Source organism: Condylura cristata, unplaced genomic scaffold (assembly GCF_000260355.1).
Source record: "Condylura cristata isolate star-nosed mole 26May11 unplaced genomic scaffold, ConCri1.0 scaffold00009, whole genome shotgun sequence".
NCBI classification, from domain to species: domain Eukaryota; kingdom Metazoa; phylum Chordata; class Mammalia; order Eulipotyphla; family Talpidae; genus Condylura; species Condylura cristata.
In genome coordinates this window covers 24380713-24443821 of record NW_004567110.1, presented here as the reverse complement: position 1 = coordinate 24443821, position 63109 = coordinate 24380713, and the positions used below count along the sequence as shown (strand labels likewise).

Here is a 63109-nt window from a genome sequence, read left to right as displayed (position 1 = left end):
GTGAATGTCATTTTGTTATGTCGGTCTTGGAGTAACAAATTCCAGGTGCTTACTAAACTGTCATACAATAATGCATCATTGTGGCAAAAATACTGATTTGTTCAAAAAACATTTCATTTGTTGAAGACTGTGAAGACCCTTTGATGTAGTTTACGCCATTTGATGTAGCTTACACTACACTAGAGCCAAGCTTGTCTGACTTCCTGTGGGGTAAAGTGAACAATTCTCTAGTCTAGGAATGTCAAGGAAAAAGTGAGATTTCTGGACATTCACCGCAAGGAGCACTAAGATAGACTAAATGGGGTTTTGGGCACACTGCTGTTTCTCAGTTTGAAAGGGGCTGAACCAGAGATTGGTCCCTGGGTTCTGATGCAACAGCTGATGGAAGCAGATTGCTGTAGATCTACATCCCTGGAGCTCAGCTGGAATGCATAGCCTCAGCCTAGAGCGAGCCTAACCAGCCAAATGATAGCATGCTGCCTCAACTCGTTTTCTTAAAGAATGAGCACAGGGCTTTTTGTTTTATTTTTCCATGATGAGGGAATTCTGTGCAAAATGGGATTCCAGTATTGAAGGGCTAGGTAGAATGATTGTGCTAGAAATTTTTAATGTTATGAAAGTCCATTTTTTCTACTTGAATGTCATTAGATATATAGGTGATTTTTGGAAAAGAGACTCTTTTAAAAGAGACTTGCGTGTCAAATTAAAGTCTTGGCTTCTACACGGGTAGGTTTCTTTCATTTCATCAAATTTTTTTTTTTTTTTGTATGGTTGAAGCTTGTGAGAACACTGCTTATGATTACATCACAGGATGAACACGTATACAGCTTTGAAACTTTTTTATGTACTAGGAAAAAGAATTTGTCTTTATGAAGCCCTTATCAAGTATTTGAAATTTTAATTCACTGTACATTAAATTGATTCATAATCTGGTGTGCCAAAGTAATACAATCTGGCTAAAAGTTTTTGCTTTTTGCTCTGTAGATGTGATGTTCATCTTTGTTTTGCAGTGGAAGGACTTTGTGAAGGAATTGGTGCCGGATTAGTCGATGTTGCTATCTGGGTTGGGACCTGTTCAGATTATCCCAAAGGAGATGCTTCTACTGGATGGAATTCCGTGTCTCGCATCATTATTGAAGAACTACCAAAATAAGTTCTTTAATTTTTTTCCCTGCCTTCTTTTCATTATAATTTTAAATGGTTCATTCTAATATTTTATACAATTTTATATATCCTTCTGAATGAAGAACAAAGATAAACATGTTTACAGACCAAAGTGTTTTTTTCACACTGTTTTTAAATCCAGTATTATTCATTTACTTCAATCAAAAAGGGTTTCAGGATTTTGTAGTTTATTAGAATGCTTTCTTCATACTCGCTTTCTCTGAACTTGTAATTTGGAATGTCATTGTGGTCTTTACTTTTTTCCTTTCCTCAGAAAGGATGAACTTTTTAAGATATAGAAGTACCAGTCTTTGTACAGGTTGTAAATGTTCAGAATTATTTTATATCTGTGAAATAAAACTTATTTCAAAATAACTTTAATATCTTTAACCTAAATACCACTAAAATTAGAGACTTTCATATTTGGTCTGAAAAGTTGACTAAATCTAATTTTACACATATTCATTTAACTGTTACCTACTTTTATCATATTGTATATTATATTACATTATATATAGTATAATATATTGATCTGTATTTTGAGGGATACAAAGAGGAAGGGGTGTTTCATCAGGAAATACACTAGTGTTTAGAACCTTAATCCTTATTTAACAAACAGAACTTTGGCCTCAAGTTATTTACCAAGCAACAATAGCATATTCAGCTCTGGTTTATTGTCGATTGCCATGGAAGTTGTGGAAGGAGGGTGGTATGATCTCTGGCTGAGATGGTCACAAAGGATGTTGTGATGTTAGGGACTTCACCTTCATGGTGAAGGTAGCACAGGTGAAAGACTCATGAAGTCAGGTAAATCCCAGGCTTGAATTAGAAGGATGAATTCATAATATACATTATTTTAAATAAACCTAGGAAACAGCACCACTAATATCTCTTAGCAGTGCTACTGAAAGATCTGGAAACAGTGCCCCAATTGTAATCTCTAGATACCATTTCTTTTTTCTTTTCTTTTTTTTTTAAAGATTTATTTATTTGCACATACAGAAGTGGGGTGCAGGTCAGAGGTTCAGGGGCGGCGAGAGGCTTCACCAGAGACAGAGTGGGGAGCAGAACAGGCAGATCGACGAAGTACACTGCTGAGGGGAGCAGCGGGCGGGTCAGGAGAGGTCTGCCACACCATGTGGTCACCTCCGGGCCAGGTGGGGATCGAACTCATGCTCATGCGCAAGTGGCCTTTGCTTCTTAGTGCTGTGCCTTAACCCCTGCGCCACCAGGGAGGGCCTAGATAACATTTCTTGCTAAAAGGATCTTCGGCTCCTTGAAGAAATGGGTGGTTTCAGCTCTGGGACAGGAAATGTACAGTATCAGCCTGGAGCAGCCTGCCTGGCATACTGAAAAAAACTAGGCCACAATGAGAGACAATCCAAGAGCCAACTTGAATTAGTTCCCACTGGCAAAGATGATACAATTTAAGCATCCATAAATATCCTAACTGCAGCAGTTTCAAACAAGTCCAGCATAGTTAAATGCAAGTCCCAGGTTTCTTGCTATCAGCTCAAGATTGCTCTCAGCTCCCAGAGGTTGTTCTCAGGTCCTTGCCATATAGCTGGTTTTCTTCCAGTCCAGCAGGAAAGAGCCTGCTTTTAAAATACTGACCTGATTAAGTAGGTTGGACCCACCCAAGATAAGCTCACTTTGGAGTCTAGTTAACGGATTAAGGGACCTTAATTACAACTGTAAAACTCCTTTGCCAGCTGTCATAACCATAGAGGTGCTATCAGTAGTATTAACAGATACCAACAACACTCAAGGGGAAATTACGCAGGCTGTATGCACCAAGGGGCAGGAATGACAGATCCCTCTCAGCCATGCAGACAACCACCTGGCCATTTTACATCTTTATAGCATGGAGCCAATTGGTAAAAAACAGGTTAACCTACTCAGTGTAGGGATTGATCCCAATTACTAAGGGAAATTGGTTACTGCTTTGCTGGAAGGAAGAGCTACATACAGGACTGTCCAGACCCTGAAGATTTTTCTGAGGTTCCCCTTACTACTTCCTGTGCCAAGAGTAAATGTTAATAGAAAACTACGGAACCAGAAAAAGGCAAGATGATTAAAGATTGAGACCTTCAGGAATGAAGGTTTGGATCACTCCACCAGGTAAGAAACCCAGAGATCTGGATTTTGACTGAAAAATATCGAGTGGGTAGTTGAAGGTAGAAGCTATAGGATATCAGTTCTAATCTCATGAGCAACTACAGAAAGAAACAAGGATTCTGGTAGCTTTGCATAGTTTCATTTTTACATGCATGTGTTGATTATATAAGCTGTTTTCTTCTTTCTTCTTCTACCCATCTTTATTTAAAGTAAAGTTTGGGGGAGTTGGCTTTACCTTGTAGTCTTTAGCTAACAGAATACTTAATGAGGTCATGACTGAATTCGAGCACCAGCAATGAATGCAGTGATCCTTAATTAAGGCTTTGTGTCTGTTTTGCTGGAGGGGCAAGAACTTCACTATCAAGATAACTGTGTCTTGTAAGCTAAGTATACTTGGCTTCCTATGCAGGAATTCAATGGTGCAAAGAAGGAGCCTGTGGGAATGAATGGTCAAAGGGGTCCCCCAAGCCAGTTATCAGTCTATTGCTTCTCAGCTGCAAACTCATCCTGCACCACCTGCTCTCGGAGCTAACAGCCTGGACTCTTTCAGGAGTAGTTTCAGTAGGGGATACAGGCGGGACACTTGGGAGGAAAGCAGCTTCTGTTCCTGGCTTCAGAGTGCTAAGGTCTGCTTTTTCTTGTGCTTCCTGCTGCATGGTCAGTGGTGTGTGTGCCTCTGGTGGTGCTTTGCTCTATTGCACACCCAGAATATAGTTTCAGCTTCCTCACAGACCCAGCCCGGTGGGCACCTTTCTGCAGTCCTGCGAGGGACACCATGTGCTCCAGCCTTATACTTGCAGCAGGGCTGTTGCCTCCCTGGCAAGCCCACTGACTGGCTGGGCCTGTCTGATCAGAACAGTACTGGGCTGTTCCTGAGGCCTTTGCCATGGACAAGATCTGCTCCTGACTGCACCTGCAGAAACCTAACTTCTGCCACCTGCACCCCAGCCTTGTGTCCCAGGGGTTTCTTGTTAATCAAATTCTAAACCAGCTCTGACCCAGGCAACCCAGCACAGGTTCTCCGCACCCAGTGGTTTGCAACTGTCTCCAACAAACCTGAGTGGGAGGTGGGGGGGGGGGGCCCTTCTCTTGCTCCCTTGCTCATTTGCCCTAGGTAGTTTATTAGAGTTCTTAACATGTTTGCATCACTCTAGCATGGCTTGAGAACCTTTAGCTTCTGGGTCACATTTACAAGTGTTGTCTCCTGGCTGAACCTAAATTGATAGGGGGCATGATTATGCATTTGGCACAAGAAGCAAGCATGAACAGCACTTTCTGTATTCCTTTGGGAATGTAAAAGCTACAGAGGATGATGTGTTCACCTCAGTCCTCCTAGACAGAAGTTTTACAAGGGCACCCAGTGAAACAGTCTTGGTCCAGTGCTCTTTGGTCCGTACAATACGTCAGTACAGTTTTGGGATTTGGCATAAGGAAGTTCTCTTCTAGTTAGTTTTCTAACAGGCTCATTCCTTCCTTTATACTTTTCATTGTGAGCTGAATAATCTTTTTGTAAATAGTAAAAACGATGTTTTTATGTAAACTAAAAAGTTTAAAAAATCTATACAACGGGTCACTGTTCATAAAGGTACCATCAGATTCGATAGAAGCAGAGTTCACAAACACCGTGACAGTCGGTGGGAAAGTGATGTACAGACCTTGGGTCTGTATTGCAGGTTCTGTGTTGCCTGAGAAACTTTCAGTTGTAGCTAGTAATAGAAACACTTAATGAGATAGGCTTTAAAGAAAGGATATTTATTGGTTCACCAAGTTGAAAATTAGAGTTACATGTTGCCAGGTGAGACTGTGACTTAAGACCAAATTGCTTTCTTTCAGTAGTCATTTCTGTAGTATTGCATCCACTTTGGACAAACTCACTCCCTGTCTCACCCCACCCCAACCCTGCCCCCATTCATGCTCCTAATTTGGCTTTGAGGAACTCTCAGTTTCATGAGTTCTCATTCATGAAATAGCGGAGAATGTCAATGGACTCAAAAGTTTTTAGAGTCTCTGCATGGACCAGTTTAGGTAACTGCCAGTTCTAAACCTTTCATTAAGGACAGAGAGGGCACATACAGTGGCTTTGTTAATCAAAGCAAGGGAGGCCCATGGCATCTGAATCACAAAGGTAAGTAAGCTCCGCAAAGAAATTCAGAAGGAAAAGGAATAGTGACTGGGGAACCAACAGGTATCCATCAAGTCAGAATCTATTTCCTATTTACTCTTTTAGACGTTTAAGACATTAAGTAACCTAAAATGCCACATTTTCTGATGTTACCTAACATGTCTTTAGATGACAGCCATCATAGTTAAGTAAATCATTTCACAAGTATTTTTATTTCTAGAAGTAATTTTATTATCATTAACGCACCTTGCTATGAAGATGGTTAAAATATTACTTATTTGGATAATTTTATATTCGGTAAAGTGTCCATATTCAAAGGAAAATCCTCACTTGGATGGCTCAGGAACATACCTCTTAGTTGTTCTCCCGTTTCCATTATGTTTTAAAATCGCGACTTTCTAAAAGTGCCAGACCACAACAGGAAACTCTGAAATACAGCCGTCTTGTCACGGGGAGAGGCACCCAGCCGTCCATCACATTCTGCCACGTCTGCGCTCTGCCCAGTGCCAGCACTTGTTGGCAGCCTACATCTTAACTTTGCAGTGTTGTCCTTGGTTTTCCCTGTCAACCTCCACTCTTCTTCCTAGACTTCCAATGCTTTCTTCAAGCTAAAGTTCTTTAACTTTCCTGTAGCTGCTGAAATCCAAAAAAGCACCCGACAGTGGTGTCAGAATTTGCAATATGCTCCCCCTCCTTAGCTGCTTGCAATCGGTCTTCAGTCTCTTGATTTTTGACATCTCTATCCTATAGAAAAAGGGGTTGTCTGAAAAGTCATGACCTAGTTTTCTTTGAAACAGGAAACAGAAAAATGTGTCGTGACTTTTCTGACATCCCAATATTGATGACTGGTGACTTCTTTTTGAGCCTATTCCCCTTTTTTTGAGCCTGTCCGTCTTCTTCTGCCCAGAGATGTAGCCATACCTCTCTATGCCTAAGCACCTTACTTTGATCCATCCATTGAATCCTGTCTAAATCTTGTGTTTACTCCTCCACCTGGATGTGGAGGACTGCCCTTGTTTGAGACTCACCTGGCCAGCCCACCAGCCCTTCTCCACCAAGGGCAGTTAGTCAAAGACTACCAAAGGTGGAAGCAAAGCAGCTCAAGCTCTCATCTCTGGGCAAAACACTTTGTGGTTCAACTGCACTGCAGTCTCTGAGGGGCCAGAAGGAGGTTGAATTTCTGGAACCTCCCCTTCCCCTGCCTCTCCTGTTTTCTTTACTCCACTATAGAGTTCTCCCAAGAGCACACCTTCAATAAATCATTTGCCTAAGAACCCCCATCTCAAGCATTATCCCTGCAAATGAAACGATCTAAGGTAGCATTTTACAGATGAGAGAACTTGACTCAGAAAGGTGAAGTATTAGCATAAGGCCAAACAGAAAATAGGATTAGCAGCTTCCTAGGGTGCATTCTTTTCCATCACACTGCCAAGGCCACTTCTCCAACTAACTCTCCAGGCATCCTAGCCTCACTCTCAAGCCTCAAGCCAAGTAATTCCTATCTCAGAATCTTCCAGTTTCCTAGTCCTCTGCCTAGATTGTGTTTCCTCTACCCCATTGTGGCCTGCTCCTAATTTCTGACAAAATGTTTCAAGGATTACTCAAGAGATCTCTCCTGACCCCAACCACCTCACTCTCTCTACCAGCAACACTCTCCTCAACTCTGCTTTAGTGATACTTATAATTTTTAAAACCTTGAAATTGTTATTCACGCTTGCCTATTTTCTGCACTCACACTGAAATGACAATTCCTGTGGGCAGAATGCTGTCTGGTTTATATCCTGCTGTATCCTCAATGCTTGGTAACAAACCTTGTACAGAACAAAGTTCAACATTTATAGTCAAGTGAGCAGAATTCTTTTCTCAGAATTTTTACACTTTGTAGAAATCTCCTTGGACATTCTTAATCTAGAAATGCAGTTATTTAGTGCTTTATGTTTTTATTGTGCAGGTTTGTATGCTCAAACAGCAGTTAAGTTGTATTTTATTAATTTGGGGGGCATATAGGAGTCACTTACATCATGGTGCTACCACTGAGGCACCAAACGCCATGTCTTTTCATACAGGAACTAACTTTAGGACATTATACAAATTATAGTTTAATCCAGAAATATGAAAAAATATATTACGTTTAATTTATAACGCATTCCTGTGCATATTACAGAGATTATAGTAAATACAATTAGATTCGCAGCATTTCCTCTTTATTTTTAAAACAATGCCATTTTCAATATATAAAAAATAGACCTCTTTTCAAAGAACCATTTCAATATGGCTTTGAAACCACGGTTTTATTTACAACAAATAGATGGTAGTGCAACTTCATTCATGCCATGTTTATGACAGATAGAAATATTCACTCTCCTGGAGTCCTTTGGGGGCAGGCTTTAAATGTATAGCTACCTGCAACTCATGAAAGTAAATCAATAATGACCATAAATGTAATTTGTACTTATGCCTGAATTTCAGCAGTCAGTTTAGATGAATCATTTATTTAGAATCTAGACCCATATACCCAAAAACTGAAGTAGGAAAAAGTTTCTTATTTCCACATAGTTTGTCAACAAACACATACTGATTATTCCAGTATCTGTATATAATATGACCTATTAGCAAATCCATTAAGTGACTTTAAGCCAAGTATGTTAATAAGGCTGATGTGACACAGCTAATATGACACAGCTTGATTCTAGACCTTCAAATTTATAAGCTTAGAAGACACTAGGTACCTATTCCAAAAAGTAACTGGATTATGGTAGGATTATATTTTAAATTACAGAAAAGCCTCTATAAGAAAATTAGTGATGGGAGTGACAACAGATGCCAGGTATTTCTCAAATTATGGGACGTACATAATTTCCAAATTTCTCTGATGAGTGCATTTCAATTAAATTAAAACTAAACCTCATTTATCATGGGTTTTTTCTCTCACTCAGATTTCCCAATTCTAAAATGGTCTGGTTTTTGGACAATGTCTTTTCCACTACATCCTTGAAAACAGCAACAACATTCTTATAAAAGGGTGTTTTCCTGGTATTACACAAAGGTAGATCTTTACAGCCAATCCAGGCAAATGAGTTCAGAAAGTAATGCACATACATCTATACCGTTTAGCAATTGGTGCAAATCAGCTTCTACTTGAATAATGAAATGGAGAAATCGGTGTAATTCTCTGCTTCATGTCAGCTTTACGGTGCGTTGATGGTTCCCATTTCTGGCAGAGATATCCAAGTCCCATACAGATGGGAAAGGCAAAAAGCAGAAACACATAACAATGACTTAGCAGTTCTTCGACACATAATGATTACAGACCAATCCTGATAAGCCATGGTGCTGTGCAGTATTCTTCTGAGTTTTACATCTTAAGCACAAGGTAGCCACATGGCTGCCTTGGGCAGAGATACTGGAATTAACTCCTTTTAGTTTACTCTCTATTTTCCTTAAGGTTAAGCAAAAAGTGGGAGACATTTTCATATACCACAAAAGTGATACAGCAGGCTGGCGTCACTCTAATCAAATTAGGTGCAATTCCTTTGTAAAATCCGCCGATGCCTTCTTTCCTTTAAAGCGAAAAATAGATGTAAGTTTAATTCTCCACATAGCTAGTTTGAAGATACAAAAAGTTAAACCAACACAGGGTTAGCAGTCAAACTTCACTGTGATTTAAATCCATGTTTTCAAAGTCATGAAAACAATGGGGTTCTGGGCCACTTGTGGGAGTCACACTCCTCCTGTGGGCTGACTCAGGGACAGAGGGCAGGGACATCTCAAACTGAACTGATAGTGCACTTTAGTGATGACCACCTTTCAAATACCTTTAAATGTGTGAACATGCAGCAATATTAATTAGTCTATGTAGGCATTAAAAAACCCTCACAGCTTATATAAATGATAGCTTTATTTCCTTAAGCCTACAACAAGAATATAGATAGCCTTGGATCTTGTCATTTCTATTCTCAATAAATATTTACTGACTTGATATGTATTTAGAAATTCTAAATAGTCTGTTCTGGCCTTTCAGCATGAAGAGAAATACAGGGATGTCTACCTATACGTTTAACTAGTCCCATGCTTAAGAACAATAGTCTCTTCTATACAAAGAGAAGTATCTTATAAAAGTTATGGTGCCAGCAGCAGGTGTAGGAGCATCATAATGATACTAAACTATGTTTCTTTTGAATTTGTTTTAATGCTATTTAAGCATTTTATAACATTTTATATATATATATAATATATTTATATATATTATATTTGACAGCTCATTTAATTTTTATAAATCTTTACTAGTCAAGATAATCTAATTTTACAAAGAAATAAAGCTTCAAAGAGTAAGTTTATGGCCCTAATATGTAGTAAATAAAAAAAGGGAAAGGAGAGGCAACGAGTCAAGTTTTTGCCCCAGCACACTCGCCTTTGCTATAAAAATAGGATCAACCAGACATTTTAAGACTTGTGAGTTATCTCTTGGAAGCAATTCTGATACCCCACAGGCTCTTACCTCCATGTCTTTCTGATCACATCCAACACCCCCTTGTATACCATGTGCTGATCCTGAAGACGAGCTCTCACCACTTGATATGGGTATGTTGCTGCTACAGCAAATATTTTGGATAGTGCTGCAACAGATATATATTCTACTGTGTTCTAAAAAGACAACACAAAACATTTCTCCTTAGGATTCCTTTAAAAATACAGAAGTTAAAATTATATATGGAAACAAACATTCAAGATGCTATTTTCCTTCTAAACACAGGCAATTAGGGGTCTCTATTTCTAACAGCTGGATGTCATTAGCCTATAAAAATATAAACAGCAGCAGAGTCAGTAAGCATCTTCACGGCAATACTACTGAAGTGTGTATCTATTAAATCATGCCCATAAAAGTAAATGATACTGTTTTTAAGAACTGTCTTACCAGTTTGGCTTCTGGTACTCTGTTGATATGCTGGTTATATTTCACTTTCAACAATTCATATGCCATAAACTGAAGAGCACCATGTGATGTTCCAAACAGTCCAGGAACAAATCCCTAAAAGGTAAGAATTTAAAAAAGAAAAACTAAACTACCCAAGTTCTCAAGAGACCACAGCTTTCAGGGACAGGGTAAGGAATAATGTGACTTAATGAAAAGTGTTATTGGCAAAGTTCAGACCATCTTCCTCACACCCATCTGTGACATGACACATCTCACAGTAATGAGATAAGCATGTTAACATACAATGCAATATTATAAGCTAAATTACAACCTAGCTTGATTTCTTTTTTAGGACTACAGTTCATTTAGAACCCAGACATTAGAGCTAAAGGAATTTATAACTGTCAGTTATTCAAAATATATTGATAATAATTTATTACCTTATACAATCCACGCACACCTTCATATTTATATATTTTCACAAGTGTATCAAACATTCCTTTATATTGTCGCTGTGGGGGGTTAACAACACCATTGTACTGTAACATAAGGCGAGTTTTTGTTACCCACAATGGATTTGTAATGCAGAGGGTCATGGCTCCTAAAATCAGATTTAAATAAGATTACTTAGCATACAGATATTCCATTATGACAACCCAAATTAAGAACAGTCACTGCCTGTAAAGAATGAGGCTGCACAGTGTTGTACACCCAAGACTCTGAGACAGTCTTAGGGTAAGTGGTAGACAGAAATTTGAGGGGGAGAGAGGGGTAGTCATAAAAACATTCTCATGCAATTAGTGTGAAGCAAATTAACAGGGTAATAGAAATGTGAAAACCTTTCCTTTGAGGTCTGAAGATAAGAGAGATGTCTTGGCTCCTAAATAATGTGACCTCTTGTAGAGAAGTACTGGGGGGGGACTGAAGGGTACTGTGATAAGGAGATTAACAGATATGTAGGAGTAAGAGCTGGCATAATCCAGAGGCGTGGGAGATTAGGGTTAAAGGACCAGAAATCTTAGCACTTGAAAAATCTGCACACATGTATTCGCCCCAACTTTAGTACAATCTTCCTCAAGGCCAGTCAAATAGCTCTTATACCTCAAAAATGAAAAAACTATGTAAAAAGCACTAAGTTAAATTCTTTACAGAAGTGATAATTTTATAATCATCCACTTTCATTTCTTATATGCCAAGTTTCCTAAGTAGTCCTTTATTGAACGAATATTTTGATTCCTGTTTGATTCTGGTCCTGTGAGTGGCTAGGTATTCAAAAGGAGTAAGACAGTTATTGACTTAAACCCAAACAGTAAACATTAAGAAACCAAGGTATACAAAGTTTCAAAATAGGTGGTATAAAGATTATGGGTTTGACTTTTTCACTTTTGAATATTAGGTATATGTGAGACAATTAACCAAGTTTCTTATAATAAACTGCAATACAAAAACTGAAATTATACTTAGACATACTGATTGTCTTGAACTACTTCAGATTCATAACTTCTATAAATTATATTTCCCTGGATAAGTAAAATACCTTTAAATATAATTAGGTAATCAAAATACCTACTAATATGAGACCAGATTAGTATAGTTAGATGTGCTTAATTACACTCTGATGTTCAAGACAAAAAGGGCAAATAAGTGAAAATCAAATTGGAAGTTGGCATTTTTATACTTCATATACTGACTTACCAGCTTCAGCAGCTGACACAAGGTATTCTGTTGCTTCTAACTGTTCAGCTCTTCCTTCTGTCTTATATGACTTGATGGCATTATAGCTGAAAGAAACAGGAATAGTTTTATAAAAATCTGCATAGGTTTCCTAAAGCAGTGAAGTCTGTTTTAAAGTGTGTGTAACTTAACTAGTACCCCCCAAATAAGTCAATGCTCAATGTAACCTCAAAATAAGATCATCTTTAAGAATTGATTTCCTGGAAATGTTTTATTTACTGTGAGGTTATATCACCCCTATGCTTCCCTCACCATGCATATGGCTAGCAATATATCTGTAAAATATTTTAATCACATCAGTTAATAAAACAACAGACAGGAAAATTGGGAGGGGAGGTAATGGGGAGGTACAGTGACTGCACAGAACAGACAAAAGACCACAAAGAGCATTGAACACATATGTCCTGAAGGCCTCTGTTCAAGAACTATGGCTGGCAATTCTGATACAAGACTCAATTGCTCTTTAGCATACTAACAAGCCATAAGCAGCACACAAGTAACCTTAACAAAAGACACAGAAAATAGCTAAGAGAGTAAGAAGCTATGAGATCACAGAAGGCCTCTGCAGGAAGAAGTGGCACTGAGTTGGTGTGGACAATCAGGAAAACAGGCATGTGAGCAAAAGTTACCAACAGGGTAAGTGAGAGAGAAGGAAAACAGCCACACTCGAGTGGCAGACTGACTTGAGTGGCAGACTGACAAGTGGACTTCATATGGCAGAAAATAGTCACTATTGTTTCTCAGCAGCGGAGCCAAACCAGTCTATTTTGGCTACAAATTCCACCTGGTCTTGGAGGACTAGAACTAAATCCTTGCAAACTTCACCAGTAAGATTTTAACATGAAACGTGTATACTTTTTAAAGAAATCCTTAAATTCACCAGGCCTTAGAAACTCTCTTTGAAGAACCTGCCACCCTGAAATTCACAGCAGAATAGATTTTGTAAATACAGTTCCACTGATGTAAGTATGTGTTAGAACTAAAAATTTTAAGAATAAATATTAAGACTGAATTTTAGTCTGCTCATTTAAAATTGTATTTTAAGATTGGTATGGATACTGACATAAAAATTTGAGGGAGCACACAAAATACATAACACAAAGAAAGGGCAAAGCTATTTCGCTAAATATGCCATCTATTAAAACAAAGAACTGCATCTGCACGCATGGCCCGAGTCTCATCCCTCTTCGTGCACTGCGGAGTGGCACTTGCTCCTTCCTCCATTCAGTGCCAAGATGCTGTGTTCTCACGCGCTGGTACATTTAATAAGCTGCAGGCGCCTGCCACAGGCAGGCTGTGACTTCTTCAGTAAATATGCAACACTAATTACTTCAAATGGTTATGGTATATGACAAGTAAGGGAGCTAAGGAAACAAACGACATGGGCAGGTTGACTAGGAGCTAAGAAGGAACAAGTTTCAAACTCAGCCAGTAACCGTTTTGTTTTGTTTTTCCCAGTAGGGCTCTTCTAGTGATATATGTTCTTTCAAGGACCCACAGTCTGTCCCCCTTCTGCTTTTCCAACTTCACAATGAGTCAAATATATTTTAGTAAGCCATCTCCCTGAATTCATCTCACAGGAATGGCTTCTGTAAGAGTGTTTCTCCGTCCCATCCTTTCATTTTCTTCCTGTTAACTTTCCTTCAGTCCAAATATCTCTGACAGAGAACAAAAACAATAACTGGACAGAACATGAAACTAATAAGCCATTTTGTACTTCTGACCCTTCCAATTCAGGGTCAAGAATGAGCCTTCTTACTTCATCATTATGTAATAATCACTGAGAACAAACGAAAATCATTTTATTTAATACTGTAAAATCTTCTAAATCTACTCACAAGAAAAAGTAGAGTCCCCAGGATAAACCTGCACCCCACACATTTGGAGTTACTCCTTGGTACAGTCCCCGTAGTCCATCAATTTTCCAAATGGTAGTCAAACAGTGCACAATTCCTTTGTATTTCGGTCTCACTTCCAATCCATCACTCACTGCAGTCAAGGATACACAAAAAGTTAGGTGAAAGCAAAGTTCTTGCTCTGAATATCAAATAAAGATTAGAACATCACACACTCACTCAAACGAAGGAGGTAAATTTAGAAGAAAAGCTTTTTTGGCAGAGAAAAATTATTTAGTACATTAAAATTAACACATTCGTGATTTTATTCAAGCTTTAAGTGGTTAGTATGTCCTCACTAAAAATTTGGATTAAAAAAAAAAGATATTAATTTCACACCTGTGAGAATGGCCCACCTCAGAAAGATCATGAACAAGTGGTGGTGAGGATCTGGAGACAAAAGAATCCTTGTACAATACTGGTGGGGATGTGGGGAACAGTATGGAGGTTCTCAAAATATTAAAAATAGATCTACCATATGATCCAGCTATTCCACCCCTAGGTATCCACCTGAAGTATACAAAAGCACTGATTCAAAGCCTAAATTCATTGCCACACCATTTACAATAGGCCAAGTTATGGAAACAACCTGACTGCCTTAGGATAGTTGAGTAGATTCAGAAGATGTATGCACACACAATGAAACAGTACACAGCTATTAAAAAAATAAAGTTTTGCCATTTGCAACAACATCGATGGAATTGGAGGGGATTGTGCCAAGTTGAAATATATTAAGAGAAAGACAAATACCAGATAGTGTCACTTAAATGTGGACCATAGAGAAAACAGCGTCAAATAAAGTCAAACAAAATCTAGAAATCTAATTGTAGAATTGAGGTTACTAGAGGGGGAAGGTAGAAGGCACAATGGTGGACTAAGGATGTATTGGTGACAGGCTTGGCACGTTCATCTGAAGGGTATATGTAGATCTTGAAAATCAGTTAAAACGTATTAAATAAATGTTATCTCAAAAACAGTGACATGAGGAGTGACAGCAAACAAAATGCAGAGAATAGAGGTAAATTTTTTCTGTAAATTCTCTTTTTACCCTTCCTACCACCACCACCACCACAACACACACACACACACGCACACGGACAGAAAGAAGAAAAAGTATCTACTCCATCCACTATTTTCAGGAACTCTAAATTAATAAAATGATAGGGCAAAGCAAGAATTCACATCAATCTTGAAAGCTTAAGAGCTAATACTTATTTGACGAAGTAACTTTAAACTTCCATTTTGCAAAAGACTCTACATAGAAGAAACTGAAGAAGGAAATATTTGTGGTAGAGCCTTGTATCTAATATATGAGAAGCAGTCACAAGCCATTAAGAAAATGACAGCCTCTAAGAAAAATGGACAAATTATATGACTGTCAAGCCACAGACTAAAATGGCAAGCAGCACTAGATGGTTCAACTTCACTGACAAAACACAAAAGTACTAACAGTTCTTTTTGCCTTCCAGATTGAGAACTTGAGGTTTGTTAATGGCCAATGTTGGTGAGGGTGTAGGGAGACAGGCACATCCATACCCCTCTGCCCTTTTAAAATAGTATAGAAGACAGATTTTTATTAAGAAAAGTTAAATGCAGTTACCCTTGACCTGGCAGTTACTCTTCTAAGACACAACTTAGAGAAAGATCAGCCCAAATCTACAAAAATGTGCTTAGAAGGAAGTTCGTGTAGCAGTTTCTTTGACAGCACAAATGAAAGCAATCTCAATATACAATGATAAGGATATGTTTAATCATGATACACCTATACTCTGGACTACTCTAATACGTGAGTGCCTTATACATGAATATCATTAGTTTACTTTAAAACTACTCTCTACAACTACATGTGTATTTCTATAAATGCTTGGGTATCCTAGGAAAAGGAGTGAACTGAAACACTTCATGTAGTTAATAGTAGGTATCTTCAGGGAATGAGATTGCTTTAAAAAGAAAGCGATTTATGGGGCCTCTCTTATGGTGCAACAGGTTAAAAACACTGCAGTATGAAGCTCTCTAAAGCTACTGTAGCACGAGTTCGATCCTGGCCAGCCAGGGAGGTGCCCCATATGGTGTGGCAGATGTCTCCTGACCCACCCACTACTCCCCTCAGCAGTGTTATTTCATAGATCTGCCTGTTCTGCTCCCCATTCTGTCTCTGGTGAACCCTCTCAACCTACCACACCTCTGGTCTGTACCCCAGTTCTGTAAGCATAAATAAATCTTAAAAAAAAAAAAAGCAAGAAGTGATTTACAAAATATAGAAAGGAATAAAGATGAAAATGACACCACTCAGATATGACTGCCCTTTCTGTGGTGTATTCCCCCCCCCTTTTTTGTCTGTGAATGGAAGTGTCAGTTCTCTTTCTCTAAGCCAGACCTTTCGTCAACCTTCACATCTATGCAGACAGATGTGACCAACAAAAGCTGAATGTAGATATTCTACATAAACAGATCTAAAGTTGAACTAGGGGTTTTCCCCAGTCAGAAAGCTGCTCTTATTCCAGTGTTCCCAATGACTCAATACATGGCACTACCAGCTTCGCAGATGCTTGTGTCAGAAACCTGATGGCACTCCACACCTTCTTATCAATTAAGAAGCCTTCTAAGGTGCTGGTTGATCAGTCTCTCGTGGACTTGATTCTCAGGTCACACTGCATCATCCTACTTCAAGATTCCATTTCCTAACTATTGACAGCAATTCAATTTCAATGAATCTTTCTGCCTGTAGGTTTGCTGCAAAGGACCTGGCTGCTCCCAACCCCCAATTTATTTTGTTGTAGGTTAAATAACCCTTCTTGAAACACTCACTTCAAAACTTCACTTATTAAAACTATTCTGCAGCATATAATAACCTCCTTAACATAGTACTTAGGACTCTCCATCACTCATTTCTATCCAGAGCCCCAGTCTCTCTAGTGTCTCCCTGCACACAACGCTGCCTTACTGAAATTACTGCACAGGTTCACTGACATCTACATCTTTTCATTTGGTGAAAATTGTTAGAATGTTCAACAACTTTTAGTCTTTATACAAACTATGACTGTAAGGTTTTTGCATAGGTGCTCTGAACATTCTCTGTCTTCTCACTCACTACTCCTCCATTTAGCTTTGATTCCTTTTTTCAGGCCTCAGTTTAATCATTTCACCAGGTGAGCTTTTTCCTATCCCCTAAATGAAGCCATTTCTTTGCTCCCACAGTGTACCATATTTTCTCTATTATATTAAAACACTTCTTACTGCACTTTTTCAATTATTCTGGCTTCCCAGTAGGAAGATGCTATGGGGCAAGAACTAGTACGTCAGCGCAACACTGCTACTTCATACATAGTGCTTGTATATTGCAGTCTCAGTATATATTTCTTTAATTAACATATCCTGAACACCTCCTGTTTCCTGTCTAGATCCACTCTGCCATGCTTTGCTCCAGAGCCATCTAGCTTTTAGTTGAATTGGGTTAGTAGGGAGCCCTGACATGAGATCAGAGAAATGTACGAGCAGATGCAGGTATTTGCAGAGACCTTATTGACATTCACTTTATCTCACAGTATCTGAAGATAATGTTTTTTACAAACACCTCTGCCAGGAAAAAGATTATGATCTAAAGGCTCAGATGATGGCTAGTATATTTTAGTAATAAAATATTTTCAGGTTAAGGTATAAACATTTGTTTTTAAACATATGTTTTGCCTTATTAATACAGTGTATGTACCTATTGTATATGTTAGCATAACTTATATGTACTGGGAAATAAGAAAATTCACGTGACTCACTTGACTGCGAGCCTGGAACAGAGCCACTCTGACGTGTGCTTTTTCTATGGGGTGGCCCTGGGCTAGCTTTGGTCCTCTACTGAAGGTCACCGCTCCTTCAAGACTGCCCTCATCCAATGACTCCCCTTGTTCTTTGACTGTTCAGCGAGCAACAGCCCAGTTCTATGGCTAAAATACTGCAGTATCCATTGTGATTTTCATATAATCTGCTCATATTTTTGTAAACAATCTTTTAAGAACAACTACATCCCAGAATTATCTTAAATCAAGTGTGATTCCTGTTTCCTACAAGGAAATGGGATTAACAAGAATGCCAAGTTTATAATTTAGATTAAATATTTTTAAGTTTGTATTTTACTATACAGTTTTTCATACTTCTCCCACCCCCTCCAGAGCATATTATGAGAATTCCTACTAGTTATTTGATAGACCTGCAAAAAATAAGTTTTAAACACCTTGATGGTTTTGCTCATCAAATATTCTGTATTTGTAGTTATTGTCCTCACAGAAAAGTTCTCATTTCTGTAAATCACTAGTAAAAGTTCTCTAGAGAATATTCTATTCAACATTTAGTACAATTCCTAAGTTCTTTGAGTTAGCTATTAAAAGGGGAATTAACTGGGTCAAAGACATTTAAGATCACAAATACTAACTGAAACCGCCCCCCAGAACCTCTCCACAAATTATAGATCATTACCCATATGTACAGTTCACTAGTCACTACTCTCCTATGAGGGGAATGGTGCCTGGAAAGAAGAGCCACTATTTACCATGGCTAACAAAGGGAGGAAAGCCTATTTCTAACCTGACAATGTTACAGCAAGTACACTAAGTGTTGTCAGAAACCTGGATTTTGTATCTAACTGCTCTAGAAACTGCACTCCTCATTTTCCTGCTCCACCTCAATCTCTTCCTTGCTTTTAGTGAGTGCTTCCACCCCCAAATATAAACACTCTGAAGTATCTCCTGAGAGCTTCCTCTTTGATCCTATCTTCTTATCAGTTAAGCTCCTAGAACAGATAGCTACAATCTTAGCTCCAAAGCTTCTCAATCCATTGCAATTTGGTTTGGGCTTCCACAAATTACTCCAAGTGCTCTCTAGATCGAGACCTTCAAGTGCACTTTTGAGCCTCTTTTTTACTAATCCTTTAGTAGCATCTGATGTTTTTTACCCCCTGAAACACTCTTCTATGGACTAGTTATATGCTACACTTTTCCTGATTCTCTAGCCATCAAATTTCCTCTGCAGCATCCTTTTTAAACGCTGAGTTTTATATAGGCACTTCTTCCACTCAACAGGAATGGTTCTCAAATCACCCTGTAGCTTCAACTGCAATCCTGAGTACAGTTTTTGCATTTCTGAAGAACTGATTTTATTTCTAACATCCAGACTTGGCTTCTGTTGTTTTTTTTTTTCCTCATGGAATGAAGGCTGTGTAATTTGGCAGCTTAACTTTCTAGAACTATTTTCATTTCCACTCCTAACATCTGACCCTTAAACAATAATAAGCTATGCACCTATGGTTTCAAAGGGATAATATACTTTGCAATCAGACTTCCTGAGTTTGAAATCCTGATGTCAACATTTCCTGTGTAACCCTGAGGAAACTTCCTGACTTTGCTGTCCCTGAGTTTTCTAATCTATGAAATGGAAAAGACAATAGAACCTAACTCTAAAAATTATAAAGGATCAAGTGAGTTAATACATATAAAGACCTTAAGGTCATGCAAACATTCAATCATAAAGTTAATTTATGCTACTGTGGAGCTTGTTATACCATGTACATATAAAACCTGATAGTGCTATTCTTGTTATTAGACTTGACATGTTGATTCCTTGATTAACTTACTGATTGGTAGGCGATCAGATATTAGAATATTTCTATTTTTATACCTCATTCATGTTATTATTTTTGGGGTTCTTTCTCATCATTCTTAATTTAAAATTATATCTTAAAACTAGAAAGAGATGCCACAATCCCCACTTCTGACTTTCATATCCTATATCGGAGTTATCTTCTAACCTGTCACCCAAGCTTTAAACTACTTCCCTTATCCCCAGTTTCATTTCTTAAATAAAATTATTTTATTTTTATTTAAAAAAATCAGTATTTGCCATTTATTTACATAGTTTTGGGACTATAACTTCACACTTCAACAGGTACACATGCTCCACTCACCCCCAAAGTTCCGGTGCTAATACGCTGTCATATTACCCTCTGGTATCCACAATATTTTTCAGAATCTACAGTTATGTTCGTTGTATCATGCTAGTTTGTTTTATTTGGCTATTTATATTTTACAAATCAGTGAAATTGGCTATTTATATTTTACAAATCAGTGAAATTACCTGGAAACCGTCTTTCATTTTCTAACTGATGTCACTTAACACAATCATCCACTTTTTTAAATCAAAAAACAGTATTCTGTCTTTTTAAATGGCTGAGGTGTGTTCATTTCTAAGTACCTACTGAACCTATGTAGATACAGTCTTCAGTAACTCATCATCTTAATAGTCTAATAGTCTACCTCTACTCATAATTTAGTCATTTGGATTTATTCCATGTGCCCTTTAGTTTTATGTTGTCCAGCATTATCTTTTATATGACTAAGTCTCGAATTACAATTAAGACTATAAATTGCTCGAGGGCAAGAACTTTTTTAGGTGCTCGGATATCACAATCCACAAATAATATCAGAAAAAATATATACCTGGTGAATCGAATCAAGTCACTTCTGCAGATCTCACTAAAAGTAAAGCTTTACTTCTAGTAAAAACTGAACTGCCAGGAAATTAATTTACAAATAAAGTCGGCAAAACCTTTTTTCAAGCTACCTTTTCCAGAATTTAGTGTTAGCTTTACAAACTAAAGGATTTTGTTGATTTTGATATACTTAATACACTTAACCTAAGTAAAATGAATTGTATTTGAATTCTAGTTATTCTTTTTTCGCAGGATCTTCTTCCACGCTTATGAATGACAAAAAACAAATCTTGAAGAGAATTCTACACCAAATGTATTTCCAACTGCCTGCGGAGGATTATATCTCACCCCAAGCAATTGCATTTTCCTCTGGGTGCAGTTGCCAAACACGTGGTTACCATGAGGTATCAAAGTACCTCCAAAAGTGAAAGATTTGCAAGTGTGAAAGCTTAGTCCTAAAATGTGGCAATCCCGTTCGTATTACAAGCCAGGCTCATATTACAAGCCAGGTTCTGAATCCCACATTTTACACCAGACTTATCTCTCCAATGCTCCCGCCTATCTTAAGTCTTGGGGAGCCGGGACCACAGTAGCCAGATTCGCAGGCTCCCCTGCACCAAATCTATTCCCGGTAAACATCTTCAACCCGGGCTTCTTGGTAAGGGAAAAGGGGCGATCAAGGCCCTCTTCCCCATCTTTATCACCCCGATCTGGGTGAGAGAATAAAGTAAAGGAACCCAGGGGCCAATAGCTGCTCTCACCAGCAAAGCGGATCTTCACGAGGTCGAGCGGGTGCAGCGCGAGGTTGGACAGGACCCCACCGCTCACGCCCGCCACCAGGTTCTCATATCGGACGTGGCGAAACACCGTGTTCCACGCCGGCGACCCAGACGCCGGCTGGCCCTGGCCTGTCATAGGCTCGGGGCCCGCCGATACCACGGCGTCTAGGGCCGCGGAGGTAGGACGAGAGGCTGTGGCTGCCACCGTGGCGACCGCCGCCGTCCCACCGCTGAAACCGCGGGGCGCGAGCCCACTTCCGGGACCGGCGCCCGAACGCAGACGCCGAGGCGCTGGAGCGAAGCCCGCAGACCGTGGCGAGAGACAGCCGGGCAAAGAGAGCTGCACTTCACGCAGCGGAGAGCGCGAAGTGCCCAAGCGCCTGCCTCCGCCCACACCGCGCCCCGCCTCGCTCCGGCACCTGGCGCGCCCGGGGAGCCGCCCCCGCCTAACCCTCGTCCGGAAAACTACGGAGCGCCGCGGGGTCAAACAAACACGCTAGTTTCCAGGACGGGAGTCACGTGACCGGAAGTAGACGAGAAGAGGCGGAAGTAACATGTGCTGTTGGAGGCGGTGGTAGCCGCGATTCGCAGAGAAAGACTCCTCGGAACGCGGAGAACTAGCTGTCAAGATGAAGGTGAAGATGCTGAGCCGGAACCCGGACAACTATGTCCGTGAAACCAAATTAGACCTGCAGAGAGGTGAGACTTGTGCTCCTCAGGAGGGAGCACGCTAGTCGCGACTCTGGCTACTACCTGGAAAAGCTGGGGGACTAGTGCTTCAGTCTCTTTGGCGGGACTGGTGCTTCAGCCTCCCTTCAGCGCGTTCACTTTGTGAACAAGGCTGTTGCGGTCCCAGTAGCAGAAACGTCTCTTCAGCTCTTTGTCCCAGGAAATGCCCGGCGCGAAAGTCGGTTTATGGGAAATGCCTCCGCCTCCTCCCTGCCAGCTGCTCTCAGGTTGTCGTTGAAAAGTCGAATTTGAATAAGTCACACACTCGTGGTCCGAAGGATTTAACTGTTAAACAGGCTTTTTAAACTTATGTTCATAGTTTTATCACTTCACTTAATATTACCGACTGTGGGGAGAGGCAAAGGTGAAAGATGAAGTCAGTCATCCGTTATCCACTCCTGTGGAGAAGTTTGATGGGGGAATGACAAAAATGAGTGTTATTTATATCCGTTAAAATGCTGATTGCTCATGAATTACAGCTCATGATATCGAAATGGCAAAGGGCCATCAGTGTGTGAACAGGCTTTTCGAAGTGAAGAGAATAACGTTTTAGAGTTTTTAGGTCGGGAATGAACTTTAAGAATAAGAGAAGGGCCATGGTAATGGATTTTGAGTAAAACAGACCATAGTAGATGAAGCTGAAACAATAGTTTACTATTTTACTTGAGTAGTAGAGACTATCAGCTTATATATGAATACTGCTACTAAGTAAATAATATGATCTTTGCTCACAGGATGTTCACAGATTAGATGACAAAACGGTGTTTCAAAAATGACCTTCTGTCACTTGAACTTGACATATCCCCACTCCTTGAACCTCTGGCCCCAATTTCGTCGCTGTCACTTTTCCTACAGTCACTTACATTTACTCTGGCCCAGCTGAATGCATTTCAGGCATTATCTTTCAGACGTCCTGTGGCACACATCCTTACCTAATTTAGCTTCTTCCTCTGGGAAGTTTTCTCTGAACAATAAATTTTCCCTGATTATCCTGTATGATTGTTCAACCCTCCCCACTTGCCCCCCACGCACTTCTAAGAGCTCTCCTTTTATGCCTCCACATGTTTTATGCGAATGTTTCACTGTCTTTCAATTATGAGTTTAATTATCAGCCTTTCCTATTAGACTTATTGCAGAGGAAGGGAATTTTGCTTCTGTAGCCACTGTATTTAGATACATCCTGCACATAGTAGCTTTATAAATGTTTGAGTGAAGCAGTGAATGATTGGTCATAGAATCTTAAAATTAGTAAGTTATTAGTTACCTGATTATCTGATATTGTTATTAAAAGTCTTTATTTTCTATATTTTCCTGTTACACTTTCTGATGAAAATGTTAATTGTGGAATGGAAAAGTAAAAGTGTTAAACTAAAACAAAATAAGGAAAACATGAGTCTTCCTTATTCTTTCATTCTCATTTTCTTTAAGTTTTGTGCAGTATTTAGTGTGTGTAGATACATGCTATGAGTTTGTAGCTGTGATATTCTCAGCGCATGTGGTATATGTTGGGTTCCCGGTTTAAGTATGTTGAATGTTTATTGATGACTGAATGTATGAATTTAGAGGTGTGCAAGACCATGGTAATTTGAAAGCTAATAGAGATTATAGGAAATTTATGCTGAGTCTATTTAAAAGATGCACATAGTTTATTTACATAGATTTGGATGGATGAAAGTTGGAATACATTCTTGGTGGAAAAGTTGGCTTCGGCAGGGACTCAAGAGTAGAAAGTGGAAGGCAGTTTTAGGTGACAATTGATAAACTAGTTTGGCTGGAGTTGAGTTTATGAAAGTACTTAAAGCACGTTGGCACACATTGTGTTAGGCCAGTAAGGATCTTGAACTTCATTCCAGTGACCAGAGGACTATAATGAACTAAGCTATTGATTACAAAGTGGGGAAAAACAATACTTCAATTTATGTTTCTTATCCTAAGAAAATAAAATAATCTTTATATAATTGGATTGAGACTCGCAGCCTTTTATTAGCTGTATGTTAAATATTCATGTCTTATATATGATACTCCAAGTACCCAGAGAAAAGACTGGAGGGTTGGTAAAGGTGTATTTGCTTCTGTCAAATGATGTATGGCAGCATATTCATTAGACAATTATATTAAACAATAGACTCTTAATGATGACTTGTGAAGTGTTGGGGAGGACCTTGTCTTTTTTCCCTGCAAGAGGTTTCTTGATTATATTCTGACAGAGTGCTTACAAAAGTTGTAGAATATTAAACTAAGCATTTTCAAAATTTGCAGAATGTTTCTGTGGCTATGAATACTAAATAGGAATTTCTTTTTGGAAATTCCTATTTTGGAAACACTTAACTAAGGTCCATTTTTAGCCATGAGCAAGGAAGTGATTACTTTTCTTACCATTTTATGTGATAGAGAGATCCTCTTGAAAATTTATGTTTGGAAATGCTTCCAACATTAAAAATAAATTGTTCTGAAGATGATGTGTCATCTATAAAAATTCATTTTTGCTTCCATGAAAAAGTTGGCAAAGTGATACACCTTGTTGAGTCCTTTTTTAGCTATTAAAATTATTAAAATGCTAATTATTTAGAGGTACACTATTGACCCCAGAGTGGATGGAGTTTTTCTGCATACACTTTAGAACTAACCTTTGCAAAATGGGTGAATAGAACTGAAAATTAAATCAGCATAGCTTTGGATCTATATCTTCTCTTTGAAACTGCTTGTTTTTGCAGTCCTTGTTTTCACTGTACCCTATTAGCTGAATCAATCCCACTCTTTGACAGGTTCCCAATGACTGAAATCACATCTGTTACCACAGAAATATACAAATTGAAGAATTGTTTCCTGTATTCCTGTGTTCCCCATGACAGGATACCATGCAAAAGCGAGTTCTTCCTGTATCTTTTTTATTTATGGTAGCTGTTAAAACTAAACATTGAAATGAAGTTAAAATCTTTGAGTCACTATATAATGTTGAGGGGTTGTTTTTTTTTTTTTTAAGATTTATTTATTTGTTCATACAGAACTGGGGTACAGGCCAGAGATGCGGAGGGTGAGAGGATTCACCATAGACAGCAGGGAGCAGAACAGGCAGATCGAGGAAGTACACTGCTGAGGGGAGCAGCGGGCTGGTCAGGAGAGGTCTGCCATGCCATGTGGATCTCCGCCATGTGGATCTCCTCGGGGCAGGCGGGAACTGAACTCATGCGGAAGTGGCTTAAGCTTCCCAGTGCTGTGCTTTAACCCACTCTGCTACCAGGGAGGGCCAGAGGATTTTTTTTTTTAAACAAGAATCTCTAATCACCTGTTCTCACTACATAAGTATAAACCTGTTGAGGTCAAATATCTCAAAAACTGTTACTAAGGAGTCACATAATCAAAAGAATTTTAAGACCACTGTTATTGGGAACCCTTGATAGTTTCTGAACATGCAACTGACATGTTAAAAGTTGTGTTTTAGGGTTCATCTGATGATAGTTTAAACTGCTTTCAGATCGAATAGTGATTTTACAACAGTCCAAGTGTAAAGTAGTAATAACCAGAACTAACTAACTGTAGGTAGAAAAATTAAAAAGGAAAGAATGAGTAAGAAATATTTCAAAGGGGTGAAGTTGTAGTATAGGAAAATACATTTACTTTTAGATGTTGAGTATTTTTTTGACATGTGAACTTAAAATGATATCCTAAGCGTAGATATTGACTGAAACATACTTGGTCGCGTAGCTTAATAGTTAAGAACATGGATTCAGGAACCAGACTGCCTTGATTGAATCCGGATTCCATCATTTAATAGACAGATACCTCAGTGCCTCAGTTTCCCCACCTGTAAAGTGGGAGATAATAATAAAACAATCCACAGGGTGCTGTGGAAATTAAATGAGTTACTAGAAAGTATTTGAAACAGTGCCTAGCATATGGTAAACTCTTGTCTCTTTAGTAAATAAACATGTTCATGAAATAAACATGAAATAATCAGAATCACAACATTGTATACCAGTAGTCAGTGCAGGGATTAGCACAAGACATAATAATTCCCTGTACACAAAGAGCTTCCAGTTCAGTTTGAAAAACACGCTGTGCATGTCTGTGCAAGTAGACATGGTGCTAGGACAAGGACTTGTAGAATGACAGTGGAGGCAATGCCCATGAACGCTTACAACCCAGATCAGGAGTTGGTTTGTGCAGAGAGATTCCAATTATTTTGCAAGGCATTCTGTGATTTTCTGGTAATCTGGGGAAAATTCTGAATGTCACATTCAACTTTTGTGTACTTCACAATGATAGGCACAAATCAGTGTCTGTTGAAGGCTTATTGAATATAATAAATTGAAGGACTAGCTGAAGACCGCAGGAGATATTAAATGTGAAGAATTTTACTAAAAGTTGTTTTTATTTCAGTTCCAAGAAACTATGATCCTACCTTACATCCTTTTGAAGTCCCGCGAGAATATGTAAGAGCTTTAAATGCTACCAAACTGGAACGGGTTTTCGCAAAACCATTCCTCGCTTCCCTGGATGGTCACCGAGATGGAGTCAATTGCTTGGCAAAACATCCGAAGAGCCTTGCAACTGTCCTTTCTGGGGCATGTGATGGAGAGGCAGGTGTCACTCTGGACATTAATATTTTAAACTAATGATAGTTTTATCACAAATACTACATTCTATTATATTTGAGATACTGTGGGTTGTAATTGGTCTGATTTCACTTTTTTGTTTCATTTAGTGTTATTCTCAAGACTAAATTCTGCTTAAATTAACTTTAGTGGTTTTTGATTGAAAGTTGGGAAATTTAAAATAGGTACCTTAAGATTCAATTTGACAGTAAATAATAAACCATTTTTATACTAAAGCTATGTAGGCATGAGTTTTCCCACGGAGGATTTCAACACTCCTATTTCCTACTTGGTAAAGAAAGAAAGCTTTGAAACACTAAACTAGAATCAACAGAGTATTTAACAGATAGCATTTTCTTCTTGATGTACTTATCCATCTGCACTGTAATTTTTAGATCCAGGGGTTTTGTTTTCAGTTGACAGAGTGATTCATAACCTTTCAGTATTGAATTTATTTTCTTTGACTGTAGTATCCCTGTGCCTGAATGTTTCATATTTATAGTTCACTGTAATTTCCTTGTATGTTTTTTCATAGGTCAGAATTTGGAATTTGACTAAACGAAAATGTATTCGCACAATACAAGCACATGAAGGTTTTGTTCGAGGAATATGTACTCGCTTTTGTGGGACTTCTTTTTTCACTGTAAGTATAATGCAATTAAGTAATTCTCAGTCTGATCTATTTGAATATTTCCCAAATTCATTTTTTTTGGTATTTCACAATACAAGATAATTTATTAAAAGGCTTAGAGTGTAATTTTTCTTTATGTAACCTAGCCTTCCCCATATTTGTATTTATTTAAAAAAATAAATAGTTAACATATTGTACTAATATTCTGTAAAACATTGAGAAATAAGTTGGATTTGTGCAAGGTGAGGCTAGAAAGGTACTTTGGTTTACTCTGAAAGATTTTCAGTACTAGGGATGCGTAATTTGTACTTTGTCAGATTTGTGTGGGGGTCAAAATATGTATAACATAAAATTTGCCATTCTAACCATTTTAAACTTTACCTATAAAATTTCAGTAATTCACCTCATTATACAGCCATCAGCACTCTCCGCCTCCAGAACTTTTCCATGACCCATTAAACAGAAAATCTGCATTCCCTCTGCCCCAGCCATGGTAGCCACTGTCCTGTTTACTCTTTCTGAGTTTCTCATATAAGTGTAATCATACAATATTTTCCCTTGTGTCTGATGTATTTCACTTAGCATACTGTTGTCAAGGTTCACGCATGTTATAGCATGTGTCAGAACATCTCTTCTTGTAAAGACTAAATGGTATTCTATTTTACGTATATACCACATTTTCTTTACCTGTAGCTTTTATCATTGGACACTTGGGGTTGTTTCTATTTTTTGGATTTTTGAACATTGCAATTATTTATCCATTGAAAGCTTTTTAAAAGAGGCATGATAGTCTAAGTTGTGATTTGAGGTGATTAATTTGATAGATGCAGTGTTCAGTTTGGAGGATATTTTAATAATCTGAGGGGTGAAAATAGTGGGAAGTAGTTAATAGGATTAGAAGCATTTTGGAGGTTAGGAACACTTGACAACTAAGGGGTTCTCAGAAAGATGATGGTTTCTGTTACAGAGATGCGAAAGCCATGATTGTCAGAAGTACAGAGAAAAGTGAGAATGGGAAAGATCAGGTGTGATGAGCTGGAGTGTCAGTGGGTGGCTCTTCAAGTGAAGATGTCCATCAGACCTTTATAGATGCAGGTCTGGGGCTTAGGAAAATCAAAGCTTAACTTGTCATCTTGATTGAAGCTGTGGCATGAGATCATGAGTGAGGAGAGGCTGTCTGGTAGAAATGTGGAAACACAGAAAATCAAGAAAGTGTTGGAAGTGCTCACCTTTAAGAAGTGGGAATCTTGGCCCTTCCTGGTGGCGCAGTGGGTTAAAGGGCAGCACTGCAAGTGAGCTGCTTCAGTGTGAGTTCCATCCCCAGCCCTGGAGGTGACCACATGGCACAACAGACCTCTTGTGTCTCGCCTGCTGCTACCCTCAGCAGTGTACTTCATCAATCTGCCTGTTCTTCCCACTCTGTCTCTGGTGAATCCTCTCACCACCGCTGCACCTCTGGCCTGTACCCTGGTTCTGTATGTATAAATAAATAAAATCTTTAAAAAAAAAAATAGAGGTGGGATTCTCAAGGAGAAGCCAGAGAGCTAGAAGAGCCTATGAATGGCTTAGTGTTCTAGGAGGAAGGGATAGTTGTGTGTCTGACTACAAAGACTGAGAAAAGTATTTTTGAAACTTATATGTTATATCTATAAAAAAGGAGGTTAAATTTCCTGTTATATTTTTCTCACTTCTAATACTTGAGCAGTTTAGTATATAACTTCATTTGTCCTAACCTCCATATACAACAGTATACACATGTAAAAATCAATCTTGAAAAGCTTAGTGGTGAATTTTTAGGGTACGGTTGACTAGCCTTCTTAATGCAACATTTAGATCGCACAGGAATAATAAGGGAAGAAGAGGTGACATCTGGGAAACCTGACAGCCTACTTAACTATTTCCAAGATTGTCATGTAAATGAAGGAATAGAATTACTTGTTCAGTATATGCCATTCTATGTTTGTATTGGAATAAGTGTTACTGTTAGTAAGATTTGGTTTGCAGCGTATTCAGTTGCTTTTCACTAGAGGAGTAGAGGCCCTCTCTGACCCAGTATGTCCTATGTTGTAGGAGGAATTGGTAGGAGTTGTGGCAAATGTCTTTCATTTGGCTATACTTCTGGATATATTGATTAATATACTCAGAGAATTTACCTTTTTTTTAATGCTCACAATCAATAAAGACTGAAAATGTTTTGTATTTATTTGTTTCTCCCCCTTTTTTAAAATAATGTTCACTTAGCTAGAAAAAAGCCACATGTAATTTCAGCATTTAACATTTAAAAAATGTTTAATCTACAGTGTTGTTTAAGAGAAACCTTTATTACCTAAATTTCATATTGTCTAAGGTATCCATCCCACTTTGTGGTACCAACCTATGCTCCTTCGGCTGACTTAGCCTTCTTGGCTTCTCATTTCTACAAAATGTTAAGACTTTCTCAGGAATGGTGGTCTGCTGAAGCTTATTTTACTCAGTAGACTGTAGAGCAGCCTAGTTATTTATAAGAAATTTCAGTCTTGAGCTTACAGAGCTGTTTATCATAAACTTGAGTGAAAGAAGCAGTCTTTAGAGAGGGGATTCTCAATGACAGCTTACTCTGTTTTCCATAAATGTTAAAATAAACCATCAGAACAAGCCAGTTCTGCCAAGACCTCATGACCTACATTACATCTTACTGGCTCCCAGTAGCACTGGGTTTCCAGAGTTGACTTTTGTTATGATATCAATAGCTCAGATTCAGGATTGTTAATGAGGTATAGCCCTATTAAATATTATTTGGCTATTATAAAGATGTTATTAAAGATTCATTAGCATCCCAACAAAAGAAATTCCTGTCTGATCTTCTGTAACTTCTCTCCTAATCACTTTTCTACTTTGATCTCATGGACACAGTGAATTACTTTACAAGAACTATTTCCCTTTTTGAGTTTGATGCAAGAAGAGCTCTTAGTTCACACTCCTTCAATAGATAAATATATCTTTATTAATGTTTTTACTTAAAAATAGATTAGATTATATATAATAAGGACCTGTAAAAACCAGAAGGTTAATGTACTTGGTAATTTTACTTTCAGTTAAAACTAGCAGTTTGGTGAATTTACAGTTGTAAGTACCACATGTGATTATTTTGTTTTTAAACCCACACCAAGTTATTATGTATTCTGTTTTGCATTTCACATACTATCTGGAACAGTATGTCAGGTAGCATAGTTTGTTGCCTTGCCTTGATTTGGGTGAAAATGCCAACAGGTTTACCAACATTGCTTTTTCAGCATTCTGTGCAAATATCAACACTGTGAAAGGGTGAAAGGCAAAGGATGTCTTTATTAACATTAAAATAGTTTTTCCCTTGTAGGCCCTTAAGGAATTCTCAGGATCCTTCAGAAGTCTACAGTTCATGTTGAAAACTATTGACTTAATAAAGGAATTTGTTTTGGCATGTGTCATGTGAAGGGTTTTATCCATACCAACTATACCTTATGTCAGATATAATATTGGTTCAAGCTTTTTGTGCAGTCCATTTTTCTCCATACTTTGAAATGCCCATTTCTTATAATAATGGCATTTTTGGCCATATTTATGACCTAATTTTGCTACTGCTTTTTTTTCCTTTCGTTCTATTCATATTTCATTTTCAATTTTCTGAACTAACATAGTAGAAGATTAATGCATCAGTAAATATGATACTGGAAAAATATGGTGTTATTTTTAAAACTGGAGATGTTTATAATTTGATCTATGCATTGACAAGTTTATAATTTATAACTGTTACTCATTATCATTTTCATAATAAATATTTCTAGGTTGGTGATGACAAAACTGTGAAGCAGTGGAAAATGGAGGGACTGGGCTATGGAGAAGAAGAAGAACCATTGCATACGATATTAGGAAAGGTACAAAAATAAATTAACGCTTTTATTATTAAAATCCTCTTACAATTTTAATTTCCAGAAAGATTTAAGTTAAGAAATCAGAGACTTAATAGTTTTGTTTTGAACAATATTTAATACAATGACGGTCTGCAGCTAAAGAATTTGAACAGTTCTTCATTGTTCATTGTAGTAGGGTTTGATTTGTCTTTTTAGGGTTTGATTTGGAGACAGTAAAACATTTGCTACAGCAAGACTGGAGAGAGTTCCAAAAAGAAAAAGGTCAGGCAGATTCTGTGTGATTTATATCGTAGATCTTACAATAAGTTCAGAATTTCTAGCTTGAAAGAATGACTTAGGAAATGAAGCAGTGTAACCATATGATGTTTTTCTATAGATCTCATTTACATTTTTTACAATGCTATTCTGCAGATCAAATGATACAGTTTAGTTACAAGCTTTAGTATAATTTGGAATATTTGATATTACCTATGTTTTATAATTTTGATATTAAAACTGCAAATTAGATTTAATCTTTAAACATGCATTTTTGAAATTACTTGTGTCATTTCAGCATTAGTTGGAATATATTTAGATTCTGCTTTTCAGAGTTCAAGAAGTTCTAAATGTTACTCAGGGGACATACATGAGATGGAAATAAGTTGCAGGTCCTAAATTGGCTAAATACTTCCCTTCAGTTTGCTTTACAAATACTTTATACTATATAATACAAAAACAGACTCTAATGTGACCCAGAGTAGATTAAGCACATATTTCAAGAATATAATAAAATTTAATGAGGTCTTAACTGCCTTTAAAAATATTAACATCTACCTTCACCACTTTTATCCCTCCTCTTAAATTTTTTTTTTTTTTTTAAGATTTATTTATTTGTACATACAGAACTGGGGTGCAGGCTAGAGGTGCAGCGGCGGTGAGAGGCTTCACCAGAGACAGAGTGGGGAGCAGAACAGGCAGATCGACGAAGTACACTGCTGAGGGGAGCAGTGGGCGGGTCAGGGGAGGTCTGCCACGCCATGTGGTCACCTCCGGGGCAGACGGGAATCGAACTCATGCAGAGGTGGCTTTAGATTCTCAGTGCAGTGCTTTAACCCGCTGCGCCACCAGGGAGGGCCCCCTCCTCTTAAATTTTAATGCAGTTCTTGGTTATCTTTGTTTCTGTCCTGAGAATCAGTATTTCATGTATTAAGGTGGAACAGAGTTTTAGAATTTATGGTTCTGTTTCATTAGTCTGTTTCAAAACCCTTCAATACCCAATGATAACTTAAACATTAAACATTGTTACTTCAGTAGTTATGTATTCATTAAATAGACGCCATGTTAAAACATTTTCTTTTTTCCTAGATACATGACAAGAAACATTACTCCTTGCTATTCAGTTTTCTTCTTTAAGATTCCAAAGAAGTTTCTTTGTGAACAGGAATTTTCCTTTAAAAAGATTGTAGATTAATATGTTTAAAACATTTATTCTGTAAACTTGAAGTATTAATGAAACACCTATCTGTAACAACTGTTTTGCTTTTCAAGACTGTGTATACAGGAATTGATCATCACTGGAAAGAACCTGTTTTTGCCACATGTGGACAACAAGTGGACATTTGGGATGAACAAAGAACCAATCCTATATGTTCAATGACTTGGGGATTTGACAGTATAAGTAGTGTTAAATTTAACCCAATTGAGGTAATGTTCTTTTTGAAATGTTTTCTATTATTTTCTTATTTAATATTTTCAGCTCTACTTAGGAAATATTTGCATATATAGGAATTTTCATGGTGTTCTGATATTTGGTTATTTTTCCAGATTACATTCAAAATCTGATACCTTTGGTGAGAGTTCTCCACTTTTTAGCCAGATACCAAAAGTTAAGTACCATGAACACATTTGCCTGTTGGGTAGCATCCAAGCACATACTACACTAAAATTTCAGTAATCACTTCATCTGGGAGGGGCTGAAGGACTAGAGCAGGGTTTGGCAAACTATGGCTTGTGAGCCACTGTCATTTTTTAGTAGTAGTTTTGTTTTGTTTTTTAATGGTTTGAGTAGCTTTACTTTAACTTATATATTATTTGTAGCTGCCATTACCATAGCAGAGTTGAGTAAAACAATACAGAGACCATAGAACCCACAAAGCCTAAAAAGTTTGCTAATTGCTGGTCTAAATTATCTTATCTCTACTATATCTTCCTCATTTCATTTTCATTTCCCTTTCTTATGTTCCTTTTGGATATAGAAGTGAAATATGGCATAAAAGGACAAGCAGAGCCAGGCAAGGTGACACTAGGCTGGAAGAGACTGCAAACACAAGCACATTTTGTATCTTACTTGCTATGAAACTAATTTGGAACTGTATTTACTGCTAACATGCCTTTGTATCGCTTAGATAAGTGACAATTTTTCTCTATATTTGTTTTCTTTAAGATATTAATTATACTTTACAGGGTAATTCATAGGACCATTTTGATTACGCGTGTAATATATGATGATGTATGTGAATATTCTTAAAAGGTGCTATCAAATTTAAGATGGTGAAATTATGCTATTGAAAGAAATAACAGAAGAATAGACTGATTACTTCTTTTCTAAAGGTTGAGATCTTTGCTTCTCTGTTTTGGTAAACACCTGGGTCAGAAGAGATAATGGCCTGTTATAAAATCATAACTTGTGACCTGGTGACCAAGTTTTCAAAGTTGCCTGTATAACAGCTTAGCTTTTTTTTTTAATTAGCATTACGATTTAATAGTTAAAATGGTATAAAGGTCTCTTACTCTATATTAATAAACTTAATAGAAAGGGCATGTTGCTGTGAACAATTAGAGTATATTTATCCATTTTAACCATTAATAATTAATTTTCTTTTAAAATACTGTAACCTAAATTCTGTTAAATCCAAAAGTGAGTTCTGCCTCATTTTATAATATGAAGGTAGATGTTCGGTCTAGGTAGAATTTTTTTTTTTTTTTTGCTTATGCAAGAGCAAAGTCTTTAGTTTTGGAAATGGAGCCTGGTCAGATTTGGTGGTGACATGATGAGAAACCAAGAAGGTTATGTGTAATCACTAACTAGAAGAGACTGTATTGAAATAAAATATCATAAAGCTAATTCAATAAATCCCAATTTTTAAAAATGATTTATTTAGGCCCTCCCTGGTGGCACAGCTGGTTAAGCACAGCACAGAGAAGCTTAAGCCACTTCCGCATGAGTTCGATCCCAGCCTGCCCCAGAGGAGATCCACATGGCGCGGCAGACCTCTCCTGACCCGCCCGCTGCTCCCCACTCTGTCTCTGGTGAATCTTCTCACCCACCACACCTCTGGCCTGTACCCCAGTTCTGTAAGCATATATAAATAAGTCTTTTTTTAAAAAAAAGATTTATTTATTCTTACAGAACTGGGGTACAGGCCAGAGATACAGAGGGTGAGAGGATTCACCAGAGACAGAGTGGGGTACAGAACAGGCAGATCCATGAAGCACACTGCTGAGGGGAGCAGTGGGCGGGCCAGGAGAGGTCTGCCTCGCCATGTGGATCTCCTCTGGGGCAGGCTGGGATCGAACTCACGCGGAAGTGGCTTAAGCTTCTCTATGCTGTGCTTTAACCCGCTGTGCCACCAGGGAGGACCTAAATAAATCATTTTTAAAAATTGGGATTTATTGAATTAGCTTTATGATATTTTATTTCAATACAGGTGGTAGGAAATAACTAGCAATTCAGTTGGGAAATTTCTTGTTTCTTCTGTATTTGCAATAGGAAATAATACTAGGAACAAACCATGAGTTGAGTGTCAGAAACCATGAGTAAGGAGGAATGGTGTTACAAAGGATGGATTTCAGGGTTCTACTGGCAGGGAAAGGGATTATTTCTGTTAAATGCTAAGGGTTAGTACTTTTAAGTTTAGTGCAGCTAACTTAAAAATAGATTTAATATTTGAAACAGTTGGACAAAGCCCACCCCTAATTTGTACATAGAATTAAAACAGTAGGAAATGTTTAAGTAACTACTAATAAAGCATTAGTCCTTGTAATTAGAAAATATTGTCATATGGATTTTAGCTTCTAAATAATACCACCTATTGCTTCTTGGTTGCAATAAAATGGGCATGTCCCACATAGTATTGTATGGTGGTATAGTACCTTGTAAAACAGTTGTTTATACTCATTGATTTATTAATACCATTGAAATTTCATGCTAAGAAAAATAAGAGCTAAGGGTTGAAAATACTTATAGTACTGAAAAACAGGAAGCAAGTAAGTTGAAGAATGAGTAATATGTTCTTTTGTGAAATACTCAAAGTTACTTGTACACTTTTATCACTGGCATCAAAAATATGTACATGGAATTTAACAATGACAGTATTTGACTTAGGTTGCTTAGATTGCATGATTTATTATACCTTCTTAAAGTAAACTTTACTGTAATGATTTTGTATCTTAAAATAAACATTGTGTGTAAATTATTTGTTCACTGAAATGAACATTTACTGCCAAGCTTGGCTTTTAACTGGTGATTGTTATTTTTAGACATTTCTCTTGGGCAGTTGTGCTTCTGACAGGAATATAGTACTATATGATATGCGGCAAGCTACTCCTCTGAAAAAGGTGAGTTTCATCTTAGCTTCACTTTATACACTTGTTAATGCATTCTTCTGTAAATTGAGTGGTTGAAAATGTGGAGCAAGTGTTTTTTTCAGAATTGAGAGAAAAAAATTTTGTAGACATTTTCTGAGAAACCAAAGGGATCATAGTGTTACTGTCTTATCTCGCTGGTTATTGTAGCCTAGATTTTGTCTTCTGTAATTCCTGTAAGTTTTTAGGCCTCTAGTTCTTACTGAATTGAAATTTCTTAAAAGCACTGCATTCTATTACTTCACACCCAATGGTTATTATGTAATTCATACATTATTTAGAAAGTTTTGTAACTGATTGACTTTAGCAACTTTGTTTAATTACATGTGGTTGACAGTTTTGTTTAGACAAGAGCTATCCTGTTCAAGGTGACAGATTTCCCAACAGTTTTAGTCATTGCAGGATTGAGATATCAAAGGTAATACAACCTTAGGGTGACACTGAAGAGAGAAATATTGTTGGTGAAGAGAGGAGTGCTATTATAAATAAAAGGATATAAAGTTGATTTCATATACTGGCACTCTGAGTGTAGAAAGGAGATACCGTTCCTGTACTACCAGCCCATTGTGAGAGTCCACAAGTAAAAGCAAGCCCTCAGTGCTTTTCTTGTTTCTAAATCACTTTTATAACATGTTATAAATCAGAAATATAGAATATATTCAATGATGCTGAACTGATAAATATGATAATCTGTCTAACATACCATTTGAATCATTTCGCTCATTCATGTGATACAATAAGAAGATTCTATGTAAACTTTGGTGTTAGAATTTAAGTAGGCAACTTATGGACTATTTCTCTTGTGAAATGGTTATTTTAGTAACTACCTTATAGCACATGATTGTGATTAAAACAGGATACTTTAAGAATTTAGCAAAATGTTTAAATATGGAAAATATAAATAGCAATTTATGCTCCCTCTTCTCCAGTCCTGACCCCATGCTCAATATGCTCCATTAATTTTGACTTGAAGAAAAGAACTATAACTTGGCTTTTAACACCCTACAAAATCTGGTCCCAGTTTGTTTTCCTTTTATTTATTGGTTTCAGTCAGTAAGGACACTTTTGATTACATGAGTCACCTTTGTGGAGACAAAGATGTTTTCTATTATTTCTCTATTCTAGTTAATAAACTATTGATGTTTCTTCTATCATTTCTTTTCTAAATGTAGTAGTTCTCAATCAGGAGTTGTACTGCTTCATTAGGTGAACTTTTTTGAAATGTGGGAGAGGCATTTTAGAGGCTGTTCCTAGCTGTTAGTGGGCAGAAGCTTGAAAGATTGAATACCCTAACCCTACCATGGACAGTTATATGCAATAAAAGATTGTCTTACACAAAATGCCAGTAGTGTTCCAGTTACTAAATATAATATTATAGTCATTTCACATCATGCTTAATTTTTTTTTTTTTTAAAGATTTATTTATTTGTACATACAGAACTGGGGTACAGGCCAGAGGCTCAGGGGCGGTGAGAGGCTTCACCAGAGACAGAGTGGGGAGCAGAACAGGCAGATCGACGAAGTACACTGCTGAGGGGAGCATTGAGCGGGTCAGGAGAGGTCTGCCACGCCATGTGGTCACCTCCGGGGCAGGCAGCAGGCGGGAATCGAACTCATGCGGAAGTGGCTTTAGCTTCTCAGTGCAGTGCTTTAACCCGCTGCGCCACCAGGGAGGGCCATGCTTAATTTTTGAAAGCTCTCACAGGACATGATGACGGGGGAAAAAACAAGAACAAATGTGAAATCCAAAATTTGTCATAAATTATAACAAAAGTAAACAAAATGTTAACAAAGATAAATGTATTATTTAATGAATCATGATCAAATATATTCATTGATGTTTTTGATGGGATCAAACTTCAAGTACTTTTTGATATGAACCAGATGTCTCAATGGCCATTTTGGACTGAACCAAATGTCCACTAACCTTTGAAACCTTTCTTCTTTTAACCCTAAGCTCATCATTAAAGTGCCCATATTTTGGTTCTTACTGTTTCATTGTTTATATTTGACTTTTATATGTATACCTTTTTTCCTGACTAAATTATATGTTATTTTTGGACAAAGGACCAAGTTTTAGGCATTTTTATGTTTTTCAGTATTTATATTGAATATACCACTTACTGATTGATTTTTTTCCTCCCTATTCCATTGAACTGAGTTCTGTGAACATAATAAATTTTACTAAATATTTGCTAAGTCAGTCAAAAGAGAAAGAAACGAGGACCTCTTTGGTAGCGCAGGGGTTAAAGTCTGAGCACTATCAAGCTACTACCAGCCACTGCAGCATGAGTTCAGTCCCTGGCCAGGGAGCTGACCTCATGGTGCAGCAGACCTCTCCTGTCTCACCTGCTGCTCCCCTCAGCAGTTTATTTCAGTAGATCTGCTTGCTCTGCTCCCCACTATGTCTCTGCTGAACCCTCTCACTGCCCTCGTGCACCTCCAGCCTATACCCCAGTTCTTAAATGCTAAATAAATAAGTTTTTTCTTTTTTAAAGATTTATTTATTTATTCATACAGAACTGGGGTACAGGCCAGAGATGCGGAGGGTGAGAGGATTCACCAGAGACAGAGTGGGGAGCAGAACAGGCAGATCTACGAAGTACACTGCTGAGGGGAGCAGCGGGCGGGTCAGGAGAGGTCTGCCACGCCATGTGGATCTTCTCCGGGGCAGGCGGGGATCGAACTCATGGGGAAGTGGCTTAACCTTCTTAGTGCAGTGCTTTAACCCGCTGCGCCACCAGGGAGGGCCCTAAATAAATAAGTCTTTAAAAAAAAAAGAAGGAAACAAAATGAATTGGGAAGTATATCCACTTTAGAGGTAATTAATTTCATGGGGGTTAATACAGACTTTTTTTTCAGGTCATCTTAGATATGAGAACAAATACAATTTGTTGGAATCCTATGGAAGCTTTCATTTTTACTGCAGCAAATGAAGATTACAAGTAAGTTTCCCTCGTTAATATTTCTATCAGAAATAACTATGTCTTACTAATGAAATGTTTTCCTAGATAAATTCCTTAATATACAAATTAGAAAACTATTGTTAATTATGCTAAAAAAAAAAAAGTTAACCAAATTGGAGAACTTACTAGAAAAGTATTTTTAATTTTCAAAATGATACAGACCAGGGATAGTAAACTATACCGTGTGGGAAAAATACACCTCATACCTATTTTTTAAATTAAGTTTTATTAGGATATAGTCAAACCCATGCATGTATTGAAAATGGCTACTTTCTTACTATATATAATACCTAAATAGAGTAGTTCCAACAGATCTTATGGCACACAAAGCCAACAGTGCTTATTATCTAGTCCTTTACAGAAAAAGTTGGTTGATATTTGATGTGGACTATAGAGATAGTAACTGAACCATACATGTTTTAATAGAAACTAAAATTTACACCTACAGAATTTGTAGCTTTACAGGTAGCTGGTACTCATGTATACATGTGTTATCAACTATCACTGTTAACTCAAAATACAGTTTAATTTTACCTTAATATTTGCATACATACTATTCTGTTACTCATGTGAAGATGACTTTGCCACCTTGAATTTTTGACTTGGGTAATTTTATAATTCCTTATATAGTACTTTAAAACTTGTTGACAGCATTCACATTGGTATCTTACTTTATCTCAGTATCCCAGTAAAGTGGATAGGACATATATGTTACTCTCTTTTAGAGATGAAGATATTGAGTCAGGGAGTTTAATATCCTAGTGAGGAAAGAGTATCTTATTCATCTCTTTTTTTTTAATGCAGAGATTTATTTTAGTACTATGTCTATGATGTATATGTGGTCTTTTTTTGAGTAGGTTTAAGTTTGTCATTGTTTGAACTTTAGGTCTTCTGTGTTTAAAAGTTCTGTTCTTTCTACTACTACTATTTATGTTTTCACAGTAGTATTAACTCATAAATAGGATTTATTGTGCAATATTTTAGTAGTAACAATTAAAAACATCTATAATGACTTCCTGTAACTAAAAGCTCAGTTGTACCCTCATTAACTAGCAATACCAAACCAAATTGAAACCTTTTTAGTCTTTATTGATGTTTTGAAATTAAATGGCCTTGTTCCAGTTAAAGGGAGTTAAAAGAAAGTTATGCTGACCAATCTTTCTGATTAACTATTTTGGCTAATTAGAATTTTTCAGAGTATCCCTGGAATTTCTATTTTTTTCTTTGAAAGAATTATGTATAGCAACTGAAACATTACATTTCTTCTGTGACGTGACAGAGCATCACAGTTTGAAAATTACCTTAACCGTGACACCCTTTTTCTGTATTTTCAATATTTTCTTTTATTGCCCTTTACATAGTCAGTAATCATTCTGAATTAGAAACCCCAACTTCAACTTTAGACCCAACCGAGTAACGGCTGTAAAATTTGAGTAAATCGTTTAAGCTAATGCTGTGCCATGTTTTCATGAGTGAGAGTACTGGAAAAGATGGCCCCTAATGAATCCTTTAACTTGAAATGTAAACATTTCCCATCCAAATGGGTTGATTTGCTTGGGGTTTAAATTAATCTTTTTCTCATATAGAAATGAAAATATTTATTTAAATAAAAAACAGAATTTGCAAAACAAACATGAAACCAGTGCTCTAGGCAGGGAATTAAAGTTGTTAACTCAGAAATTTAACCTCAAACATCAGTATCCCCTGGCCTTACATTCCTGTGTAATGTTGGAAGATTGAAAATGAGGATCACTTGCCTCTTAATGGAAGATTCATGATACTTGGAATAATTTGTTATTAGCATCATTAATCTTAGCATCTTAAAGAGTTTTGGTGTTATGAACTTTGTGAAGTTATACTTGTTATGTTTACTCTTTTGAAGCTGTTATGTTGGCTCTTGACTTAAGAATTTTTAAATCTTGGGAAACCATAAAGGCTTTGTTTTTATGGACTATGCCCAATTTACATTTTTATAATTTTAGTACAAACTTTAGAAAAACCATGCTTACTCTCCTATCACTGATAGGACTATAAATTAGTGTGACTTTTATTGAAATGATACTCATGCCTTTGGACTAAATAATAATTCTACTTATCCAGATCAAAAGGAATCTAACCTATTGAATTAAAGATTGATTGTCAACAGTTCAAGTATTAGAATTTTGTTTAAGAATTATTTATATTAATAAAAGTTGAAAAATATCAAAAATAGGGAAAGAAGTAATTTTGAGTATTAAAACATTTTCAAAAACCATTTGAAAGATATGTGATCATAATAGGCTATATGAAATATCGAGTTTTGTATGACGTCTATTTTTTAGCAAGTTTTTAAAAAGTATGGTGAAAAGATTAGGAATAATTACAATGTACTGACTGGGTGATGGAATTAAAGGTAAGTTTTATGCCTTTTATAAATTTTCGCTTGATATATCTGTTTATAAGGAGAAAAATGTGTTAAGTGTAATTTAAAGAAATAGTAAAATATGTTGATATTTTCCCCTATCCTTTACCTGCTGAATAAAGAATTAAGCTCTTCAGATATGCTAATAATGATTTTATGTCGCCTAGTGAGTTTTGATATCATAAATGTTTCTTTCTAGAAATTGCATGAAATAATTTTAAAATGCTTTACAGCTTATATACTTTTGACATGCGTTCACTGGACACTCCTTTAATGGTGCATATGGATCATGTATCTGCCGTGCTTGACGTGGATTACTCTCCCACTGGGAAGGAGTTTGTGTCTGCTAGTTTTGATAAATCGATTAGAATCTTTCCTGTGGACAAAGGTCGAAGCAGGTAGGTGATTACCAGTAAACCATTTATTTTTGTTTGAATTTTCTTTGTTGTGATCATCATTTGATAGTGTGGTTATGTGTCTGTGATGAGACTCATCCCCAGGTCTTGTGACTTTAAGTTCCACCTGCCACTGTACCATTGTAATATCATCACTGTTATTTTAGTATTTAAAGTAAACTTTTCAAAAATAAAGGCCTTTTATAGCAGTTTAAGATTTGCAACAAATTTGAGAGATACTCCCTCCCACCTACCCTCCACCCCACACCTGCATGGCATTTCCCATTGTCAGTATCACTCGCAGAACAATACATTTGTTACCATGTAGGGTAAGCCTACATGGGCCTGTCATCACCACTCAAAGCTGTACTTCACCTCAGGATTCACTCTTGGTGCCGTACTTTCTGTGGATTTGAACAAATCGATGATGACATATCCATTATAGTAACAAAGAATATTTTGATTGCCCTAAAATACAGTAAATTTAAAAAAAGAATTTGATAGTGAAGAACTTAGATAAGTTTTGTCCTAGTAATATTTTAAAAGCAGATAACAAACAATACCCTATATATACTATCTCTTACTCAAAGGCAGCTCTTAGACAATAAGGTAGAAATAAAAAAGAGAAAAACAGCAGTTTAAATTATAAGGAACATGGCCCTCCCTGGTGGTGCAATGGGTTAAGATGCAGCACTGCAAGTTGGCCACATCCACTTCAGTGTGAGTTCGATCCCTACTCCGGAGGTGATCCACATGGCAGAGCAGACCTCTCCTGTCTCACCCGCTGCTCCCCTCAGCAGTGCACTTCGTCGATCTGCCTGATCTGCTCCCCACTCTGTCTCTGGTGATCCTCTCACCACCCCCTGTACCTCTGGTCTGTACCCCAGTTCTGTATGTAAAAATAAATAAATTTTTAAAAATTATCAGGAGCATTCTCCTTCCATTCCTCATAGTAGATATATAGCATGGAATGAAAGAAGAGGCAGAAAATAGGAATACTCACTTGTTTGTTTCATTCTGTAAGCACACTGAATGTGATTCCAGTGTTTAAGGTATGTTTTATACAGTTTATCTGGTCCTTCACCACGTTACTGAACATAGTTTGTATACATTGTGTTATAGTATATCATAAAATGTATCATATAGAAAACGATGGCATTTCAAAACCTAACTGCTGAGTCACCAGCTTGCTGTGCCAGCAGAGCTGGGAGTAGGCAGATGAGGTATTCAGGAAACAGAATTTAAGAAGTTACTCATTCTCAGTGTGTAGTGCAAGTGCCAGTCATCATACAGCTATACCATCCTTCATGAGTGAGGACTTCCTTGAATTTTACTCTGAAAGTCTCGTCATTTGTGTTCTGGGGCAAAACAGTCTATATGTAGCTCTTTTGGTCATAGCCAATTTGTTTGTCTAATTCCTAGGTGTTTTCACTTTTGATAGTTACTTCTTTCTTCCTTCTAATTTGAGGAAGCCTTAGTTCCTAAACCACATTATATCATCATTGACTACCAGCAGATAATTGTCATCATCTGTATGCATCTGATTAAAAAGTCCTTGAATCAAAAGCATGTTGTCTGTACTGATGACTAATCTTTTTTCCATTATCTCCTTTATAGGACTCTTGTATTGGTTCCTGTATAACTGTTGTTTCCTTTTCAACTAATTAGCTATTTTCTAAACCATCATGAATGGTTTATTAGGATTATTCATTCAAGTCCAGTGCAAATCTGAATGCTTCCATTTATCTCACCTCTCTATAAAATAATATCAAGGGATTGTTGCCTTCCATTATTTATACCAGAATCACCAAAGGCAGTATGATGATAAATACTTTTCTAACATGATGCATAAACAGCCATGGGAAATGACAAAGAGGAAGAGTACTGGAAATGTTTAGGTACCAGTGATCCACAACCCAGCAATTGAGTTGAGGCTACATTATTCTAAAACTAATGTGGGCAACTAGATGCAGGTGCTAAAATAGTTCAAACTATCCCAAAATTAAACATGAAATGAGGAGCTCTTAAGGTCCCATTAAGGGAGTTATCTCCTGATGTTATTTGGCGTTGTTGTAATCAAAATCTTGATGTCACACATTAAGGTCTTCCTGTGGGAGTACTCTCTGACATTCCCTTAGGCCTTTGCCTTCATATGCTTAAAAACTAGTTTCTATGGTCTGTTCTAGTTTTCTATAATAACAAACATCAAATAGCGTAGGCAATGCTTTGACTAATCTGTATTTCAAAAATAATCTTCCTTTAAAAGAGCTTAAAATGGTTAAAACAAATTTGAGTAGATTTTATTAAATTTATGGTTAAGATGGTACTTAAAAATAGGCTTCTATTGAGATTTCATTCATTATATTAAGTAAACAAGTAAATCAGTTGCATGTACAACTGATTATTTTTAACTTTAAGAAAACTTAAGATTTTAAATGTATTAATATTTATCTCCTCTAACTTTTTTTTTAAAAAGATTTATCATTTACTCATGCAGAACTGTGGTACAGGCCAGAGGTGCAGGGGCAGTGACAGGCTTCACCAGAGACAAAGTGGGGAGCAGAACAGGCTGACTGACAAAATACACTGGTGAGGGGAGCAGCGGGCAGGTCAGGAGAGGTCTGCCGCACCATGTGGGTCACCTCCTGGGTGGGGATCCAACTCATGCTGAAGTGGCTTTAGCTTCTTAGTGCTGTGCTTTATCCTGCTGTGCCACCAGGGAGGGCCCCTAATTGTTTAACTTTTAATGAGCTTTTATAAAGGTATCATGTGCAAGCATGAACATATCTAGAAGTTAAGAATATTGCATAGTTGGGCCCTCTCTGGTGGCACAAGGGATTAAATGCAGCACTATGAAGCTATCTGTAGCCACTGCAGCACAAGTTCAGCCTCTGGCCAAGGCGGTGAACCACCTGACAAGCCAGACTTCTACTGTCCTGTCAGCTGTACCCCTCAGCAGTATATTTCAATGTAGCTGCCTGTTCTGCTCCCCACTCTGTCTCTGGTGAATCCTCTCACCTCCCCACCCCCACATGTCTGCCCTATACCCCGGTTCTTGTATATATAAGTAAATCTTTAAAAGAAAAAAAAATTGCAGTTTCCACTGAAGAGGGTTCTAAGTTGGTTAACTGTTGACTTGGAGTGGTTTTGAGACAAACAGGTTATTTTTAATGGCTACCAAAGCCTTACTGAATTGCCTGTGACTCAAATTCATTATGTTGCTATGGGGAAAAGAGCCTTATAAATAGGTAGCAATTAAAAGAAATGAATCTGTAAAATGAAGACTATTAAGAAAAAGTCTGTCTCAGCTAGTTTTTATTGTAATAGGTTAATCTTTCTAACCATCCTCCTCCTTAGAAATGAATTACTAATGATTTATCCAGGTTCATTCAGGATATCAAAATATATCAGTATAAACAGTTTTTATGAGTGTATTTCAGAGATTTTTTAGAGATTTGCATCTGATTTGGTCATTCTGTATACATTTTCTCTGCTGCACTTGCTTCCTTTCTCACAAGTTGTCTGAATTTTGAGTCATTAATGTAGATAGAGGAAATTTATTTCTCTAGAAATCTGGTGGGTTTTTCTCAACCTTCTCTTTTATTTGCTTTTTAACGTTCTTCTTACACGTCCCAATATAGTATCTTCTGTGAAGATTTAGCATGAATATTTAGCATGTTTCACAACCTTTCCAAATAGGTAATGATATTTGACATCTCCATCTGTTAAATGATCCTTACCTCAATTCACAGATAACTGCTATAGCTCTCTTTTTCCCTACACATGTAAATCATCAGCTCTCACTTCAATTAATTAAGCTTTTTAAACAGTTCTACCAAAACAAAAGTCAGATATTAGGATCATTGTATTAGGATGTGCACTTTGAGTATCACTGCATTTACTATTTCTTCTAGTAAAAGAGGAAAAAAATTTGGATGTTGGTCTGCATTTATTTTGGGGGTGGGAGATAGGGCCTTATTAAAATTAATCCATTGCTTGTTGGTACAGAATTACTCCAACTTCAACATGTTTTGTTTGTATCATAGCCTTCAGTTAGTGAATGCTCTGGGTATCTATTTTTACTTTATTTTTCTCAGTGTATTGTAACTTCTCTGAGGGCAGGTATTTTTAAAAAAAACTCCCCAGCATTTAACATAGAATCTCACTAAAATAAATTAAAATGAATTTGAATTTCTCTTTATACTATTAGGTCTGAAAAGTGGTATCCTGTTAATTAATAGGCAGTGACTAAAAAAAGTCTGCCCATAATTGTAAGATTCCTAACTTAATTTCCTCTTATACAGAGAAGTCTATCACACAAAGAGAATGCAGCATGTTATCTGTGTGAAATGGACTTCCGACAGCAAGTACATTATGTGTGGATCTGATGAAATGAACATCCGCCTGTGGAAAGCTAATGCTTCTGAAAAATTGGGTGTGGTAAGAGGCCCCATTTTCTTTCCATTGTCATTAAAGCTAGTTTCTGATTTTATTGTCTGTATGTTGTAAAGAATTTGAAGTACTGTAGATATTTTGATCAAACTGACATTGTGATAAAAAGGAGTAAGTAAGCAACAAAACAGACAAGGCTGCACTGAGATTTACATTTATCGCGTCAAAGACACTTTGTCAGTTCAGATATTTGATACTATTTGAGTGTTCTTGATTTTTAAATATTTTCCTGAGGTTGGGGAAGATGGAGCAGCTAGAAGCTTAGAACTTAGAATTCCTGTTTTTTTCTGTCAATGGCATAATAAGGCAAATTAAAAGATGCAAGTCCCAATGAGGGCTTTTAATATCAGAGACACAATGAGGCACTTAAACAGCAAAGTCTGTGGGTATTTTCAAAACCTGTTCCAGTGTGTGTTAGATTAGGAGTGGGGTATTCCTCACATAATCAGTAAGCAGTGCTCAGTGTCTGAGTATTCTTCTCAGTTCTGACATTGTCTACCCAGATACACTATCACATTACACAAGTTAGGAGCTCAGTGCTACAAGACTCTCGCCCTTCACAATACACCCCACACATATACTTCAGATGTCAGTTGCAATAATCTAGGCTTTTGACTCACCAGCTATAGATTGGTGGTTCTAACAACCCGCTCTTTGAACTTCAGATACCAGTCACAAGTTCAGATTGTTACTTGCCTCTGACCATTTGGCTATACACACTTCCTCCTTAGGTTCAGTTAATTTGCTAAAGTGGTTCAAAAAAAGTCAAAGGTGGATCCTCCCTGGTGGCGTACTGGGTAAGGATGCAGAACTGCACGCTAGCCTCACTTCAGTGCAAGTTTGAGGCCTGGCCATGGGGGTGACCCACATGGCACGGCAGACCTCCCCTGACCCACCTGTTGCTTCCTTCAGCAGTGTACCTCATTGATCTGCCTATTCTGCTCCCTACTCTTTCTCTGGTGAAGCCTCCCACATCTATAAAGCAGAGACATTTTACGGGGTTGGAGAGGGGGTAGGATCAAAACTCAGGAGGCAGGAGTGCACGGGACTATGGTGATGGCACACAGGTGAATTGCTGGTGGGAAGTCTATGGGGATTACAACCAAGATGAAAAAATGCTCAAAATGAAGAATGATGTAAAAAAAAATTAATAAAAAAGGATATTTGAAAATTAAAAATGTATTCCTCTAAATTGTATCATCCATTTATTAAATAGAGGCTAGTTACTGCAGAAGTTACTACTTTTCTTTTTCTGTTTCAGTTGTTATTTTTTACAAAGACAATTTTGGGTGATTAAGTGCTTGTTCTGTGTTATTATTTATACCTAAGGAAGGTTCAGCTCAGTGGTCCACAGACATACTTGCCTTAGCCCAGCTGTTTTTTATTGGTTTTTTATCTGTCTACATGGGGAGGATGTTATCTCAAAGGCAGCTTGTTGCGCAGAGAGCTTGTATTACTAACACAATATTGTCTAATGTAGAGTTAACACTGGCAGTTTTGGTGGCATTCATGAAAGATTTTGGGGGGCAATACAATATTCATTAAAATATCAAAATGCATTTTTTTTTCAGCTTACATCACGAGAAAAAGCAGCCAAAGATTATAACCAGAAATTGAAAGAGAAATTTCAGTATCATCCTCATATAAAGCGTATAGCTCGTCACCGACATCTGCCAAAGTCTATCTACACACAGATTCAGGAGCAGCGAATCATGAAGGCAGCACAGCGACGAAAGTATGTGTTGGGGCACTTGACTCTCATACCCCTTTCTAGCTCCACCCTCTTTCCTCACCAAACAAGCAGACAAATCCCTGTCCTTGAGGAAGTAGTTTATGAGCTGTTATGCATTAGAGATGTTTTAGAAGACTTTCTGGGCTCTTATTCTTGATAAAAGAGGGAGCAGTGATCATTTGACATTGTGACACTTCCCATGACTTGTTTTGGAGAATATGTTGAAGGCACAGTGAAAATGTTTGTTGTTCAAAGTAAGAAAATGCATATGTTAAAGTAAACTGTTGTGGGCAGATGTTTTAAAAAATGATTTCTAGTGTGGCTGGAATGAAGAGGTACATTTTTTCCAATTTAAAGAATACAGAAAACCGGTGGCAAACATTTCTTAGACATTTCTTTAATATGTGTCATCAGAACATTTGGAATCAGAATTATCACCACAACCATTTCCTTATGGGATATTCTATTGGGAATCCTTGAATTCATGCAAAGTAACAGACAAATTCTAAGATTGAGGGTTTTTTTTTGTAATGAGACCTATACAGATGATTATTATTCTCCTCTCTTTGGGTAGATATTGGAATTGAATGAATTAAACATTTTAATAACTAAGGCAGGTTTTGAAACTTAATAGAGGGGATTTATATAAGGAGAGAAGAAACAATTAGCAAAAGTTGATTTCCAGCTACATTTTACCTAACCTCATTGTGAAAGCTTTTTTTTTCTTTTTTTTTTCCAGTAAAAATTTTTATTTTTCTGAGAAAGCTTTTTCGGTTAAGATGATTTTTCATACATTTGCTTATACTTTTCATGTTGTGTTTATTTTTAGGGAAGTGAATCGTCTCAAACATAGCAAGCCTGGATCTGTGTCAATTGTGCCAGAGAAGAAGAAACACGTAGTGGCAGTAGTGAAATAATTTTGGTACTCCAACAAATCCTGATGTATAATTATGTGTTCCTCTTTGATAAGCGAACTGTATGAATAAAACTCCTAGCTCTGATATAACAACACACATTTTAGTTATCTATGTAGAGCTTTATCATTGCTCATTTTTGCTACCTTGAAAAATTATCCTTAAAGGTGGCCTGGGTGATAACGAGTGTCCAACATTTTGTCCTTGATCTACTTTCTTACTTTATTGACAAATACAGTATTTGCAAACACTCATTTTTTGCTGTTAGAAATTGCAGACATACTTCCACTGTGATCTCTTGTTATAGATACTGTACATTGAATTTACATTAAAAATCAAGTATCTTTTTTGTTCTCTTTAGTATAATTTTGGATATCGCTGCGATGATTCTCCCTATAACTACATATGACATTCTTCCATATAGAGAATTATTTCAGAACTTTGTTCAATTGATTTTCTGTGCTTTATTTATATTTGACTTTTAAAGATATTAAAGCTCATCAACCTGCATTTACATAATCTTTATAAATAATGTAATTTATAGTCAAGATAATAAAACATCCTTTTTCTCTGCATTGTATCTTTGATCATTTCTGCTAAATAATTTCTCTTCAATCTCAGTCAGTCAGTCGTAGTTTTGTGTGACCTTTGTTTCTACTTCTCTTTTCAAAATGCAATGATCTGCAAACTGGGAGGGACAGCCAAATAGCTTTTCATCTGGAGGGAGGGGTAGAAACTAAAAGCATGGTGTCCTTGAGCCAAAGTAGATGGACATCCAGTTATTGTACCCCTTGACATCACTGACCAGAGAAAAGCAAGAATGGGGGAGTTGCCATTTGCCAAATCAGCAGTGGCGTACTATGCACCTGAGCGCTAGCAACATCTGCTAGCAACATCTGCTAGTGCTCAGTCCTGATCCAGCTGTGATCAGGACTCTCGACTGCGTGCAGTAGTCCGCATTATAGCCATTCTCAGGAACCCATCTGGTTTGTACAGAAGTCAGAATGGCAAATTAAATGGAAATATGAAAGAGATCACACCTGCTTCCTTCCTATTAATTAGGTCTGTGATGGTAGAACTGAACTCCCCTGTCCTATCCACCCCAGAAGTAATAGTGTTTGTGACTTACTGTCTTGCTTGGGAATGAGGTAGAAATAGTTTCTACTTGTTTTCCCTCACTGTCACAACTCTAACCCCACAGTTCAAGGACACAATATGGTGGTTATTGCAGTTATATAAATTCCTAGTTATGCACCTGGGAATTGAAGAAACAAAACTGGATGTAGTGAACCTACTAAAATTTAAACTTTGAATAGGTCTGCATTTGTTTATTGGTCTCAATAAGCTGCTGTTCTGACAGGAACACGTAACTTCAAGTCTTTGGGAATCAATGTCATGTCAGTCTGTAGTCTGGGTATTCCTTACTCCCCAGTGAACATTTAGTTATCTGAGTAAATAGCCATAAATCCTTTTGAGAATCCACTGTAGCATTTATTTACTGTGGGTTTGCAAGGTTTTCCCTTTGCAAGCTCAAGCCATTTCTTCAGTCAGTGATCCCAGTAACTGAGCAAGAGATTGTGCCTTTTTATTTAACTATACTTGACCCCCTGCTCCTTGCTTCTGCCTTTCTCCGGTTGGTGATGTCAGGGGATACCTTCATTGGATGCCCATCTACTTTGCCACAAGGACACCATTCTTTTACTGTTTCTGCACCTTCTATAGATGTGGAGTATTTGGCTGCCCCTCCACTTTTGGTATGATTTCTTGGGTTCTAACAGTTAAATACCACCACCTATGCCCAATAACTGGTATACATTTAGAAGCATGGGTATCATCACCAGGGTTTCTAATGAACCTAGTTCTGTGACAGCTTCTACCACTAGTTTTACCCTACAGAGAATAACAATAGACTTTTTGATAGTGATCAGTGCTCCTCACACAGTCTTCTAGGTTTTGTCCCAGGACATAATATGTTAGTCTTACTTTACATAATGTATCCACTCAGCATGCCAGCTTCCTTGAGCTCTTTATTTCTTCCTCTACAGGCTGCCAGGGCAACACAGGTGTCTCAACTTTGCTCAACTTTGACCATCACTTTCTCCAAGCTTCTAAGAACTACTCTAGCAGTGAGTTTGCCCTATCTACTGTGGTCCTTGCCAGGGTGCTAAATCCCTTGGTACACGAAAGTGTCCCCAGTTCAATGAACTACTCATTTTCTCATTGGTATGTTCCTGCCTCTTGATTAATCACAGTAGTGCAAGTATACACTAGCTAATTCTTACAACTCCTTTGGTGTGTATTTGCTTTCCTCTCTTGTTAAGCCTACCATTTCCCTTGTCAAGAAATGCTGCAAGTTAAGTCATCATTGACCCAGCAGCCCAGAGTGTAGGTAGGGAGAACTCTAAACCCAGTTGCCTTGCAGAGGAAGAGCTCTATGTGATCTTTTCACTTGGGGAACGTGCTAGCTCTCAACTTTCCAAACTCTAGAGTTTAGGGAGATGTATAGTGCCCAGTTCCTTTGGAACATACTTGGAGATCTCCCAGCCCAGTTCTGGTGTTTTCCCTTCCAGAGGAATGTCCTCATATGGACTTAGAGTGGCTGAGCACTTGAAGGTCTTAGTTCTGAAGCACTTATCAAGTCCTATGTCTGCTGCTCAACTTGGTCTGCATGTTCATTGAAGAAGGTAAGGACTTATATGTAAACTAATGAAGACTTTTTTGGGGTATTGGTTCACACCTTTTCAGATATATGTTGCCAAAGGTCCCCCCATCCTCCTTTAAGGTAGCCTCAATTCTACAGTCAGATTTTTTTTTTATAACGATTTATTTACTTATGCATACAGAACTGGGGTACAGGCCAGAGGTACAGGAGCAAAGAGGGTTCATCAGAGATAGAGTGGGGAGCAGAACAGGCAGATGGACGAAGTACACTGCTGAGGGGAACAGTGGGCAGGTCAGGAAAGGTCTGCTGCACTGTGGTCACCTGTCTGCACAGGGATCCAACTCCCACTCAAGTGGAAGTGGCTGTGGCTTCACAGTGCTGTGCTTTAACCTGTTGTTATCACCAGCGAGGGCCTTCTGCAGTCAGATTTCTAAGGTTGGTTTTGGTTTGATGTTCCTTTGCTCTGTTTTTTTGTTTGTTTTTTTAGTCTGTGTATGTGTAAAACTACCTTTTTTAGTTCACTAAGCATTATGCCCTTCAGTTCTGTCCATGTGACCTTTAATTTTTAATGGATTTCAGTTTCTCATTTTTCTGCATCTTAGTAACCAGTTAAATGGCAGGAGAGAATTCTACCACTGAACCACCAATGCCATAACCAGTTAAGTGATGGTTACAATCATCATGCCCTTCCTCCCTTTCAAGTGCTCAATCCTGTCTACAAGGATAGTTCTCTTCATCATGTCGTTTCCCTCTATGATAACCACTGAAATCTTCAGCAAATAGGCCACTCAGAATGGGAACATTTTTATCAGCTAAGTATTTGAGTTAGTCTTTCTCCAAGCTACGTTGAACTTCTAGTATCACCCAAGTCTCTTAGATTCTCTAGGAACAGATGTGAAAGCATCTGTGACAGCTTATTGGAGAGAACCGTATGTGAACGATAAACGGGAGGAGACAGGATTGGTAGGTATCCTTCTAACTACTATAACTTGATACTCTAAGTAGAGAGGGAAGAAACACCTCGGATTTCAGTTCTAACGAGTTTTAGCTAAGCAAATGGGGATTCTTTGAGTCCAAGTGACCCTTTAGAGAAGTTCTGAATCCTGCAGTGCAGCACTAAGACTCTTACTGTTTTCAGTTTGCCTGAGGACGGCCAACGAATGAGTCACTTTGGTGGGACCCTCCCTGGTGCTAGATCCAGGGTGGGTACTATGGGATTCTTAGTTCTCCTTACTGTCCATGCTCTTGAAGGAAATCTGAGTGGCACATTTCCATGGCTGCTACAGCCACCCACTTTCATGCCTGTTGTCAGATGCTTTAATATCTATATTTCTATACAGGAAATTGCAGATAATATTATGGCTTACACTTAAGATTTTACTTATTTTTAACATAAGTGACATTGTATTTCATTTGCAAAGTGTTGTTTAACTATTGGTCTTAAATGATATTAACTGTCTTGGAAGTAGCCATGAGAGAGAACCATGTCAAGCTCAATACTTAGCACTGGGTATATAGTGGGTATTCACAAAATGTTTTTTTTAAAGATTTATTTATGCATGCAGAACTGGGTACAAGCCAGAGGTGCAGGGGCAGTGAGAGGATTCACCAGAGACAGGGGGGAACAGAACAGGCAGACTGACAAGTACACTGCTGAGGGGAGCAGCAGGCGAGAAAGGAGAGGTCTGCTGTGCCATGTGGGTCACCTCCCTGGCCAGGGATCAAACTCGTGTCAAAGCAGCAGCCGATAGCCTTGTAAGTGCTGCGCTTTAACCTGTTGCGCTGCCAGGGAAGGCCCACACAAAATGTCTTTTGACATGAAACCCAACTGTGTTCCTGGTTGAATGTTTGCTGATGACTTCCTTTTTAATATACATTTTCTTGACTCAATCCTTTTTCTCCTAGCTCCTTTGTTTTCCATAAGTCTGGAAATGTAGAATGTTCCCATTTAAGGAGAATGCCTTCTTAAAATAAATATATTTTATCCTGAAAGAGTAAAAAATATTGTCCAAGTGCATGACTGAAAAATAAAACATGTTACTCAGCTTTTTGATGGTTCATTTATTGAAGTTTACCTCAATAAAAATATTTAAGGGCCCTCCCTGTTGGCGCAGCGGGTTAAAGCACAGCACTAAGAAGCTAAAGCCACTCCACATGAGTTCAATCCCCGCCTGCCCCGGAGGTGACCACATGGCGTGGCAGACCTCTCCTGACCCGCCCATTCCTCCCCTCAGCAGTGTACTTCATCAATCTGCCTGTTCTGCTCCCCAGTCTGTCTCTGGTGAATCCTCTTACCCTCATATCTCTGGCCTGTACCCCAGTTCTGTATAAATAAATAAATAAATCTTAAAAAAAATATTTAAGCAATTTTTTAAATCATTAAACCATACCTCAATTTAAATGAATGAATTGAAATAATTGATTAAAATAACTGAAAATATATCCATTCATAAAAATGCAGTCAAATATTTTAAATCAGGCCAAATAGAAGTTATAAAATACCTTTCTAATTTTGTTTTGTTGTCATCACCATGAGAGGTGAAGGGCCCAACCATGCTTCTTACAGACTGGGGAAGAGAGGATCATGTAGTTAAGAAACAAAACCCCAGGTTTCCCCTTTGCTTTTGATTTCTTTTAACCATGATGTGATTTTCCTTTAGTTTTACAAACTACAAAGGAGGAACTTTTCTGCTTATTGAAGGAATAGGCAAGGGTTTTCAGTGGTGAAAAATGCTCCTACGGAGTTTTGGCTTATCCACAAAACTATCTGACTGTTTTTGAAAGTGAGTTATCTGAAGTCATCCCTTTTCATTTTTGCTTGAAGGGAGTGCTGAGGAGCATGATGGAAGTCAAATGGTCACAATGTTTACTATTTCAATTCACAGAATGATAATGATAAAAATGAATCAGCAGCATTCGTATTAAGGGGAAAAAAAACAGTATATAGTGTTGTAAAAAAAATTGCTTGGCACATATATTGCAAATACCCAGGAAGAGTATTTGACTCACTTCTAAAATGAGTCATATTCCTCTGCCATTGAAGATTAAGAATTCAGTAAAAAATGTCCTTTTGCCTTAAAAATATTTAAGAAGATTGCGTTAACAGCTTCCAGTTACCTGAAGCAAGACTTTTGACCTTTAGTATTTTGGTTCTCAATTGAGGGCAGTTTTGTCTCCCTTGGAACATTTGACAATGTCTGGAGCTTTTCTTTTCTTTTTATTGTTATGGCAGGCGTGGGTAGGGAATTATCACTGCAAAGAGGGGGTAGAAGCCAGGGAAGGATGCTGCTTAAACGCCCCCCCCCAACAGATTTCTCCAGCCACCATACCAGTGGCCGTATCTTTAGTCACATTTAACGAAGCCACTAGAAAATAAGAAACAGAGATCTTCTTTTTAAAACATACCTCAACACTAAATTTTGAGCAGCTTTAACTCATTAAAGGAAAAAAAAAATCCAGGTAGGAAAGTGGTATCCATCTTTCCCTTAGGGGCAAAAGAGTGAGCCTGAGAGGAAAGAGCATCCTTTCCTCCAGCCGCCCCCTGAGTAACTGTAGTTACTGAGGCCAATTTTCACGAAGTTAAGCAAAATTTGAGTAGAATGAAAATTAACCTTTATTTCATTCTCTTTCACGGCTTGACTGATCTTTCCTTTTTGCTGTTTTTCTGCTCATGGTTTGGCACATCTGAAGTCTGGTGGTTGCACCTCAGTGCAGTAAACAGCAATGTATATCACCTAGAAATGTAACAAAGGAATGTGGTATTTGCTTGGCATCTTGTCAGGACCTTGGGTTCTACTGACTGGAAGAGAAGTACCACCGCTTAGTCACTGGCACTGCCTCAGGCTACAGCTAGTGGTTCCCATAGTGATATCTCAGTGAGTTTCCCTTAACAGGACCTGAGGGGTTAAAGAAATGAGCAATTTCCTGTAACTTGAAATTTTACTAATCTAGAAATGGGGACATTACTTGAACCATTTTGAAATGTAACTTTACCATTCAAAATCTTTTGGAATAAATGTGGATATATTTTAAGAGGTGAAATTGATAGGGTAGGACCCAGAGGACAGAAATACAGATGGTGATGATGTGAAAGGTTGCTTAAGAAAAAGATTAGTTAGTAAATACAAAGGATTTTTAGTAGTCTCATGGGGGGAAAAATAGCATCAAATTATTTGTTATTAAATCTTGCTACTTGGTCATTGCTAAGACTCTTATCTTTGATGGAAGCAGAGAAAGTACATTGTTATTCAACCAACTTTTTTTCTTTTTATAATACCCACTCATCATCTTATTTTTGGAAAGAGGGAAGGGAAGAGAGCAATCAGTTCTCCCTATCTGTTACCGAGTTAGTGATTCGACATAGACATCGTCTTTAATTTCCTGCCTTTATCCTCCTTTTCTTTTTCCTTCTTCCTGTTTACCTCTTCTTCCTTAATTTTTGCATGTTTTTATAATTCTGGAACTGACTAGGGAGATTTTTAAAATTGGTGTGACATCTAGATTCTAAGGGGATTTAAGGACTATGTCATAAGTAAGAAGGAATAATCAGAAAATCTCACATCTTAGTCTTTGAAAAACATTCATGGTCACTTAGATGTTTGAGTAATGAGCCCATATTTAGAAGGTACTAATTAAGTATTTAATTAGTTGGAAATGGGATTTAAAAATATATAATGGGTCACAATCAAACAAAATAACTCCAAATCTATAACAAAGCTAATAGTGCTTAAATCAGTATACTAAGCACTCGTGATATTTTTAATCTTTTTGTTAAGTTGTTATAAGGAGTGTTTTCTCTCTTTTATCTTTTTGTTATTCTGTCAGTGCTAATGGTAAATATTAAAGTAAATATTAAATTTGCTTTGATCTTTCCCTTGCTGTTATTGACTAACTAAGGTTGAATTAGGGCAAGAATTATGTCTTTGAATGAATGAATGAATGATTTACTGAATGATCCTTCTATTTGGTCAGCATTTATTGAGTCCTGGTTTTGGGTTGTGTGTTTTTAAATCAGGGGCTATAACAACTTCATGTCTGGGTCTTTTCACAAGCACTAAAGCTAATGTCCAAAAATGAACTCATTTATTTTGCTCCAAATCCTAAATTTCATCTCTTTTTGCATTCCTTATTTCTGAGTGGCACCCACAGAGATACCCAGGTAAAAGCAATTTTTATTATTAATAGTACTAGTAATAGCAACAATGACTGCTTATGTTTATTAAACATGCACAGCACTGTGATTTAACTTAATTTGCCTTTAGTTCTTATAACCTCCCCAAAGGCTCTATTATAACATGTTAAATCTGTATTCTTTATTTAATCTAGAAAAAAATTTTTTTAGAGATTTACTTATTTATGCATGCAATAACTGGGGTATTGGTCAGCTTGTGGGACGTGAGGGGATTCACCAGAGACAGAGTGGGGAACAGAACAGGCAGATTGATTAAAATACACTGGTGAGGGGAGCAGCAGACAGGGCAGGAGAGGTCTGCAGTGTCATGTGGGTCAGTTCCCTGGCTGGGCATTGAACTCATGCTACAGTGGCTGCAGATAGCTTCATAGTGCTGCGCTGGAACCCCTTGTGCCTCCAGGAAGGCCCCTAACTACCCTAATTTATAATGAATTCTGAAAGCATTGGGTCTCAAAGGAACTAGGCATGAAAACACATAATTGACATATTATGATGCATTAGCGAGATACAATACCAGCACCCACCAGGAAAAGCCTAAGTTTATGCTGAGGAAGGAAGAAGCCTCCAGAGGTGAATGATACCTATCAAATGCTATCTGGTTCTGGCATATTCCATAGGTGAGTAGAATGCAGAAGGGCAGTTTTCAAAACCTTGATTCCCCTTTCAGATATATCACTATTAATGAAAGAAACTGTTGCAACATCACTATATTATCAGAAACTTTTACTACCCTAAGTCAAATAATAGATAAGATTTGGACTAATGTTCTCCAGAAAGGTGAGAGTGATGAGATGGTGGTTTTATTAAGCTACTCTTTAAACCATACACACAAAAAATTCATTCAAACTGTTTCAAAGACTTGGATATAAGACCAAAAACTATAAAATGCATAGAATACAGAAGCAAAAACACTTCATGACATTGGCTACAAGGACAAAGATGAAGACTAGATAATTTTACTCATATGAAATACAGAAAGCCAAGAAGGGAACAGATAAAACAAATTCTAGAAATTTTACTGCAGAACTGAAGCTACCTGAAGGGAAGAATGGGGAGTTTGAAGAAAGGTGGTAGGGGCCTCAGTAAGCTATGGTAGAGGATCATGGGTGTTTGGTAGTGGGTGTAGAGTGATGACATGTATTTCCACCTACAGTATATAAAGTGTGGTAAATCAGTACAGCTGTAATAAAATGAAAAAAGATGTTTTACTGGGTATTAAAGATTAATGAACCTAACAGCACAAGAAGTAGGGCTGATAGGACAAGTTTTAGGTAAAGATAAAGGCAGGTGTGAGAATTGGAAGTAGCAAGCCAGAGTGGGTGTGCTGAAGATCCTGGTGGACAGGCTTGTAACAAGATCAGTCATCAGTAACAGAAAATAGGCTTCCAACAGGCACATACACAAGCCTATGCATATACAAAGGAGTAAAAAGAAGGCTGGCAGCAGAGAAAAAGCAAAACAGTGCTTTTCATCTTTTCTATTGTAATTTATCCAACCAAAGGAGAAAATCAGTTTTACTTCTAGGGCCAGCTTTAGAAATAGGCTTGAATGATTTTGTGATTCATTCTCTTCTGCCCCCACTTAATAAACCATATCTACTGCAACTAAACAAAGATTAAAAAGATGATTGATTGAGTTAATACATTAATTTTGTTGTAAATTATGGACATTTTGTTGTAAGCAACCTAAGTTTCCACAGGGCAGTTCAAGAAACTTGTGAGTAGAATCACAGAGACTCAAGGACAGGAGCCCTCGCCCAGCTGGGTCAGATACTCCGGGCTCTTGAGTTGGGAATTTAAGAGTCACAAGGAAATGAGACACCTCTGCTGCTCTGTAAGGTCTCTACTGTTTGGCTTCTCCTTGCTCATAATTTTTATTCTTCTGTAGTTTCTGCTCTTTATCCCAGAACAGCTGCCAACATCTGATTAGATACACCTTTTCAGTTCTAATGCCTCATCAGTTAGCTACTTCTGTGTCTTTGTGGTTCAGTTCCCCAAAATGGAAAACCTCTTAACTCTATTTGCTTATTCTGAAGTGGAAAATATCAGTCTGACCTGTTGATTATCTGAAGTTGGGACATAGTCTGTATACTGAAATTTCAGGGAACAACTGATAAACACTGTCAAGGCTACATTCCTGATTCATGCATCCCAGCTGAATGTACCCCTTGCTTTCGGCAATAAATACTCCATTACCTAGTTGCTTGGGGCTCATACTTTGGAGAGAAATCTACTCTGGACCTGCCAGTGTAAATAAAGAACTTCCCTCCTCTTTGAGTGCTGCCTGGTTACTTGACAGAATCCTGCCGTAACAATTTAAGGGCAGAGTTCAGTCAGAGCCTCAATCAGCAGGTCTGCCTTTGACCACTTGCATAGCTGGAGGTGGAGGTATGTAATATCTTCTGAGCTCTGCACAGGCAAGTCCCCAAAATGATTAGTGCATTTCAGTTAATCATCAAAATAAACAGCAATATCTTAACTAGTATTTTCAGCAAGACTGAGGAGTACAAAGTAGGGAATGGGGTCACTTCTGAATTGATAAAATGGCACAGAAAAAGGAGACTGATGTTGACCTTAACTTAGTTTTTCTAGCTCTTCAACTCCTCAGGGTTCCTGATGCTCATCCTCAAACCTATCCCAGGTTCAGCTTTGTCTCACTTGCCTCTAACTGCAGTTGGAAGTATAAGGGAGGTTTAAACTCTAGACCCTCAGTATCTTCCTGGTTCTGGGTGTAGATCCCAGTTGCCATCCTTTTCTACATGTGGCTCTACCCTAAGCCTCTGTGGTGAGTAGTGCCGAGGACCCTTAACTAGTTGCTAACTAGAGCTGCTTCTCATGGCAGGACTCTGCTAGCCCATACCATCTCAATAGCATAATCAACGCTTTCTGGGTCAGTGGTCGTAAAGTGAACCACCATGCAGAAACCCGCCTTCTGTGCTCTGACCAAGCACTGATGAGCCCTGGAATTCTGGACAAACCTGCTAAACTATAGCACCCCAACAGCACTACACTAACGGCATCTGCAGCACCAACTCTGTCAAGTCAGAACTCCTTCTTGCTGCAGAGGGTCCCAGTGTGCCTCGCACCCAAGAAGAACACAAACTTTGCAGACTTCATAATTACCTCAAAGGGAATTTTATCTTCATCTTAGCTGGAATAAAATAGAAGCTCTGTACAGAGGTGTTGTTGTCCTGCTAACACGTTCAGGAAGCCTTACTTTGCATGATTTATGAAGCTTTTTGTTAGTTTTAACACCTTGAACTTGCTCATGAAGAAACTTATTTCCCCAAGGATTCCTTAATCAAAACATCACAGCAATAGACTTGTGAAAAAATTCCCTTGAACAATTAGACTTGTTAGAGAATATGAGCCCCAACCTGAGTTTGGTGTGATGGTAATACATATTCTTCAAAACTGTTGTTCTCAATATTTATAACTTTAATTAAAAAATGCACTTAGAGTTAACATGTGTTATCAGTACTTAGAGTCCCAAGTGTAAATGTTTCAAACTCAAATATAATAAATAAGTAACTACATTTGTGTGTGTGTAAGTTTAGTTTTGATTCTATAAGGAAATAGGTCAGGAGATTAATTTATAAAAAGCAGTCTTGTTAATTATATCTTTTCCAGGTGAAATGTGAAGCTTTGAATAGCATCCATTCTGATTTATAATTAATGAACTCAATTTCTGTTGCAACAAAGAAATTTCCTATTCATCCATCAAGGACTTTCAAATCACTGTCATTCATTTTACAAGGGAAAAAAATGTGAAATATTTCCCATAAAAATATAGATTTTAATATTATTTTACCAATTTTTTTTAATTGGAAGTGAACAAGGTAGAGGTAGTTAATCTGCTTCTATTCCACAGTAGCCAATTATGACTATAGCTTGTGACTAAGACAAAGCAATCTCTCCGAGACTCAGTAATGTCATTTGTAAAATGGGTTAAGATGAATGTAGTTACATCTTCCCAGAGATGACAGTTTCTGAAAAGTCAGTGCCACACCACTGGCAAATGGCAGTCTTGAAAAAGAGATTTGCTTCAAGATCTAGGAATCTAAGTCAAGGGTAGACTTTAGTAGTGTTTGTTATTGGAATCAACCAGTGGAGGTTACTCTTGCAGAGTTGTTTTGCTTCCCTCTGAGCACTTCTAAAACCCGTGCTGAAATTCTTTGCCTTCATTAAAATATCACCTTAGTAGATTATTATGAACAATGTATAGTGGGCATTCGTCCTTTCTGTGAACTACTCTGTGTCTCCTTTGATGGAAAATGTGCAGTGTGATTCTTAGATGAGACAAGCCAGATAGATATTCCCTCTCCCTATTTCCTTACAAGCAAAACCAATTGGATACTTCTGTTCAGTGTTTTGAATCTGCAGTTGGTAAACTGCAATTTTGAATTGGCACATAGTGATCACCTATTGCCCCCAAGGGCAACAAAGGCTATTCACACCCATGGAGACATCCCAACTACCATTCCTGCTGTAGTACTTGGGTTTGGTTCCTGCCCCTACCCTTCCCTGGCTTCCACCATATTTCCAGCTTTGGAGTCCAGCCTTTCTCATGCAATCTATGTTTTATCCTATGACTTTTCTACAAATTCCTTTTCTGCTGAAGTTAGCTCCAGTGAGTTTGTTAGTTTTGGGGAATAAGGATGTAGCTCTTGGCCAATTAATTCATTAGGAAAATTAACTTTCATAGTTACATTAAAAAGAACTCTAATTTGGCCCTCCCTGGTGGCGCAGCGGGTTAAAGCACTGCATTAAGAAGCTTAAGCCACTTCTACATGAGTTCGATTCCCGCCTGCCTCGGAGGAGATCCACATGGCATGGCAGACCTCTCCTGCCCGCCCGCTGCTCCCCTCAGCAGTGTACTTCGTCGATCTACCTGTTCTGCTCCCCACTCTGTCTCTGGTGAAGCCTCTCACCCTCCGCATCTCTGGCCTGTACCCCAGTTCTGTATGAATAAATAAATCTTTAAAAAAAAAACAACTCTAATTTATTAACTTAAGCAAATCTTGTATTTGTAAAAATTATTTTTCTTTAAAAAATAGTTGGGTAGTAATCCTATGAAAAAAGGTGTGTTCTGTACAATCTCACGATCTGGCTATCTTGTTGTGACCTGCTTCGTCTTCTGGTTTCCATGGAGAATTTTTTGACCTCTTGGGGGGCATACATTTTCCTTTGTGACCTGTCTGGCTCTTTGCGAGGTAATTTTTTCCCATCTCATTTACCCTACTTACTCCCACATTCCTGCCACTGACCCCAGACTAGCCCCAGATCATAGGGAAGGTTATTCCAAAGGGAGAAAGAACACAAAGAAAGGAAAAATGGTGGTTTCCTCCTATCACATTTCTACTTTAGAAATTATCAGCCTTCTACATTCCCTAAACAGGTTTACTTTCTATTCCTGGGTTAGACGAATGAAAAAGAGGTAAAGGTAGGAAAGAGAAGGATATCTTATTGCAACTTCATTTTCTTAGCCTCTTATTTCCAACTAGACTGCAAGGGATTTTGGGATTTTGGGTTGTCTTTTGTTGCTTTCTTAGCACATAACATATATATATATGTTACACGCGCACACACACACACACACCCTGTTGTAGATGTTCAATGTAATTAGTTGAATAAATGCAATAGATTTAGTTTAAATTAATATGGTTTATATTAATTCTTACAATAGAACTTGTAACTTTTTCTATTAAAAATTATATTCCAAAAGTCAAGCATTGGTTTTAAAATGAAACATCTGTAAGGTAATCAGGTCAGGTAGGGCTTTCCCTTCCCACGAAGAGTGTTACTGTGTCAGGATACCTCAGCTCAAAGTTGACTTTGCTCAAAATCTGTCTTCAACAGTGAATCTGCACCAGATAGCTAAAGTGAATTTTAGTAAATTTTTAAGAAATATTTTTGAATAATCCAAAGGCATTTCAGAAACCCTCTTGCCCTATGCCCACGTAAAGCCCGCCCACAGCCACCAGCATACCCACCACCCTAGAACCCTCCATCACCCTAGAACACCAGCCCCTCCTGCTCCTCCAGTTTGCATTCTGTCACCCTTCTTTCCACCCCTCCATTCCCACTGTCTGTCCTGCAACATGCTAGCTTTGCTCTGCCAGTTAGTGTGATAATTGCCAAGACAGGAGACTTCCACCTTCAAATGTCCTTGGTTCCTCCCTGTCTATCCATGAGTCATCAAATCCAAAATACCATCGACTTTGAATCTTCCCTCTACTACATTCCTACTGCCAGCACCCCAATCCAACATCAGGCCTCACTCAGACTCTAGCAACTGCCTCAGACTCTAGCCTTTTTATGGTCCCTTTTACCTTTATTTCCCTCTTTTAATTTGTTTTGTATTCTTTGGCCAGAACAATCTTTTTAGAACGCTAATTTCAGGCCCTCCCTGGTGGTGCATGGTTAAGGAAGTAGCACTGCAAGTGGTCTGCAGCCGCTTCAGTCCAAATTCGATCCCCTCCCCACTCCCCCTCCCAGCCTACCCCCAGGTGATCCACATGGTGTGGCAGACCTCCCCTGATGCCCCACTGCTCCCCTCAGCAGCGTACTTCATTGATCTGCCTGTTCTGCTCCCCACTCTGTCTCTGGTGAAGCCTCTCACTGCCCCTGCACCTCTGGCCTGTACCCCAATTCTGTATAAATAAATAAATAATAAATCGTTTTGTTTTTTTTTTAAAAAGCTAATTTCATCGTGACTCTCCTTTCA

At 37.8% G+C, this 63109-nt stretch overlaps 3 protein-coding genes across 3 annotated transcripts in view; 2 read left to right on the top strand and 1 right to left on the bottom strand.

Moving 5' to 3' along the window:
- Window positions 1-1554, top strand: part of CTHRC1 (collagen triple helix repeat containing 1) — a 10719-nt gene extending 9165 nt beyond the window's left edge. The window contains exon 4 of the mRNA XM_004679675.2: window positions 1011-1554. Within this exon, the coding sequence (XP_004679732.1) occupies window positions 1011-1153 (143 nt within the window). The 3' untranslated portion in view covers window positions 1154-1554. The remainder of the gene's footprint in view (window positions 1-1010) is intronic.
- A 6122-nt stretch (window positions 1555-7676) lies between these two features.
- Window positions 7677-21595, bottom strand: SLC25A32 (solute carrier family 25 (mitochondrial folate carrier), member 32). The gene is made up of 7 exons (XM_004679674.2): window positions 21185-21595; window positions 13892-14042; window positions 12015-12100; window positions 10760-10920; window positions 10320-10433; window positions 9903-10048; window positions 7677-8964 (listed from the first exon to the last, which is right to left on the bottom strand). Exons 1-7 carry the CDS (start codon window positions 21336-21338, stop codon window positions 8829-8831), a joined length of 948 nt encoding a protein of 315 aa, XP_004679731.1. The 5' UTR covers window positions 21339-21595; the 3' UTR covers window positions 7677-8828.
- A 155-nt stretch (window positions 21596-21750) lies between these two features.
- On the top strand, window positions 21751-48609 carry DCAF13 (DDB1 and CUL4 associated factor 13). The gene is made up of 11 exons (XM_004679673.2): window positions 21751-21901; window positions 26312-26511; window positions 27062-27169; window positions 30961-31050; window positions 32575-32730; window positions 35566-35643; window positions 38533-38615; window positions 41271-41435; window positions 45737-45872; window positions 47456-47619; window positions 48446-48609. Exons 1-11 carry the CDS (start codon window positions 21832-21834, stop codon window positions 48531-48533), a joined length of 1338 nt encoding a protein of 445 aa, XP_004679730.1. The 5' UTR covers window positions 21751-21831; the 3' UTR covers window positions 48534-48609.
- The last annotated feature ends 14500 nt before the right edge of the window (window positions 48610-63109 follow it).

Bases quoted from the DNA above. Each gene is read 5' to 3' on its own strand.
- SLC25A32 (XM_004679674.2), bottom strand. From the start codon at position 21,338: ATGACAGGCCAGGGCCAGCCGGCGTCTGGGTCGCCGGCGTGGAACACG. The intron at 10,921-12,014 runs GTAAGTCAGTAT...ATCTGATTTTAG, and splicing joins TGTGTCAGCTGCTGAAGCTG to GAGCCATGACCCTCTGCATT. The intron at 10,434-10,759 runs GTAATAAATTAT...CTTACCTTTTAG, and splicing joins GTGTGCGTGGATTGTATAAG to GGATTTGTTCCTGGACTGTT.
- DCAF13 (XM_004679673.2), top strand. From the start codon at position 21,832: ATGAAGGTGAAGATGCTGAGCCGGAACCCGGACAACTATGTCCGTGAA. The intron at 27,170-30,960 runs GTAAGTATAATG...AAATATTTCTAG, and splicing joins GTGGGACTTCTTTTTTCACT to GTTGGTGATGACAAAACTGT. The intron at 32,731-35,565 runs GTAATGTTCTTT...TGTTATTTTTAG, and splicing joins TTAAATTTAACCCAATTGAG to ACATTTCTCTTGGGCAGTTG.